The following is a 72,089-nucleotide window of genomic DNA, read 5'->3' as shown; positions in this document are numbered from 1 at the left end:
ATATTTTATATTTATAATATATTTTTGAAAATGCATTTAATATTCATTATATTATGTTAGAAAAGAATGAAATAATCAATTGACAATTGTTATAGTATGTGCTACTCCTATCACTCCTAGACAACATTGATAATAATATCAAACAAGTGATATATAATCTTGGAAAATACATGAGGTAAGTAGTGATATTTTTTCAATATATCAAACAATAATATCAAATGATTAATATATTGTAAAGTCTCATATTTATATATTTTTGTGTCTTGAATCCCTTGTAGGTGGTTTTCATGTAAAGAAATTCATAAACAAAGATATAAAATATTGGAAGAAAATAATTCCTCAAGTAATGTGTGAAATGAAAAAGTGTTTACCTTAACTTTTGTCAATGCACAAGAACACTACCTCATACACCAAGTTGAGGAGATTGAATTGTGTGGACCTGTACATAGTAGGTCAATGTGGATGGTTGAGAACTTGAAAGCTTTGAAGGGTTTGGTTTGACAAAAAGTGCATCCTAAGGGTTCTATGGTTGTCATGTGTGTGTGTGTGTGTGATATACCAAATTATAGTGTATGTTACTCAATATCTTCCTAATCTTGCAGCAAAGACCCATATAGATCGCATTTGGGATCTCGACTCCAATAAACAATTTGAAGGGGAGTTCTTGGTGGGGAACAAAAAAGTGAAAGGTAATAAATTATGAGATGTTATTTTATTTAATTAATTCTTAATCTTCAAAATTAATCTGTCGCAAGTCATATATTTACTTTTGTACAGTTTCTAAAGAGTGGGATGCAGTATATTTGTTTATTACAAATAATCAAAGATTGGATGACGATATGGATTGAACAATGTCAACATTATGGTCATATATTAAAATGGAAATATGTGTCTTCATTGGTTATACAAGCTCATTAGAATGGAGATCCCAATGTTACACAAAAGGAATTAGATTTAGCATATGGTTTAAAAGATCTCTAGGTACTTATAAACTTGTTAATCAACCATATGTTTTTCAACTCATGGTGCAATAATTTATACTTGTTTGACATTATTGTAGGTGAAGTACCACAATGCTATGCTATGCAATGGTTATAAATTTCACTTCAAAAAGTTGAATGACATGAAGAGAAATTGCGATTCTGGGATAAATGCAGTCTTCTAGGTGACCAATTTTTCACCTAAAAATGACTTACATCCTCGAGAGTCTCAAAATCGATACTATGACATTTTGGTTGATATAATTGACTGTGACTTTATTTCCTTCAAATTAGTTCTCTTCGTCACCAATTGGGGATGAGGCCTATGTTCTTCCAAGCCAATGTGAGATGGTATTTTATGACGCAAAGAGGGAAAGGAGAACTAGGGCCAAATGTACACCTAGTAATCCAAACCACCTTGTAGAGTTAACACAATGGAAGAAAACACAAAAAGAGAACAAAACCATAGAGAGAGAGAGAGAGAGAGAGAGAGAGAGCAATATTATTTATTGATTCATTAAATGATCAACATACATGCCCAACTATAAGGCCTTCTAGGTTTTGGCTAGATAGGAATACATTCAAGATCCAAGATCCAACTTCAAATTTGCACTTCTAGACATATATGCAATAGAATTTCTCAGCCCTCCAAAATCTCTCCCAAAAATCTACCCAAAGTCTAAGCCTAACACCCTATTTATACTTGCCAAAATGGCTTATAGAAGATTCTAGAACATTACAAAATAGAAAGGTTGACCCTAAAATAGTTTGCACACATCCCAAGACAATATCTTATCATTAAAATCACAATCAGAATTAATCCCACAAGTCAGCTCCCATTAAGAACTAAAACACATAAAACTCATCCAAAATGCTAATACTCAGCACCAACAGGAACACTCAGCACATGAAGGATCACTCGACACACACTATGGAACTCAACACACTATAAAGTGAGATGGGATAACATGCAACTCTGAATGTTAACATGACATGGGATAACTTCAACTCGATAGATATTGCAAAATGATTGGCACTTGTCAATTGCTACAACTTAGCAATGACTGCAACTTGGCAACAACTGGCAGAATGAACACAAAAGAAAAAGATAACACGTCAACTCGAGATGCTCTTGTATCATTTTACTCACAAGTTCCACATAAACAAGGTTGGTAATTTGTTGCTAGACATGATCTAAAAGGAAGGATGATAAAGCATAATGTAATGGAAGAAGAAGATACTAAGGAAGAGGAAGAAGTTGAAGATAATGTAGATGATGATCATGATTGGGAGTTAGTCGATGATGTTCCTGATGCAAATATTTTTGAATATGAAGAAGATGAAGAAGAAGACGAAAATGATGCTGCTACTGATCACAATGATGATGATGATGAGGATGAGGATGATGATGATGTTGATGTTGATGAAAATGATGATGATGATGGCAATGATGCCCATGATAATGGTGGTGATGATGTACATGGTGATGATGATCCTGGTGATGAGATGTATGAAGAAGAATATCAACAATGGGGGGGTTTGATTAGCTAACATTGAAGGGGGGTTTTGGTTATCAATGACATGAGTGAAATGCATAATTGTGTGATCAATGCCTATGCTATTCAATATTGAGTTCTTGATAGATCAATGATTAATTTGATTCACTTGTCATGTACCTTTTAATGTTTATAATTTATTTGTTATGCTAATATTCGATATAATTTTGAGTATATGTATAGTCTTGTTCTATTAAAAAATATACTTAGAATACAATTCACAAAAAAGGGGGCAGAGGATACATGATCACCCTGGGAGAGAGTTTAATCAACCAAAGCTGAAACTAAACACACGACATCAGCCACAAGAAGCAACTATTCATAAAAAAAAAACATATAAAGCAACCTCAGGCTACCAAAGCAGTGGCAGCCGAGGGGGGGGGATCATCTTTGTCATTGAAACCCCAATCTGTTATGGGATTGTGGGGCGGACTAGGCACAGACCAACCGTCATCAGGAGCTACAGTAGCAGGGGGATCAGTGGTAGCCTCGACATCTTTGACCTCAAGTCGCAGAGGGGAAATCGCCAATGCCAGGCAGGGCCATTTGCCAGCAATATCTCACTGAGCGCTAGGAGGAGGAGGCGGGGACCAGCCAGAGCCACCACAGGGTGGAGAGGCAGAGCAGCACCGCCAGCTACCAGCCCCACCACTGGGAGAGCAATGGCGGGAGGCCTACGAGCATGGAGTGTGTGAGTGGCAACCTGAGGAGTGGCGCCACTGCCAGCGGCCACGAGGCATCAAGGTGTTTGCCGAGGCATCTGGAGGTACTCGAGCCATAGTGCAAGGGTCATTGCCCCAGTGGTTGAGCAGCTCCTGCAGGTGAGCAACTTCTAGGGCAACTTTGTTAGCTTGCACCTATATCTACATAATAACATTGTTACAAATACAAGCTTTAGTGTACATTGCAATGTTAACATCCAAAAAGTTGTGTGTGAATAAAACAACATTTCTATCTTTCCACAGCGTAAAGAAAATTTCCATCCTGAATGTATGCCAAATCTAGGAGTACTTTTCGAGAATTCTGGGGGAATCACCCAGTAGGATCATGTGCCATGAAAATGGTTCAGGCCTAAAGGGCTTGAAAAAATCATGAATCCAGTGCCAGTAATTCTGCGCACGTTTACAAAACTAGAAAATATGCAAAAAGGACTCAGGCTAGCCATAGAAGGGGCATCTAGGATCAGGAACCCCTATGTGCTTGAGTCGAGTCCCTAAGGGAAGACCTTGGAAAGTAAGGCACCAAGAAAAGTGTGTGATCTTGGGCTCAGTAATAGTGCACCAGATGGTATCAAAGCATTTTTTCCATTGAGAAAGTGAAGATTGCAAATGCCATCTCTTGTTGAGTGTGTCTACCATCGGAAGATGGGGCAAGAGCCATCGGTATCCCTTATTCGACTTGTAGTTGGCAAAAGGAGTGTCAAGATACCACTTCCAGTCATGCCACCAAGGACAACCAAACTAAATTCCAACCTTGTGCACTAGATGTATAGGATGGAGGAAAGCAATAGGTCAAAAGTCTGTCGATCTGCACGGACAAGACAGTACTAAACCTGCATGTCTTCCTAGGTCCTGAAACTCATAGTAACCCTAGAAAAGAGATCTTTGATAGTTCTGATGCCATGTTTGAAAAAATGAAGAGCACTTGCACCTTGGGTCTTAGCAAGAGGGTTACCCTGAATGGCAAACAGGGGAGACCACCAAATATTATGTTCATTCAAGAAGAGACCATCACAAAAGTCATCCCCAGCCCAATGAAGCTAGGGCTTGATAACCTCCCAGGCTTTCCAGATGCTCTTGATAACAAATAAGCCCTGTATGACAACAGGATCATGCATGATGAGAAGGGTTTGAAAACCAATCCCCTTCCATGCAGGTCTATTAACAGGGAAGCTAGAAGAAATGCAATGGCGAACCAGAAGCTTCCAAGCTTCATCTCCAGTAATAGCTCGAATGATCCACTTGGCACAAAGCACAAGGCCTTGTTTGTGAGTGGAAAGCAAACCAAGGCCACCAAATTCTTTAGGGAGGCAACAAAATTTTGAGGTGACTTTGTGAAATCCATGGTGATCAGAACCAGAAGCCCAAAGGAAATCTCTGAGTAGGTGTTCGAGCTTAAGATAGGAAGCTTTGGAAGGAGCCCAACAGGAAGAATAATAAACATGGGTGGCCGCCAGAATCTTAGAACAAATCTAGAATTTACCAGCAAGAGAGAGCGCCTTGGTAATCCAGTAATCAAGCTTTTTTGCAATCTTAGCAAGGACAACATTCCAAAGCTCCAGAGGGGAAGCCTGAAAGGAAAAAGGGATGCCAAGAAAATGAAAAAATTCACCATGAGTGACCCATTTCCACTCAAACTGGCTAAGCCAGTGTGGTGCTGGTGAGAAAGACTGGCGGTAGCAAAGCATTTTATGCCATTGAATGGCAGAGCTAGAGGCTTGACAAAAATTTTGCAAACAAGAAAGTGCATTGTTGATGCTTTCCTCCTCCTCAAGGAGAGTAAGGAAGGAATCATTAGCAAAATGCCCATTGACAAGCTGGGAAGTAGAATCAGGCAAGGTAATGCCACGAACCAATCCTGAGGAAATAGAATGAGCAAGTAGGTACCCAAACCCTTTAGCAACAAGAACATAAAGTGTTGGAGCTAAGGGGCAACCTCACCTGATGGAGCGAAAGAGCCCAAAGGCCTCAGACTACAAATTATTAATGGTAATGCAAGCATTAGCATCACCAAAAAGCATCTCCATAGATTGAATAAAGTTGAGACCAAATCCCAGGGCCTGGAGCATAGCTAGGATGAAGGGCCATTCAATGCGGTCATAAGCTTTGGAAAAATCTATCTTCAGAAAGATAGCCTTCTGTTTGGACTTGCGAGCCCATTCCATCCCTTTCCAGATAGCAATAATGTTATCAAGAATGTATCTGAACTTGATGAAGCTAGTTTGCTCAAGCCACACAATTAGAGGCAGCATGTGCCTAATTTTGAGAGAGAGTGCCTTGGCAATTATCTTATAAGCCACATTCAAAAGGGTGATGGGCCTCCAATTGCATATGTCCTCCAGATCACCAGCCTTAGGTATGAGTTTAATATTTCCTTTATTTATAATGGGTCCTAAGCTTTTAGAATGATATGCTTCAAGATAGACTTTGTGCAGATCAGGGCCAATTTTCTTTTAGAGGTGCTTGTAAAACTCATAGGGAAATCCATCACACCCAGGGGACTTGTCATCTGCCATAGAAAAGGCAGCCTCTTTAAGATTGCTGAGGGAAAGAAGTTGCTCACAAAAAGCATGTTGTTTCCCCGCAAGGCGGTTGGGAGTAACAGAGATGCATTTTTGGAGAGCATCTTCCTGGGAAACCAAATTTCCCTACGAAGCAAAGACATTCTCATAATGATGAATGAATGTTTGCAGGATGTTAGGGAGACTGGACAGAACAATCATGCCCTATTTGAGCTTCTGAATCCCAACTTTGGTATGACAGGCTTGGAGAGCTTGAAAAAATTCCTTTGAGGCTTTGTCTCCAACCTTCAACCAATGTTGATGAGTCTTGAGTTGAGCTCCACAGGCAACATAGTTGTCAGCAACTTGCTTGTTATGATGAATCTTGGCAAGATGAACTTGCAGATCCATATCAAAGGGGTTAAGACTAAGAGCCTCAAAAGCTTTCCTGAGGGCAAGGTTGTCAGCTGCATAAGCCCTTTTTCTGAAAATGGCGACTTGACGCCCATAGATGTGCAGGAATCATGCAGTTCTGGCAATGACATCATTCCACCATTGAATCCATCCCTTATGAGAGTGCGAACGTGGCTCTAAATTCTAGACACGTAGGATATGTGAGATGGTGGAAGCATGCATTAGAATTAACGTGTTGAGATAAAATTGAGACGTAGCCACATTGGGGACAGTTGTTTGCCAAGTAATGCCAAAATCAATAGGATAGTGGTTAGATAAAGTGACATCTGATAGAGGAATGATATGCAGATCTTGATCCTCAAAAAAGGAGAAAAAAGATTGCACAGAGATCATGGCACGATCAAGACATTTTAAAATACGATCTAGGCTAGCTCGAAAGTTGGACCAAGTGTGCCAAACCCCACTACTCTGGTGGCGATTAGTGTTGGGATCAAACAAGCCCAATTTATTATGCATGTGGTACCAGGTTGCTCTTTCCCCAGCTGTCTAACGAAAAGGCAGAATGCCTTCTTTGTCAAATGTCACTTCAACCATATTGAAGTCCCACACATGATCCAAGTAGCTAGAGGAAAATTCTCAGCTAGCCAGGCCCACAACTAGGCTCTTTCAATAGTGTCATTGGAAGCATAAACATTAATAATGCCAAAAGAGTGATTGTTAATGAAAAGTAAAAGCTAAACAATTATATGCGCAAGGTCAAAACCATGCGAAATAATAGCAGAATGAAGGCAAGGTGATAGGAGAGTAACTACACCACCTCTACCAGCATCATGGTGTGAGGAAAACATAACGCCATCTGGCCAAATGATGTAGCAAGCAGCATCAAGCATGAAACCAGAGATCTTAACTTCTTGCAAAACAAAAAATCCAAATTACCAAGTCTATGATGGGTATCCCAGACATAGTACTTTCTGGTGAGGTCTTTAAGACCTCTAACATTCCATGAAAGGCAATTCATGAAAACTCTTCCATGTCATCCTCATCCTCAAGAGAGGAGTAGCTATTTTGTAAGAAGGTAGGGGCTAGGTGAAAGTTAGACAGGAAATCCTTTCAACTTACAGTCTGACACTTTATCTTTGGTACCTTCGCACATCTAGGAGGAATGCGAGAATGTCGTGTTGCTGGTGGCACAATGGAAGAGACGACAAACAAAGTGCAAGCCCCAACCAAGGCAGAAGCCCTGGCAGCGGCCTTGATCCCCTACGCATTAGAAGGGTTTGAACCCTGCCAACCCCCTGAAAGAGGGATTATCGAAGCCACCTGTGTCCCCATGCTAGCTGGTGAAGACTGTCCTATGGGAATAGGAGGAACAACAACAACCGTCACATAAGATTTCTTGGGTTGGAAAGGGGTCGAGGCAACCTTGCGCTTGTGTCCAATAGAAACCCAGTTGTCTTTTTTCCCTTCGGCTTGTTTGGTAGGCACATCTTTAGGCGTGGGTTTTGCCCTGGAGGTAACTAAGGAGAAATCTCGAATCTTGTGTTCTGCCGATTGGCACCTATAGCAGGTGTTAGGTAGGTTTAGGTAAAGCACCTTCTAAGAGAAGGTCTGCGCCCCAATCTAAATTTCCACAGAATCACAAAGATCCTTGGAAAGATCCACTTTGATGCAAATGCGACACTGAGGGCGAGCATTAAAGAATTTCTCAAGCTCCTTGATGACAACCTTGCCAAGGGTTTGGGCGATGGACTCAATGAAATTCCAACATGGCAAGGGTAAACCTAGGAACTCAACCCACATAGGGACCCTAAGCTTTTTATCATCCGAGATAGTAAAGTCTCAGGATCATTTTTGGAAAACAAGCAGAGAAGAACGGACAGACCAAGGGCCATTTGTGAAAATTGCCTGTGCTTGTGACGGGTTGGTGAAATGAAATAAAAAAAAACCTTTGGTAAGGTTTTGCAAGGTATCAAGATGGACCCCATGAGTGGTCCAGCTCTTGTTAACCCATTCTCTAAGCATAGCTTTAGGAGGAGTCCAACCCACAAATAACCTATCAAGGTGTGGTGCTCTAACTAGTCACATGCAACATCAAATTCTTGCAAAGGAAGGATAATATTAGGATTACCTCATGAAAGACCTTCGGGAAAAACTTGCGTGGGTGTTTGTTTGGAGGCGGCGCCATGGCAATCTGAAGCAGTAGCGTGCACACCAAAAATAACTAGGTCACTGCTAGGTGGAGCCATGATAAAAAGGCCTAAAGACTCTCGCAGTAAATGTGGTTTGACAGGTGTTTCCTGGACAAGGCAAGTTCAGATGAAGAGACGTACTCAAGAGAACTGAAAAATTGCATGAGGCAGGAAACCCTAGCAGATTGATTTACATATGAAGAAACATGAATCCCTTTCATGAGTATACAACACAATCTCATGGATTGTCAGGTATAAGTCAATACACCCCATAGAGATTAATCTATTTAGCAAATTTAAAATATCTCTCTCATTGCCACCTTTCTCTCACATTTCATGGAGTATAAGTACCAAAAAATAGGTATTTATCAGACTTGTCTTCCTCGAGTAAGGAAAATGTAGGAATGGAAGAAAAAAGTGAGACATTTAGTATGTCTAAATCAAGGAGATTGACTCAAGGGAAAAATTTTAGAAATAAATTCAATTAGTGCATGAAATTTTCCTTTCTCAAGGAGGGGTCATGTTCTTATGATGATGAGAGTGGAGGTAACTTCGATGTGCCCTTTAGGTACAAACATCTATAGAAACAATGGGTCCCTGATGAACTTCCTCCAATAAACATTAATTTTTGTGTTAGGGAGAGGATATATCACACCACACCATCCTTATTACATGGTTTGGGCCTATTTTCCATGGATGGTGTAAAGGTCTCTTACAACAAAGTTGTTGAATTGATGGAGTATGTCATATTTTGGTATGATTACAATAGCTGGATGTGGATTGTTAGATAGAGATCAAGTATGTGTATGTATGCACTTGTGGAAAATTATATATAACAAAAAGTCAGTGAAAAAAGTAAAACAATAGCTATATACATTGATGAAATTCCAAAAACATAAGGGAATATTGTGGGTTTTATAAACAATACACAACCTGTGTCAACCAAGCAGCAACCCAATTGCACATTTGAGGCATGTGAGGGAAATTGTGTATTTGTATGTGTGATAAAACCAATACATGGAGGAAAAGAACCTTTTATTAATTACAATTCGAATCACATAGATACAAAAAAAGCCACTATCATGGGGAGGTGGTAGGTACTATGAACATTTTAAATCAGCTCCAATAAATGATTCCAACACACCATTAAATTATTAGTTTTCTTTGCTAACTTAGAATAAGAACACATCTATTTTAACATGTGTCAATGACTTTTTTAAAAAAAAATTTATAAGTAAATAGGTTTTTTCTTCAACAATAATGAAATAAATTGACTCTTAAATACCTAGAAAGAAGAATAAATAGAACTAACAGTTGGATGAGTTATCATTGATTCATAACTCTCCTCTAAATTGAGAGGTACAACTCCCCCATTGAAATATTTTCAATGAATTAAAAATCTAGATATACCTTTAACCTGAAGGAACTAAGGTGTGCTAACCATCGCCTATAAATATGGATTGACTACAATTATTAGATTTACAAACCAAAGTAAGAGAATGAACAAATAACCATAAGATCATCTATTTGACACTCTACACTATAGAAGAAACAAGGAAAGTTAAACATATTATTTTGAAAAATGTGAATATGTGAACCATAAGATTATATATAACATGTTTGGTACAAAAAGGAGTATTATATTCAGAAATGTGAAGAAGAGAATCCCATGATCACTCTTAATCAAGAAAAACAAATATGTAGCCCACATGACCTATGATATAAATTCATTCCTATTTCTAAATATAACAAAATAGACACAAGACTATTCTATGTCTTGCCTTTACAAACAATAATGCAAAAAACATAAAATAAACTCTTCTCTATTCCCCTGTTAAAATCAAACTTATGAAAATTGTGTTCCTTCCTCTTTATAGCCATAGGACTCTCAAGAAAAAGAAGAACCCTTCCTATGGCTAAAGTCTTACAATAAATAATACTTCTCTCTCGTGTGCTAGTTCTCATAACAGTTTCTTGAGATAAATCCTCCTATTCTTTTATTTTAATGTTTTCAATTCCACAAGATACCTCCTTTATCACGTTGCTAAGCTAATATTTCATATCATCATGGTTGTCTTAATGATGAAGATGTATACCATTTTAGAAGGATGCATATGCATGACAGGTGGCCATGTGTCTATCTCTTTTTGGATTTATTTATTACATTACCATGGATGAATCAATTTTCAGTTAAACAATCTATGGCTATTTCTCGAGTTCCATATATCTATCTTCAATCATCATGTATAAGGCCCAATGCTATCTCTGCCTATGTCTTGATAACACTATATTTCGTAGAAATCTATTTCCATGGGCCTCCACAAATTTCCCTCAAAGGGTTGGGAGCTATATGTATTATTTGTGTCCAACTATCATCTGATGTACAATCCTATCCACTGTGATTTTCACTTTGAAGCATTCCTTCAAACACTTGTGGTACTTCTGCAATTTCTAACTTATGAACTGTTGGCAATTGAGCTCAAAAACCATTATCTTTGTTTCAACACCATCTCCATTTTATTTTTGAATGTGTTATTAAAAGACATTTGGTCAAATATTTTACATGCACTATATGTGCTTTTCTATCTTGAGCTTAGGATTTGACTCTGTACTTATCAAATGTTGCAAGGATTGAGGAAATATGCAATGGAGTGAAATGCTTTAAGCCATCAGAATATAAGATTCCTGACTCAATGCACAACCGATTCCATTTGAATCTACTTATCATGTAGTCGAATTTCACAATGGCTTTATTCTAACTCATGCCCATGTTCTACATATGCCTGATGGTGAATGAAAACACCTTCAATGTTGATTCTATCTCCTCCACCATGATATAGGCCTCAAGCTTGACTCCCATGGTACCATGCCAATGTAGTTTTGCATCTATCATTGCTCTTCTTTTTGGTTAGTGATGTCTATGGGGTTCATGCTTGCCACCACATGTGTGAGAAATATCAATTAAAATTTAATTTAATACTCAAACACTCACAACCCTAAACCTAAAAATTTTATTCGGCACTTAAAAAATTGCTTGGCACATGAAGGTGCTGAGTGCTAGTTTCACTCGGCACTTGCTCGACACAGGAAGGTGTCAAGTGATAGATTGCTCGACAACAGGTGCCGAGTAAGCTCGACACACAAAGGATAGGTGTCGAGTTAGCTTGGCACTCAAAGAAGACAATGGATGTTGAGTAAGGTTGGCTCCAACTAATAAAAATAATAACTTAGAAAAATCTAACTTGAATGCTTTCACGATTAAAACTAGAGAGCCAAGCTTTAACCTTTCAACCAAGTTTCTCAAATATAATGAATAGAAGAGGAAGAACAATAGATTCAAGTATGCTTGCTTTCTTTCTATTCAATCTTTCATTAAACTATTACAAAATCTGGGAGCATTCGGCTTCAACAAGAAAACCCTAAAATAACCCTAAATTGATAATACTTCAAACTTCAATAAACTTTTAAACTTGCAGCTCTAATGGCTGCATACAAAGGTGCCTGGAGCAATCATTGCTTCAACAGGACAAAACAAAACAACAACCAACTCACAGAATGAACAGAGGAGTCACGTGCAACTAGAGACACTGAACATATGTCTTTTTGTCTCTGTAACAAGTGGATCTGCTAACCACTTTCTTCTTCTTCCCTTTCTCTGCTCTGCTCTGCAACTTCTCTCTGATCTACTTCATCTACGTGAACTCACTAAAAATGAATGAATAAACATTCCTTTTTGTCATATCTTTCCCCCTCAACGTCCAAATTCAAAATCTCACCTACCAAAAATAAATGCCTGTCGTTCATGGATGCCTGTGGTGACCTGACAGGGTAGATGGGCGTGGGGCTCGAGGACAACCTGCTGGTTCTTCAACGTTTAAGTTCTCCAACAACATGATCATACTTGATGATGGATTACATAATAGTCTCACGCTTTCTCTGTTGTGAGGCTTTCTTTCTCCATTAATAAATCCTCTTTAATTTATCAATTATGTATCAAGATCCCATGTATCTCTATATATCGAATCATGAAACCATATGTTTTCATGACTGCATGGCTTCACCAATCATGTTCAAAAATTTTCATTGAAGTCACCCTTCCTTGAGCTGCTAAGCGTGGATATTTTGTCAAACACTTGGTGTATATTCCTCATTCGAATCTGACACCATTGTTTGGATTTGGAGACTCACCATGCCATAGTTATCTAACGAGGATATTTGGCATACTATGAGAGTGACCTAAAGCTTGAAGAGAATTGATTCATTCAACATATTAGGAATCATACCCGAGCTTGGGTAATTTTGTGACCATTCTCCACCATATGGAAAATGACTTTATGCTCTTTCCTTTATCCGAAGGTCTCTGAAATTCATGAAACCTTCACATTCTGATGTTCTCACATTTGTCTTAAATGGCCTTTTGTAGGTATTTGTAGAACACCTTTTTGTCTTCTATATTGCCAAGTGTAGTATAGAGTTTGGAAAATCTCCAAATTTCCTTTGAGTCATAGCTAACTATTATCATATATGCTCTTTATCTTGTCTGTAACATTTTGCCTTCTATGTTCCATTGGGAAATTATGAAGGAACTGTATTTTCCATGAGCCCAATACATCAAGTCATTTCTTACTATGACATATGCACTAACATTCTATCAAACAGATCACATGGCTTTAGTAAGGCTCCCAAGCTTTGGTGCTCATGACATTACAATTGACAATCAAACCTTATCCATATAGTTTGGGAATATTTAAAAATCAACCTCTTAGCTTTTCATGCTATCAATCGAGTATCATCGACAATCATTGACACTCTAAAGAATAATTCATGTAATGAGGTTTTGAGTTCCTTAGATTTGAAGTTATTCATGCCTACCTTTGAGAGAAGCATGAAAATATATATGTATCTATAACATCTTGGGATATTAATTAATCTTCCTATCATGTGAACAAACCCCAAGATTATGGTATACTAAAGGTGACTAAAGAAATTGAACAATGAAGCTTATATTGGAATTATGTGCATTTGGGATTCAAGTTTGAGATCTACACTTCTAAACTAGTAAAACTATGCTTTGTACTATAGCTACAAACATTTGAGATTGAACACCAAAAATCAAAACTTTGGACCTCACAATTGAGAATATAAATTTTGGGACTACTTCAACAATGGTGCCTTTGAAGTGAACTGAATTATGGTATCTAACCTAGTCTTGCATATTAGACTCTAAATTTTGGGTTATGAATCCTAAATTTTGATACTAAGAGCATAACCTTGAACTCAAACCTTAGACTGCATGTCTTACTAGATCACTTGTGTTATTAAATCATAACTTGAACCTGGATCTAAACTACATATCTGGACTAATTGTTCATGCCCTTGAACCTAGATCTAAAACCTTGACTCTCTAAATTTGCAACCTCAAATTTGAACTTTGAACTTGAACATCTAGACTTTGAGGTTCAAATTTCAAGCTCAACATTTCCTCATAACACTATTTTCTTGACAAGTCATAGTATACAAAATCATCATTAACAATAAAAACCAACCAAAACACCAGGATGATATAGGGATTCTTTTCATGGGATAAATTCTCAAAGTTTTAAATAAATCAGGCACTGAAAGAATGCTTACAAAAATATAAGGCTATAGTATGGATCAACAACAACATGATACACATGAGGATGATGGTTCTCATGGACTTCTTCCTGACAGGTAAAACTCATTGTTGTTGTACAAATTAGATGCAGGAAATATGTTAAAGCATTTTTTTATTATGTTTTATTCTTCACTACTATTTTGGATTAATTTTAAATATAGTGCTAATAATATTGTTCTCACAAGCGAGTGTTGATTAGAAAAAGAAAAAGGAACAAGTAGTCCATCAGGAGCTGCAGGATGAGCAAGATCTATTCATTATTGATTTTGTGTCAGTTGTTGATCTTGTGGTTGTACTACAAAAGTTCCTTCATGCACTATCAAGTGAGTTAAATGGATTAGCATCAATTCAACCTCAGACTCCTCAAATACATATGAGAGAGGATGAGTTGATGCACCTGGTTCAAACTTATACAGTAAGTATTAATGTAGTTTTTAATTATGACAAAAGTTCATAATGGTTTTTCTAGTATACTCTTTTATTTATGTCATTAAATAAAATGCACATGTGTTATTTTTATAGAGGGTGCAGAATAGTTTAAAGGTCCATGCCCCAAATGAAAATACTTCAAGTGGTTCAAGTACATCGCATGTCCTATCCTATACTTGTATTTTGCTCAAACAGTATATTTTTTTAATAGCTCTAACAATCTTGTCCATGGTTGCCCATATTTTTTTATGCTCAAACAATCTTATTTTTCAACACCTATCAGTAATCCTATGTTCAGTATGCCATCTTCTATGAGGAACATAACTACAAAGGTAACACTGACTATAATGTCAGCAACACACAACATGGCTACATATGTGATGACAATGCCTAGTGGTAAGTAGATTCCTCTTTTTATCTCTCATTTTTCATGTGTTTATTTCACTTGAAATATTATTTCTTAGGGGGCTTTTTTTTAATATTGGATTCATTTTATGTAGGAGGTGATGAGGACATTCTTGGATGTACCTATGTTAAATGTATGAGAACAATAAAGAATTGTAACCAATTGCCTGTGAGAAATGAAGATGGACTTCCCTTGAGAGTAGCCCAACTTCTAGGTACTTTAAAGATCAAACCTTTCTTTCACTATACAATTTTATACTCATAATCAAATGCACTAACCTCTCGTGCAATCCCTTACAATAATTACTAATCCTATTATTATTTTATATGGAATAATCTATTTTATGAAAAAATCAAGGATGAATGTTTGTGCATATTTGGGTTGACCATATGCACAGGGTATCATATTTTGATTTCTTTGCTAGATCAAATTTCCTTTGATTCATTTCTCCAAGTATATTAAAAGGTATCTTCAATTCATTTATGAATCTAGCAAAAAATAATTTCTTAATAGGTTGAATTTGCAAGGTAAAGAGTTAAAGGGTGAACTCATTGATGCTATGACAACACTTTTTGGACCTAACGTCTTTCAAAAACTTAGGCTCCTTGAGAAAAAAGGCCAAGCTTTGATGTATATTAGGTACAACTATAGGACCCAAATGGAATGCAAACCTTATTATGAGTGCCCCCCTATATTCCTATTAATGAGTAGGAGAATCTTAAAAAGGATGCCATTGAGAAAAGTGCAAGACATGATGGAGAAATAGTACTAGCTAAGGAAAAAAGGTATATCATAATCTTAAGAATGAAATTATGTACTAATTACTCTTAATACTTATGTGATCTAACATATTTCAAACTTCACATAGGATGCCTAACACATCAAAGGCAACCAAAGCAAGAAAACAAAAGCATGGGAAACACAAGCTCAACTCAGGTGGATATTCAAAACTTGTTGCACGAATTGTAAGTATTAGTAAATGAAAAACCATATGCAAATATGTATAAAATTCACTACAAAAAAAATTCATGATACCAAGCAAAAATGTAGGTCTTTGAGTTTTAAAAAATGATTTCTGAAGAGGACAATAAAATAGCTAGAAATAAGGCTATACAACCATGGCTGAAGAATTCGAGCAATGAGTGTGCAAGGTTCTTCTGCTGGATCTATTGATCAGGTAAATAAGTCAATTGATTTTTATTTCAAATTGAATACTTTATCAAATATTGTATTTGATATTAAATTCCAATATAAAGTGATTATATTTATTTTAAGTAAGGAAATAGTGATTATATATTTATTTAAAACTTTAAAGTGAATATATTTATATGTATATTAAAATGAATGATTGAAATTTCTCAATATTTGTATTTTATTTATATGTATATATTGTTGATAAATGCACTAATTATTTGCATTAGATTGTAGCCTACCAATTTAGATACACCATCGGAGCACTTTGGAGGCATCAAATCCAATGTGCATTGTAGTACTCAAGGTATATATTTTCTATTCAAATTTTGATTTATGAATTATTAATATAGGTAAACATTTTAAATTGAATCTGGTATAGTAATACAAATTTAACTATAATATGTGTTGGTATTAAGAAAACATCTTGCATTGTTGTTACAGGGGATGTAGAGGTTGTTCCCATGAGCAAGTTGAGGTTCAAGCCACTACGCAAGATGATGTGGTTGGACAAGGTAAAGAATGCTACATTTATGTTCTTTAAAGTATGTAGAGCCTCAATATTTTAAAAGGTAACCCTTTTATTTGTTATTGTAGAAGACCCACCTTTGCAAAGGACAATGAGATCATGTCATGGGTGAGAAAAAATATCGACGATGACATGGATATGCCTCTACAACAATATAGGGAAGAAGAAAAAAAGGAAAACACAAAAGGAAATGATTCTCATTTATGCAACTTATTTGATAACAGTTGATGTTTATGTCTTGATATTTAATTATGTGCTATTGAATGTTCATGTGAGTGTTCTAATGAATCTTATGTTTTAATGTTCATATGAATATTCTAATAAATCTTATGGGTTAATGAATGTTAGATTTTATTAATAGATGAATGAATGACTGAATTTTATATATTAATGGGGAATTTAGATTGTCGAGGGAGAGGGATGAGCTTCCACCTTCACATGGTTGACCTCGATTAGTAGAGAATATTAAACTATTCTCAAAACCAAGTGAATCTCAACATTAACGTATAATTGCATGACATTTAACTATTTTAGGCTTTATATCTAGGAGTGTCCTCTTATCTAAAACACGTAACCCTACAACCAAATACTTGTTTGTTCACACCTTGACACCTTAATTTTGGGAAGATCGCAACTATATAACTCCACCTATATGTGCATGCATGTGCATCTCCTTTGCTAAGCTCAAGATCTAGGACATTGAATTGGTGTCCTCATTCCAACTATCTTAGTGAATGCATAGAGTACAATTTGGTCCAAAAATTGGGTATAACTTTTCTTCATGGCTTAGTTCAACTAATTGACTAATTTTTGGTTAATTCTTGTATAATTTCGATTCACTTGTTACCAAATTCTTAGAAAGGTTTTAAAGTAGTAGTAAATAAGGTGCTACTTTTATATGTTAACTGTGTCAATCTCTTGATTTCAGGCAATGTAGAAGGAGGTCATACTTCAATATGCAATCTCAATTCATATGCATAGGACATTAGGTGGAGCTAAAAAATGTAACATGTTTGCATTTTTATTAGGGTATAAAACAAATCTGGAATAGATCTCATTCCATGAGAGGATTTATCTTGGTGACATGTTGTCAAATAGTGGTCTTGCTTGAATAGACCCCATGATTGTTATGTTGCAATATTGCTAAATGTGTAATTTAGTTATGGTCAAGTGTAGGGGACTAAAATCTTTGCAGGATGTTGTTTTTCTCTATGTTGTGCTAAATCTTGGGGAGGCTATTGACATTGTTTCACATCTCATGGGGTAATGCTGGACAATCTTCTTCAGATTATTTTTTTCAGGGCATGACTCTTGTTTGAATAGACCTATTTTTGTAATGCTACATTATTTCCAAGTGTGTGGTAGAGTTATGGGTTGCCGGGAAGAATTGACTTAATAGTTCAATATTTATAAAGATAGGATATGTGAGACTTTGGAGTTTGTGAAGAGTTTGAAATTTGTGGGAGCAAATTGGTGAAGTAGGGGAATAGTGGAAGTATTCCCTTAGTGGTAGGGTGAAGATAAGACCCTATGAAGGATAGAGAAGAGCCTTGAGTGCCTTGGTGGATAGGCTAAGGCATATTAGGAATCCCCTCCTCATCAGACATCTAGCTTTACTATAATGTTATTATTTTTATTTCTTTAGTTCTATGTGGACTTGTGTTGGATACATGTTTCTATGACTTTGGATTATATATTGTACTACTCAAGTGTTTGTGCAATGCAACAAAGACCCCAAATAATGTCTGTTGTGTCAAAAATTATAGAAATAACATATGTCCTCATAAAGATAGGTTCATCCAAGATGAATGTTGCTACGTACAAGACTCCTTACTACATTGAAGTATGTTTATAGATCAATTTTAGACACTTCCTTTTATAATGATAAGTTTCATTTATACTTTTAAATCATACACCTATTAGTGTGCCCCTTGAACCGTCATTGGGTGCAAGTGTTAGGATATTTGTTCTTCTTTGATGAACATTATATGTTGAAACCTTACATTAATTATGATTTTTCATGTTGTGGCTAGCATGTTGTGAACATTGGATGCTAAAAATCCTACAAGGTGGCTAATTTTTTTTTTTTGATAATTCAACAACTTGTCACAATTCTGATGGAAGTCTAGTTTAAGTGAGGACTATTTTTGATTGCTATTGATAGATTACTGTGAAAATATTCTAATAGATATCCATTGGTTGTACAACATTGTTGTCATAGTAGCATCACAATTGTGATAGAGGCCGAACAACTCTTCATATGGTTAACTATCCCAATTACGACAGGTGTCTCCTAGATGAGTTCAACAGATATCTATAGTTGTTTAGCATTGTTGTTGCAATTGCGATGTCCACAACATCAACTCTTACTCCTCCCTCCCTCCAAGTTACAACTATTTCTCCCATTGCAATTACGATGAATGTCTTCGTTGTCATAATTCGTGATGAAAAAAGTCTAACGAGAGCTACCATCGAAAAATGAGTCCAATTTTTTTAGCGCATCCAGTTGCATGAGGGTTTGTGTATCTTGTGGTGGGGGTATTCTCTTGTAAATTTTTACTACAGTAAATTCCACTCTATATCCTTATCCTTCTTTCCACTCTAGTGAGTCTTCCTCCAAGACAAAGTAGAAAAAGTTAGACAACCCTTGCAATTCTATGGTAAGGTAGGATACAATTAACGAGTATTGGGTGATACTAGAGGCTTTAGAAGAGGCTTTAAAGAAACACCATCATCTCCTTAGTCTTCTTCATCACATATAGGTAAGGTTCATGCTCCTTTTGTATGGGTCTTGCCTTTGTCTTCTTTTTAGTGACACATAAACTGGGTGGAGTTATCAAGCCTCATCTTTGTTAGCATTATGGAGAGGGGTTATTGTTTTTGTTGATTCTTCATTAGCCTCTTTATCAATTAAATAAATAAAAACACCCAATGTATACATGCTCAAAACTCTACATAAATTAATTGAATACATAAAAGCATCCACTAATTTAGGTTTTGGACATCTTTATCTAAATCTCCTCTAAGCCTCTACGATAAAACAACATCATTTCCAATCTCACCTTTAGAAAAACTTTTATATATTGTACGAGGTAATTTGTATTTTCTTGTCCTTGAGGGTGAAAACTATTCTTTGGCAATTATATATCTATACACTCTCTTTTTGAGGTTAAACTCGTATTGTCAAGCAAATTGACCCCTATTAGGGAAGCAAAATAAGTTTTCAATATTTGGTCAATTGAGACTAACTATAACTCAATCATCATGTGTTTTCATTGTCTTTGTGTTGGGATCATATCTATTGATACATTTTATTACTTATTCCATACATTGTACAACTATAAGGAATCCCACCACTTCAATTAATACACTCTCTACCAATATCTGTGTAATGGAATTCCTATTAGAATGTTATAACCTTCTCTTAAAATCATTCAAATCCACATAACTCAATGACATATCACCTATTTTAGTGGCACTGCATTCTAGGCCATTAAGATAATCATACCTTAAATGCTTGATTTTGTCATTTGTTCTTTTTGCACTGAAAACAAAAAATATTACTTTCTATTCTTGATTTATTTACAAATTTGTCGAAAATGCCTATAAAACATGTTGTTGTGTCCTATATTATTATCCCTTCTTATTGCTTCCACCATTAAATAACAAATGTCAAATTCCAAATGATATGGGGAAGTAATTAACACTACCCTATCATACATTTAACGTTTGTACCCAATATTATCATACTCCTCTCTATTGTGTCACCCATAGGGTTCTATTTCACTTCGTTGGCTCTACTTCATGCTTAGAACATGAAAAAGAAAATGTTCCCTATTATCTTCATTTTGTTTTTTACATGAGAATATGACTAAATCACTCCTTTCAAATTAGGCCCCTAAAACAACACACTTGAATGCTAAAATGTCCCCCTTTTATCAAATAAGTCCTTTGTAAATGTTTTTTGATTGAAACATTCAAACGAATTGTCGGAATCCACACCATATCATCACTCTAAAAAATACCATATTATTTGAAAGTGTGTACTTGCAATTTTTTTCAATGTAATGTATAACTTTGTCCCTATTCCCCTTTATTACGACATGTGGATAACTATTCAAGTGTCAAGCTCAATAATTGTCTAATGTTGACGAGTCACATAACTATTGTTTACTTGACAAGTTTCTAAATTGCGCGATTACATAACTAGTTATTGATGTTTAATGGTATTCATTACAATATTATAGAACACTCGATCAAATACAATTTTTACCTAAAATCTAACATTGTTTGCTAATTTCCAATTAATTTTACATCACATCCAAACAAAAAATTAAACTATTTTTACCATAATTATACACAACCCTTTAAAAGTATGTAAATGATCTTTACATACCCACAAGCACACAATTATTAATTGTTAATTGATTTTATTCTTTTTTCTTTGATTTCTATTGCTTTTTTATTTGTGTTGATTCCAACAACAATATCAAATATTTAAAAAATATTTTTGTTGCCTTGAAAGTTAATTTATTTAGTCACAACTACCAGAAAATATTTCCTGAAAATTACCAAACCACTACACATCACATCAAATCTTCTATTGTGCCATCAACAAATTCCATTTCACATCCGATCTTTATGTTTAATCCATGGTAAGAGCACAATAAAGGAGTCTAAATACTGCTTTTTTATTTGTGTTGGTTCCCACAACAATATCAAATATTTAAGAAATATTTTTGTTCACCTGAAAGTTAATTTATCATATCTGATCTTTATGTTTAAACCAGGCTAAGAGCACAATAAAGGAGTCTAAATACAGTGCACGAGAAATATAGGGAGAATATTTTATTGGGATTTCCGTTGCGTCACAGCTCATATTTTCAAATATAAAAACATCAATTTTCTCATACTCCAAATCATCGGTAATATTAGAAAAAATAATAAAACAAAATTGCAGCGCTTAAACTCCGCGTCTCCTGTCATTTTCTTTGCCACCGTATTATGCTTTCATAAATTCAATATAGGAATCCCAATATCGTAATCAGTGGGTGAGTTGTATTTTCCAATGTCTAGAATATATTCTTACCTCGTTAATGCAAATTTGCGTCTCGAAATGAAATCAACGTGTTGGTGTCGTTAAAATGGGGGTCGGCAGTTCGAATCTGACAAATGACATTTTTAATAGTCTGCACATATTATGCCAGCTGTTTGAGGAAGACAGTGTGAATCCATCCCTTATAAGGAAACTTCCACTCATGCCTCCTGCTCCAATCAACCCATTTTTGCAGTTTATTTTACGGAATATATGCTGGCTGGAGCGTGAGATCATCAGCTATACTGTAACGTCCGTCCCCATTCAAAATTACCCTAAATCATATAAAAATGTGAACATGGGAAAAGCACAAAGCTCGCTAATACCCACTTTTGGAGATCAGTGATGGAAGAATTCAAGAAAAAATTGGTGCTGAAACCGAAATAGTGTTCAACGCGCGGAGCACACAATCAATGCTCTATGCGTGTTGACATTGTCCTAGGCGATGTAAATATGATTAGGGCACAACATTTCAAAATCCAAGTGCTTGAAAAATTCAGTTTAGTTGATTAAAATACGAAAATGAAGATGATTAACAACTCTAGAAGTCCAGAAGAATGGGACCCAATTCCATGTATACCCTCCACATGGGACATGTCAAGAACAGGTGATTTCATACTCAGGCCCAATGCATATCTCTTGCATTTGGGCATTTTAAAAGAGATTAGGACTCCCTGCAGGCCGCTAAAGACGGCCGGCCAGGCTGGCCACGCGTCTCACCGGGACCCCTTGTTGCTTGCTGACGTGAACCTTTGCTCGGGCATAGAACGTCTCTTTTTTCTGTTGACGTGGACACTCCTCGATCTCCCCACAGCAGTTGACCTTAAAATGCCAGGAAAACTCGAGGCTCTATATTTCAGGGCACCATCATTCTCTGATACTTGGGATTCTTTCTACTGTACATTTGTTTAAAACCCATATAAACAGATTTATAAAAGTATTTGTGCATCTCGCCATTCCGTGCTGCTTTGCAGTGTATGCCATCAGGGAAGATGGCGTTGAAGGGTCGACTGATGCGGTTGGTTTTTGTTCAAGTGTTTGTAGCTCTTTGGCTTTGTTCAATGCAGGGGACTTGTGCTCAGGGGAACAGTTCATGGCAAACTCTTAGCGGTTAGTTGCTGCTCTGCCCCTTTTTTACCGTTGATCAACAGCGAGATTTATTGTTTGTTTTAGTGTTTTGAGATTCAGTCACATCTGCTCCAAGGATTGCTGATAGATTCGTCTCTCTGAATTTAATTCTGTATTTTTATCACACCAACTTCACGAATTGCCATTATGGTGCTTGGGTTCTTACGGCGTTTTTCTAAAATTAGTTCACTACATTCACTCGTCTCCAAGTTAATAACTGCCGTTATGCCTGTCCGAACATTTGATCACTACAGCATTTCACGCTTTAATGATTCTGATTTTTATGGGGTTGAAATAAATTCGTATTGTGGATCACACCCTCATCAATTAATACCATTATGTTTATTCGTCCGATTTTTTAACATTCCGAACTGCTGTAATTCAATGATTCATTTTTCATCACAATCACACCTACATCCACAACGGCCGTATACTTTTGTGCCTCTTGACAATTTTGCATGACACTCTGATGTAATCGGATGTTTAAGTTCCTTTTTATTTGTAAGCGTTTCTGTATTTTTTCGAACACACATCAAGAACTGCTGTTATATTGCACCTCTGCTGGCTAATCACAAAACCCAGCTGTCCTTTTATAATAAAATTCACTACTTTTATTAGTGCCCGTATGAATAACTGCCATAGTTTTTATCCCTCGGACACTTCAGCATAGCTGCTAGCTGTATTTGATGATTTAGGGTGGTTTGTTGAAATAATTCAATATTTTTAATTACACCCACATCAATACCTGCTATCATATTTGTCCCTCTGAAAAAACAGCATACCGGCCTTGTGTAACCGGGTTATTCTATCTGTTTTTTCATATATGCTATTTAAAATCAAACCCATTTCAAGCACTGCCATTATATTTGACTCTTGAATTTGACAGTTTAGTAATGTAGCCTACAGTCATTTCTTAATTAACAATGACTTGTATCAAATAAGTGCAAGCTACATTTATCATCTTTCCTTAAGGCTTCTGCTGGGGTTCTACCCAGTCAACTAGCATATGCTGAATTATTTCTCGTGTCCAAGGGGATTCATCGTTTGCGTTAACCTTTAGCTTTGGTTGATACCGATTGCCCTCTGCTGATTATGAGGAACTAGGTGCCACATGAATGAATTAAATTCAATTCATTCCTGGACTGCTAAGAGCCTCCCAAGTGCAGTTGTTTGGTTTAATGTGTTCCTAGATATGTAGTGCAATGATCAATGATGCCATTTTAATAACTTTTAACCCCATATCAGACTCCAGTTTATTATTGCTAGTCGATGATTTCAATGGATTAAATGACCCTTTACAAGTAGTGTCATCGATGCACATTTTGTTGTTAGTTTGAGCTAATCTCAAACTCCCCCCATCGCAGAGATCGACTTGACAATATTATGACAAAATCAAATGTTATCATTAGATGAGAGGTTTTTACAGCTCTTTCAATAATGCACAATGGTTTTCTTTAGCCCTTTCAGAGTTTTGAGATTCGTTCTTAATTGACAATAAGACAGATGGTTAGCATATCACCTTCCTTTTGCTTTTGTCTTTTAGTTCTAGAAAATGGTGGAAAGGAGGATCTATTTATTCAAAAGAAAACTGATTAAACCAAGCATTATCTTAGAGACCTCCAAAGTCCCTACAGAAAGAAGTGTGAATTTTTGTTTGGAGGAAACTAAGTAGCCTGAAACTGAACAGTACTGGCCCTCATATTTTTAACCATATCAAACTTTTAACTGATAGTAACCAGCAGAGTTATCAACAACCGTGTAACAAGCTATTTAAGTCTAGGAATCTTAAATATATAAAAAACTGTACATATAATTCATAATTTGATTCATATCACCCTCTATCCCTTTTCATTAAACGAATACCATGTTACAGTAGGTCATGCTTAAGACTAGAAACAGTACCGAAAATGCAGAAAACCAATGCAGAGAAGAATCATTATCTCTTGTTTCGGCTTACTCAACTCATGAGACTCCCCTCTAGGTGATTGCAAATTGCCGTGCCCCTATAATTTAAGCTCTAAATCGATACTTGACCCCTGTTCATTAAACTCCAATGGAATGTCCTGTTCATGCAGTTCATGCTCATTATTAAAAACAGTATTTAAAATGCTAAAAACAATTGTGGAAGAATCAGGCATAGATTGTGCCAAAAGTATGTATCGCAAATTTTGTTGATTATCAAAAAAACAAATTAGATGTAATGGTAGAAGAAGATTTGAATAATCCAAAAATTCAACCATTCTAGTTTCAATATTCTGTTTCCCATTGTAGCCACCACCTGCCTCTAAAAATCCTCTGAGCGCGTATTTAGAAAAAATTCTAAATACAAAAACCATGTTCCCCAAAATAAACTGGCAGTAGCCACCACTGCAGGCCATTATCAAAACAAAATTTAATGAAATCTAAATAAGGGGATAATTGGAGAGCTGAGGGCACCACCATAAAGAAGAAAGTTGCATCATATATGAACAAGAGTAATTGGGCACATGCCTTCTCTTGAAATGAAACTGCATCAAAGAATACGAATAGCAAATTATTGGTAATAGAACCCATTGGATGAAGTCCAAAAGTAAAACCCCTCCCTGCTTCATGTTTATCTCTACCAGTTACTTTTCTCCAACATCCTATAACAACCCCAGGTTGAACTCATTTAGTGTATGGATTGGTGACCATCAAATACAAGGATTTGGTAAGGTTTAAAGTTTAAATAACATGTGACCCTAGCTGCATATGCAATTGTATAACTGCTCAACAAATTCACTGTGTCCAATTTAAGTTCCTCTAAATCTGTAATAGCATTAGAGGCAGCAATCGAGACTGAATTGCTTTTCCTTGCAGGATGTTGTAAAATAGCAAACCAATACCTTTAGGTTGTCAATTAAAGCCTTGAGAGCAAAAAATATCCTGGTTGGTATTGCTTCTTGGGAGTATCAAAGCTCAAACTTGTGTCCGCTGTAAAATTGATAGACTCAGAATGACATTGAGTGGATTAACATGTTCTTAAATAGCAAGCAAGTCCACCGCCAGTTTTAACTGCTCACAAATGCCATTCCATATATTTAGCTGATTCACATGCAAAGACCTAAAGATTTATGTCACGTTAAATTGGGAAATGACAAAAGAGTTTATCAAGACAGAATGCTTGGCTCTCATTGCCCATAAGGTTGGACAGAAAAGAGACAAAAAAGAGTTTTATTTACCACAATACTCTTGGAAGTCTTTCTCCCATTCAGAGGGCTGAATTTTTCTAATTACTTTCTTAGCAATGGCCTAGTGGGTGAATCAGTGGGAATCCATTTAACTTTACAATTTGACCCTCAGGATTGATCCATTTTCCCTTGCCATGTTTATTTGCAAGGGATCAATAGAGTGCTTTGTAGAAGCTTGGGCTGATCAGCAACAGTTATAGATAGTCATTTAGGAGGTACCAATGCTTCTCAGAGTTCTTGGAAATCATAAAGAGAATTAAGCCTTCCATAGGAAAGAGAAATGCTAGCAAGAAACAAAAACAATAGCAGCTCACAGATAAGAGGAAAGATCACAATAGCTCCAGAGGCTAACAAAAACAGAGGAAGGCACCATACCAGTTGGAAGAGAAAATGATATATATCCCAGGACACCCATTGCTCAAAACCACTTAGATGATACATATGCTCAATCTTAACTAGAAGATGTCAAAGAGAGCTAATATGGCCAGAAATTTTCCAAATTTAGTGGTCAGTACAAAGATAGAAATTTGAAGTGAGACAATGACAGGATCTGCCCCTTGGCAATGAGCATTCCACCGCTTCTCAGCCAATTACACTTGAGCAGTCTATAGCGACAAATAGGAGGGTATACAATTGATGGAAGTCGATGCGGGTAAAGAGAATAGAATAGGGGAAACAATTTGTATGAAGCAACGACAATGGTATCCCACATTCAAAAGATGACTGTACAGGTGTAAGACGACCATTTTTCATTTTGAATTATGTCCCATCATCACAAATAATTGTTTGAAGACATGCTCTAAGCCTGAGTTCAAGAATGCCTCTTCCTTTACCACTTTCAATGTGATGTCTTTGGGCATGTAACTTGCACATTTGTCTTGCAACTTTTTAAAGAGTCTGGATATCCCTGATGTTCATTTAATTTCTAGTTTTTGAAACTCTTCTATTATAGTCAGGTAGCTAAAATCAAACAGTTTGTCTTTAAGGTTAGCATAGGAAGATTTAGAGTGTCTAAAGAGATCCTTCTCAGAGATCCAAAGGGTAACTGAAAAATGAGCTCTCATTAGAATCCTGGTTGACTACTACTTTCCTGGAAGCTCCAGCTTTTCCATTATGGATGCCATCGATGTGATTTTTAGTGCTTAACCCTCCAGAAGGTGGCTATCTCATGTTACACCTTTTCTTCCTAGCAAAACCATTACTAGGATTACATGATCACCTTCTGAGAAGGGTAACTAAACTAAAAATTGAGTGCCTCACTGAAGGCTCTAGTCTGCACAAAAATGTTTGTACACCTGAAATTGGCGTTGAATTGGATCCTATCTAATTGCACTGTTATTTTATTATACCAAATTTGCATTTCCTATTTGAATTCAAGTGTAGCAAATTACTGAAATTTTCTTAAAACAGACAAAATCAGGATACAGTTCCACCATCACACAATTTCTGAAAAGGAGTAAGGGAACTTCATCATACATAAATCTATGAAGATCATTCTATACTGGATTTTTCCTTTTCTTTTTTGCTATTAGTGATATTTTTGGATGGAAACATGTTTCTGGGCCTATCAAGACAGGAAACTCTGACTTGTTGTAGCTGTCTTGGAGTTTCATTTGTTTAAATGAGGCTTATTAATTAATTTTTGTTCATGCTTTGTGAGCAGTTGAGACCTTGTTTCCACTTCCAATTTCTTTCATCTCCTGAGATTATTTTGGTATCTGACTGCATCCACTAGCTTTAATTCTTAACTTTGCTCATTCTCTATGTTGATCTTTGATATTCTCGTCACCTTTTCCTCCTCAGTCCTGATTATAAACTTTTCCTGAAACTGAAGAACTTATTCATGTTCAGATAGCTGAAACTAAAATGCCACCTTAACAGAAAAGTTGCTTATGTTGTACCCTGAAGAAGTGTCAGAGATTACACAAGACACGTTTCTGTTTTTCATCCACTCAGGTCATTTTGGTGTCATCTCTGGTTATGTACATATATGTTTACGTAAATAGAATGCTAGGCACATTACTCATTTTCCTAAATTGGTAGAACTTTGACGTCAAATCTGTGTGCTTACATATATGCTTTTATACATAACTTGATTCTTAATCTCCATGAGTTCAGAATCCCTAATTTTGCAATTCATAGAATGCATCAAATCTTTTGTATTTTTTTCCACATTAGAGGACATCCTCTTCAGATTTTAGTTTGTAAGTTTAAGAATGATATCAATTAGGGTTTATGGTGGAAAGGCTATTAGCTCCCCTGCTGGAATATATCCATGTGTAACAGCATATTTATCCATAGAGTCTTCTAATTAACTCCAATTTGTGAGAGCAAGTGCAATTGTTAGATTCCCAAAAGCATCTTGATTTGTAAGCTGATCTATCATTCAGACCATAGTTCACCAAATCGGACTTGGAAAGTACTCAGCAAACCCAATCTTCTCAACTTGGCAACTTGGAAAGTACTAAAAATCAAAATCTCTTACAGAAACATATTGATTTTGCAAAATCCAATTACAAAATGTATGAAGTTCTTGAAAGAGGGAATGGACAGTTTTAAAGAAAAAATAACATTTGAGAAACACGTTTTAATTAGCGTTTTACCTGTGATGATATTTTTAGTATGTTTTTCTCGTCTATAAAAACACGAGATAACTTGTGAAAGAAATAGTTCTGAGAATTGCCCTAAAATTGCTAGAATCACGGGTTTGGCGATTCGATTCATGCCGTCTGATTTATTTGGAGCTGGTTAGTCAAATCACCGATTTTTTGTCATGAATCGCTGATTCACGCGATTTATGCAAAAAATCGCATGAATCGGCACAGGCAGCCAAAAGTGAAGACATTGATATTTTTTATAAAAATACATTTTTAAAATATTTTTTTGCCTTTCCTCTTTGTTTTAACCCTAAAGGGCGTTCTAATTGTTTAGCATGAGTAGAAGAGAGGATCTTCATCTTAGATTCTTACATACATACGTTTCATGGATCTTCATCTTACATACATTTCATGGAGCTTCATCTTAGAGTCTTACATACAGTTATGATTTGGTGTGTTATGGATCTTTTTCTTACATACATTCTATGATTTGAATCATTATGATCCTATGATTTCTAGTTTGTTCAGCTACAGCCTACAGTTTACATTGTACGTGTAACATAGTTATGTATGTGATGGATTTATCATTTATGTTCCATGTTTATGTATGCTAATTTCTATTTGATGATGTTATAGTGTGTTTAAGTTATATTCAATAAAGGGTGTAAGCAATAAGTTTTAAATTGTTAAAATCTCTAAATTTCAAGGGTTTTTTATTTTTGCCGATTCGATTCCAATTCATTGCCAATTTGCGATTTTATTCAGCCTTGCCAATTCCGATACTTGTTACTTTGGTAAAACCTCACCCAGCAAAAAAATCAGAGTACTGGGCAACTCTTAGAGTGCTTGCAAAGTTTGCAAACTTTGATTGAGATTATTGTCTTACTTCCACTACAATACCAGAACATATGTTTTTTTTCCATTTGATAATACATCTCCCCTGATTTTGCAAACAAATCTGGTATTATTCTAGGCCTTTTTGTGCAATTATGTTTTTACTGCTCCATTTGTTCTAGCTTTTAGCATTTTACATTTTCCAATTAATGTCAAGTCGAAGACTCTAAAACGAGTGATGAAAATTCTTATAACAACTAAAGTTCTATTGCTTTTTTTTGCTGAAATTTGTATTGATGTTCTATAGTGCCAGTCTCAATTATGAGTTTTCCACTTCTCTTTGTGCAGGCAAAGCACCATTGGTTATAGCTCGGGGCGGACTATCTGGACTTTTTCCTGACCAAACTCTTGCCGCATATCAAATTGCTATTAGCACCAGTTTATCCGATGCTGTAATGTTCTGTGATTTGCAATTAACCAAAGATGCACAAGGCATTTGCCGAACAAATATACACTTGGAGAATACAACAAACATAGAATCTTTTTTCCCAAATAAGAATACTTCTTATCTTGTCAATGGCCAAAATATCACTGCATATTTTGCTATTGACTACACAGGAGATGTGCTCCTAAACAATATCTCAGGTGAGTTAAAAAAGTGGAGAGGAATTATTCTACTATGGTAATATATTTATACCCTTATTTCTATGTTTGCAAACAGAAATTCACTTATTGCTAGATTTCAGACCATCTCATTTATCATTTTGAAGAGATTGAATTATACTAATATTGATGGAAAGGCCCGGTCCTCCATGTTTTCATTTTGTCTTAAAATTTCTGGCCTTCCTAGAGAATAAATATCTCAGTAATCTACAATTCTGTAGGGGATCTAATTGTTAGTTTTAGAGATCTCTGATAGATAAAACTATTACAATTAAATATGAATGAATACTCTTACTTGAATAAATGCAGAACCGATTTGATTCTCAACTGATGACTGTTCTGTGATTGCTGAGATGACAAAGATCTTCCAATGAAGACTGTTGATAATCCTGTACTGTAGAGTGAATGCAATAATTGTCTTTCAGCAAAGAGTACAGAGTAGAAGGCTGAGAATAACCCTGTGTCTATAGTGCAGATCGCTAGGACTTATAATGCCGTGTATTGATATTGTCCTTAGTGATCTGACTATTCAATTATATATATTGGTGAAGGGTCATGACCCCCATAGAGTCATGACTCTGTGGCCTTTGGCCACGAAGAGTCATGAGTCATGCCTCTATGGTGGCATGACAAATAACTACTTGTTAGTGTAACATAACATAAATACAAGGCAGTCGGTGATTATAATTAATACTGCCAATGCTTACAATGTTCACTAATACAACATTGACAATACAATAACCTTTGCTGATATATAATAGAGTCTGTCGATGTTCTGTCTGCCGATAATGTCATAGATTGTATATTAATCCAAACAACACATGCACACACACACACACACATATATAACAATAATGAACATTTATCTGAGAACTTAAATACAGATTTGTATATCAGACAAGCATCATTACTTCTACTGATGCTATACATTAACACTAATAGCCTGTTGTAAAATTATATATATATATATATATCCATTTTTCATTCAATTCTCCTGTTATGAACATGTGGTAAAGCCAGCAACAAGTTTCACATATAGCAGAGAAAAGTATATTCAGAAACAGTAAGGCTAAATATATAATGTGTAAGTGGTCTTAAAAAGGAAACAGTAATTGTGGAAAGATAAACCCCTTTCTTGCCCAATAGGCTAGTTTTATGTTGAAAATGCATGGTTTCATATGTTTGGGTAGTTCAAGGATGGTTCTTGTGTTTTTTTGCAGCAACCCAGCCTATCTCCTCACGTCCTGTTATCTTCGATGGTTTTTATCAACTGCTACCACCAGATGCATTGGCTGCAATTAATGCTTCTTCAATATGGTTGAATGTACAGGTAAATCCTGCGGGCTTCAGTCTAGAAGATGTTAATAAATTATATTGCACATATTTTATGTTCTGATATTAGTATTGTTGTGGGATTTATCATTAAGTCAGTATTTTTAATGGATATACTCTAACCCTTGCTTGGAAGATTATTTTTCAAGTAATCATTGTCCACACTTTGATTCACGAACATTGATTGAAAACTGCAAGGCAAGGTGAACCATAAAGCACACATTTTCATTTCCTTAGTGTATGGTAATACTCAAAATGGATAACCAGCTTTGACAGTAAAAGTGATTATTTGTATTAATATGTGAGCATTATAGTCCTTACCAGTGTGTAATGTATTCTTCTTTGTTCATATTCATGGCAGTATTCAAAATTTTACGATGAGCACAATCTGAGCATGCCATCATATGTGCGGAGTTTATCAAGAAATATAAAATTGAATTACATATCTTCAACCGAGGTTGGGTTTTTGAGAGCCATAGCAACAAATTTCAGACGCAGCAACACAAAGTTAATATTCAGATTCCTGAACAAAGATGGTACCGACCCTTCAATAAATCAAACCTATGGTTCCATCTTAACAAATTTAACATTTGTGAAGACATTTGCTGCTGGAATCCTCGTTCCAAAGAGCTTTATTTGGCCACTTGGTACAGATGGATATTTACAAGCTCCTACAACTCTTGTTAAAGACGCACACACTTCTGGGCTGGAAATTTTTGCAGCTGACTTTGCTAGTGATGAATACGGCCTGAGCTACAACTATAGTTATGATCCAGTAAGAGAGTATCTACAGTTTGTGGACAATAAGAACTTTTCTGTTGATGGCATTCTGACTGACTTTCCTGTAACAGCATCAGAGGCAATAGGTATGGTGTCTTTCTACTTCTATGACTGAAGCATTTTATGCTGTCTTCAAGGCCCTAGCCCTGTGACAGCTAACTGTATGTTTTTGGATATATTGACTTTGTTAACTTATGCTTATATTGAAGCCATGAACTCATTAGATTCATCTGAATTAATGCCAATGCAGCTTGCTATGCTCACAATAATGTCAATAAAACCTTAAGAGCAGGTACAAAATTAACCTATTATCTGGCAAAATAAATGCTTATTTATTTCCATCTATTATTCTATACTTCAGACTTTTTTCTGCAAGTTGAACTTGAATGCTGTTTATAGTAGCTGGTAACACTAACTATGCTTAACATGTGGCAGCAGGAAACCCTTTAATCATTTCCCACAATGGAGCAAGTGGTGATTACGTAGGTTCTACTGATATTGCCTATGAGGCTGCCATTAGAGATGGAGCTGACTACATAGACTGCTCCGTCCAAATAACAAAAGATGGCATTCCTTTCTGCAGGGAGTCACCAGACTTAATGGTTGGGACAACTGTGTCATCCGATTCAACATATTTTCCATCTAAACTGAAAAGAATTCCAGACATCCAGAGTGATCAAGGCATCTTCACTTTTGATCTCAAATGGGGTGATATCCAAGGCTTGCAAAGTAAGTCAAATCTCACCCATGCTGAGTGGATTAATCCAAATGGGATCATAATTTGAATTTCTGACATTGTTGAGGAGGTTCAACTCTCCTTTCTATTTTATTAACAACATGACAAAGATAGCTATGCCAGTTATATAACCCAGAATATGTAAGGAATATCTAAATGATGGGAGTTTATGCCATATGATTTCTTGTGCAAGTATTTTTCAAATTGTTTGAGTTTTTAGAAGCAACTGATGTGATATTGTAATATACACTTCTTTTGCAATGCAGAAAACATTTTCAGTCCATTTGACAGTTATCAGCTCAAAAGAAATCCTGCAGAAGCTAACAAGGGGAATTACATGAACTTGACTGCATTTCTCCAATTTGCAAAGGGAGCCAACATTAGTGTACTTGTCAACATAGAGGTATTGTTATTAAAGATAATCATTAAATGAGCAAGGCACTATTGAAATTTGAAAATATTTCTTGAGAAAAGTTGGAACTTTAACATTGAAGTGTACTTTATGTTTCAGGAACAGACCAAATGGTCATGTTTGTACTGTACAAGAATTCAATGTTTTTAGTTATACAACATCATGACTGGAATGCTTCTTGTGCCTTTTGCAGAATGCACGAGCTATAATATCGAGCAGTAACCTTGACATCACAAATGCCACTCTTTCTGCCATAAGTAAATCTGGTTTTGATAATGAAACTGATAGGATTATGATACAGTCTGATGATAGTGCAGTGCTCCTCCAATTCAAGCAAAGATCAAAATTTAAGCTTATTTACAAAGTTGATGAAACCAATGTTGCTATCTCTGATTCATCCATCAAGGATATCAAAACACTTGCTGACACTGTGACAATACCCAGGGGTGTCATTTATCCTTCAAGCAATTCCTTTTTGTTAAATGCCACGGATGTTGTCACCCGAATGCACAGACAAAACATATCAGTTTTTGTGCATTTTCTGAGAAATGAATTCCCTGCTTTAGCCTTTGATTATTTTGCAGATCCAACAATGGAAATCAACTCGTTTGTGGAAGTTGCCAACGTAGATGGGCTTATCACTGACTTCCCAGCAACTGCATCAGCATATCTCAGTTAGTCATTTTACTTGTACTTGTTTTCTTCAATTTGTATTTCTAATGATTAAGGCTGTCCAGGATGCTAAAACATATGCAGTATTTCTCTTCTGATATGAATTAGGAACACCCAGTTTTTTGGATTGTGAAATGACATATTGAACTGTTCTGATAATCTTATATTCATGGAGCAGAATTCATATTCCCAATTTCGCGATATAGTATTTTAGAATGTAAGAATGGTGCTTAACTGCTGTCCAACAAGTTTTAAGTTCATTTAACCCTGTTCAAGTTCAATCTTTCTTTATGGATTAGGATAGAGTAGAAATGGTTACATTCACATCCTCCAGAGACATAATGGACTATTTGGGAGGGAGCCCCCAGGCACTCTTTCAAATGAGGGGAGGGATCTGCTTGTTTAGACATTTTGAAAGTATTTTATTATTATAATGTTTAGACATAATTCAATAATTCCCTGTTGGTTTCAAACAGAATGAATGTTCCATCCCCCTAAATAGGTCATTTATTTCTAATTATAGTAAATATTAAAATGCTAGAGAAAGTACTCGACTGTTGATGTGTTGTTTTTTAAGGAAAACCCTTATCATTGGCAACTTGGGTAAGCTTAAATTTCTCAGGAGTTGCAGCTTTTAGATACGTTACATCATATCTTTACTTGTTATGGATAGTTCAGCTTCAAATCACTATAGTAGGCGCTTCATTCTGTCTTATAGACCATTTTTCACCACTGCTGGGAATTAATATCTAAAGTAAATTAAACTTATATAAGCAAATTAGCATATGTATACATAAGCTAACTGCTCATGATGCCACGTGCTTGTGATGATTGCAGAAAATGCCTGTCGTCAAACTCGAAGAGAAATTGACTACAATATGCAACTTGTTTCTCCTGGAGCTCTCCTGCAGGGTGTAGGAGTTCAGCCACCAGCTCAAGCACCAGCTCCAAGTCTTGGAGATGTAATCGAACCTCCATTGCCATCACTGGATGTTAGTCCCGCCTCTGAACCATCTACTGAACACCAATCCCCAACTTCACCAAGTAAATCCGGCTGTGCTTCTCTGACCAGGCACTCTCTCTTTGTATCTCTTCCAATAGGCCTCTTTATATTATTCTTTGCTTCTTATTAAGAAAGGTACTGTACCATTTTTTGAGGAACGTTCTTCTGCACCAATTTTGTATAGCACGATTTTATAAATGTCAGATCTTGATTTGGCCAGGCAGCATTCTATGCTGGCAGGCCTCTTTTGGTTCATTTCTGATGTTAACCATTCCTTATCATTGACAGAAAGAGAATCATATCATACGGAATATATTATGTGGAAGCATCCTCCAATTGGTTTTTCAGTTTGATAGATTTCTGTTGTGTTAAATTAAATTTCAGAAAATAAATCTGATTCATTTTTCCAAATTAGTTTTGAAACGAAGGAAAAAAATCATGTTGACACCGAAGAAAAGACATCCGAGAGCAGCTAGTCTTACGCCTGTTATGTTGATATTAAGATTTGCATGGTGAAGTTTAAATGGAGAGGAACCAAGCTTGTTACGAGTGTGCAGGCTTTGGGCTTAATCGAGTAATTGGTTAATAAAGTTTATTTAAAATGGGAATGATGTGACATTAAGAAATAAATAGACTTGACTATAAGCAAAAGAAAAGGTATTAAAAGTAAATAAAGATAGGAAAGATTAGAAATTTAGAAGTAAACAACACACTCCTTCAAAAAATGTCAACCTCTATAATACAATCAACTTTGTTTGAATTTGCACTCGGTATAAATGAATGTGTATGTATGAAGAGAGTATTAAAGTTGAGATCTTTGTTTGAATTTGCACTTCATATAATGAATGGGTATGTATGAACACAGACTATGAAACAATATTATCAGATATGAATATGTAAATAATGCAGAATATGATAACTATACAAAATATGAATATATCTTCGTTATTCTAATAGTCACTTAATTCAGGTGAAGGTTCTTTTAATACAATATTAAATTAATTTTTTCTTGTAGACGTATAACAATTAAAACATAAATTTTCTATATAAATAATTACTTGAAAATAATTTCAGTAAATAGGGTAGATTGTGAGTGGATATCTTTTACATAAAAAATAGAACTTGTCTTAAAATGAGCATACTATAAGGAAAGTTTCATTATTGGAGAAGAATAAAGTTTAGGTTTTAGAAATTAGTAAAAATAAGTTTTAAATGCGAATGCGAAAAGTTTCATTATTGGAGAAGAATAAAGTTTAGTTTTTAGAAATAAGTAAAAATAAGTTTTAAATGCAAATGTACTAAAAAATTGGAAAACACAACTTTAATTACCAAATAAATATTGTCCATTTAAAAGAATATATTTGTATTAGATTTTTTTTTATTACATAGATTTTTCAATATAGTAATTCCATACATATTTTAATAAAATTGATAAAATTAGAAAAGAAAAGAAATGTATCAATTATCCTTACCACAAATCTAACAACAGTAACAGATTTGATGACTTCAAATTAAATCGACTTGAAAAATTAGATATGTTTGTTCATTCAAGAAAGTATTGAATTATGTCTAAACATTATAATAATAAAATACTTTCAACAAAATATTATGTTATTAAACTTGATAAGTATTATATCGATGCAAACACAAAAAAATACATGTTATTGATAGTACCATGAGTACTTTTCAAACATTGAAACCAATATTTTCATTTCAATCTATATCCAATAAAATCTTTTAAAAAATATTAAAATGATGGATGTAACTATACAATATATGAGGTCTTCAAATAAGAAAAAACTAACATTCCATTTGAAAAAAAATCCTAAATTTATTAAAAATCTTCATTCTTCTCATCAACCCTTTTTTAGACTTGTGAAACAAGTGGGCATTATTCGGATTCGTTGCTTGATGGAACTCTTCCTGCACTATTTAAGCTCGATAAAAAATATTTGTAGTACTCATACATTACTGTGTTGGGTCTCACTTTTGGCCAAAATGTGGAAACATTTTTCCTGTTTTTGAAATATATTGTCAATTGATGCCAAAATTTGAGCCATTTAGAGATTAAATATAAAAAAAAATTCAGAAATGAAATTGTAGTGCCTAAGATTTTTTTGCATACGTAATTTATTTTTATACCCATATGATAGATTTTTTTTTTTGGTATGGTTCTTTAAAAACCACTTTTTCAAAATGCATGTTTCAAGACCATACCATGCTCGTGTACGAAAACCATAATTTGACACAACTAAATGAATTTTTGTGAATTCTTTTAAACAAAGTTACTTGACACACCAAAGATTTATGAGAATAATTTTTTTCAATTTTTTAATGAATATTTAAAAAAAAAATTAATTAACAATTAAGCTAATTCTAAAACCTCTCGTGTACGGATGTCATAATTTAATCAAAATTTATTTATTTTGAATTTTTTTTACAAGTTTAAAAGATTGTGTGAGGATTAATGACATGTAAATTAATTTACAAAATATGAAAAATTTAAAAAGTTATTTAAGTTTTAGTGAATGTCACTATTTAATGTTTAATAGATACTTTTGATTAATAAATAATGGAAAAAAAAAACAAATGAACTCATAACATTATAAAATTTACAATTTTGAAATCAGAATAGTAAGACCTATAATGGGTTTTTGTTTTGTCAAAAAATTCAATGGGGACGACCATATAAAAATTATGACAATCCTTGAAATTGTTGATTAAATACCTTAGTTAAAAATTGGTTCATAAAGGCATTGGTTTGGTCCCACCAAGCCTATGCCATGCCTTTCCTCAAGGCAAAACCTCATGCAATTCACACCCATGGAAAATTCCTGCCTATGTCACTGGAATCGGGCACCTGATTCACAATTCAAAAATTGGGTGTTTGATTTGAATTTAGCTATTAACCAAATTAGGCACCCAATTTTTAAACAATCAGGTACCTGATTGTTTAAAAATCAAGCACCCAATTTTAAAATAATCGGGTGCCCGATTGTTTAAAAATTAGGCACCTGATTTTTAAATAATCGAGTAGCCAATTCTAATCTATCCATTGGGCCCTAAAAAATGCTAGGCCATTTTTCAATGATTGCAATGATTGAATGATAGTTTCAAACATCAACAACAAATTTCTGTCATAGTTATTTTGTTTTCTTGTCCTCTTCTATAATTTGCAAGCTGTTGATTCGAATTCAAAACTGGTGCAATCATGGGATCAAAATAATGAAGAAAATGAGAAGATTGCAACAAATAAAGAGAATGAAGCACAACATTGATGAGAGAGAAGACAAAGAATTAGAGAGTTGAGCAATGTTTCAAATGAAAAAGACATTAAGGATACCATAATGGATGAAGAGGTTGAAGAAGAACCCAATACAAGGAGATTTAGGTGCACATTTTAATCAAACATTCAATACAGGTGTGTCTCCAAACCCTTGCATTTTTTCTCATGATGAAATTGGTGATTTTTTAGAAGTAGGTTATGATTTAAATGATTTAGATTTTCTTCATGAGAATAGATTGCTAAATGATCATGCAAAAAAAAGTCCAATGGAAATGCATGCCCTGAAAGAAATACCAAAAAAAAATGAAAATGAGATTCAAATTCCAAATAATAGTCAAAATGAAATGCCAATTGAAAATAACAATTGTATGAATGTAGACATGGAAACACCAATTACTGAACAAACATGTTAGAATGATACTAAAGTCCCTGAACATAATTTTTATTTTCCTAATGATGTGCTAGATAATCTTGAGGGATTGGTTTCATGGAGACAAATTAGGACACATGCTAATAGATTATATAGTCATTTTTTTATAATAAGAAATTTGGGTTTCAATGTCAGTTGATGTTGCAACTAATTAAAATGTCTAAAATGCAAAAAGTAATGAAAAAGTTAGGAATGTATGCAAAACCCAAGAATAAAAATGAGTCTTTAAAACAAGTTGCATCCACTATTGCTAGTGCCTTTGATGTTATCGAAAAGAGAAGTCGCTCTAAAGATAAGAATGCAACACAATGAGCAATAACAATGACTTTAATTAATAAATCAACAACTGACAAAAGATTGATTAGTAACATAAGTGGACATCTTAATGTGAATTGTAAGACTTTAGAAAGAGCCGTAAAGAGAAGGGTTAACTTTGAATGTGATCCGATGTGAGGCCTCGCCCCGACCCATCGTAGCATAGTGATACATTACCCTTATTTTTTTTATTCATGACTCGAGATGTCGAGACATTATCTGATGCTTGGAACATATGTTATTATTTCATGTTGTGTGATGTTATTTCCAGATATATTTGATGATTGTCATTTAATGTTCATGTATATGTATGTTGACGAAATCAGTAGATGTAGGATTGAGATGTGATTTAAGATATTTCAAATGGTTAAGAATTATAAATGATGAAGAAACTTTATTGATGTATGTTTTAAATTATGAAAATTTCTGATACATATACGTTTATATACATGTGATTTTACGAGACTACTGATGGGTGCAATGAGTGTGCAGATATTTAGCCGAGGAACCCTACGGAGGAACAAAACTGATCTCCATGTGCTAAAATTTGGAAACCCTATTGTTCGTAATTGTGTTCTTTCAGTGTCACTTGGCACTCATAAAATGTTTATGTGCTTAATTTGCTAGTTAGAGTTGTTAGATGGACCTTTTTTATTTCTAGATTTTATTTTGTCTCTAACCTCTTCCCTAAGGCTTTAAAACATGTTTTTTTTCCTAACCTTTGGTTGTGGGTATGGGTTAGGGGTCTTTTCCAACCCCTAAGACCCTAGCTTTGACTTTTGAGGGCACTCAAAAAGTCCCTTTTTGCCTTTGTGTGAAAATTGCAAGTGGTTGTCATGAGTTGTCTTACCCCACCTCCTTTTAGGGTTTAACCATGGTGTAGGTTGAGTTAGGAGTTCTAGTGTGGCTAGTGGGTGGGAATAGTTATTGCTTCTTTTGGGTGGTTGAGTTGGAGGCTTATTTAGAGGCCTTCCTTGGTCTAGTGGTGGGGGTGAACCAATCTCTACATTTAGGGAATATTTCTTGAAGCTTGAAGGAAGGAGGGATACTCTACTCAAATTTGTTCATTGCCATTACCTCTTTGAGAAGGTAGGAAACTCCCATCTCCCTTATTCAGTTTTTGTATTATGTTTCATGTTCTTGTTACCTTGTTGTTGTTTTACTGTTGTATGGTTGTGGGTATGTTGGGAAGATTTGTAAACCTTGTTTTTTTTTTGGTTGTTTTCCTTTCTTGTTTATGTTTGCAATTTTGAGTTTCCTTGCATGGGTGTTTTGGTATTACTCACCCTAGGAGAGGGCAGAAGTGACCAATTTTGGGAGAGGTATGTTTAGTTGGACTCCAACCTGTGTAGAGTCTCTTCTCAGGATGAGAAGAGGGATAAAGGGTAGGGTGTTATGGGCCCCTACCCGTCAGCACAAACCTGGTATGAGTATGGCAAGTTAAATGGAAGAACGGAAGTTCTTGGTTATTGGCCCCGATTGGGCATCTGAATTTGGTGTTGTGCTTGACTTCTCCAGTTGGAAGAATCCACCTCTCCCTAGACTTGATTCACTGTGAATCTTATTGTGTAAACCATGTATGACTATGCATGCTTGATGTTCTTTTGGTTATGCTTGATTGTCACCCGATCAGTTATTGGTTTCTTCCATGGCTCTTGAAATGAGATTCAGAAAACATTACAAAATTCTTGATGATAACCATGAAGAAAATTGGATAAAATTGTTGTAATTGGGATTGAGATCCTATTGTAAATTGTAATTTTAATCCTTATTGTATATGGCAACAAAGCCGAGTTTTCTTCCTGATTCTTTCCCGGCTGAGCCCTTGAATCAAGTTAGCCAATAAAGTAATGGATGAGTGAATTTGGTTCTCTTAATATTTGTTCATAACGTTCAGTTGTATGAGTGCTCATCAAAAGAGAATAAATTAAATTGCATATATATATATATATATATATATATATATATATATATAAATAAATGGGAAAATAGAATCATAGATAATGTCTTGATTTATGAATGTTCAAGTTTTAATTACGATAATGAAGAGTTTAATTGATATAGTGAGTTTCAATTTTGATGTATAAGTATTATGATGAGATCAATCAAGAGCAAAACCATATATTACGAAATCAAAGATAGTTCATTTCTTGATAAATTTCATGGTGGTTACAATCAAATTTGAATGAGAATAATCCATCACCTTTTCTTTTATTATGTGCATAGTATCATTCACCTTCCAAGTTCTACAAATATGATCAATTGGACTGAGAGGTTGTATTCTTGAGATAATAATAATAATAATAATCAGAACATAGAACTCATACCATGTCCTTGAAGAATTAATATTAAACATACATGTTTAACTAGAGATTGAGAGACTTTACCTAATGTACTCCTTTGCATTGGAATACTTGTATTAAGGAAACATGTTAATAATAGATTTATTCAAATCCTTAGCAACATGAATGAAATGCTTAAAATAGCATGATCATGCCTTGTCAAAATTTTTGCCTTCAAAAAAAATATGCACTCCCAGGAGTAAAAACTCTCTGGAAAATACATGGGGAAAAAGAATTCATTGCTTCCAAGCCACAGAGCATATTCTTGCTCAGATTCCTTCCTTAGTAAATAAAGAAACTAGATAAATATTATGTAGATCTCCTTGGTACATAATTCTGAATATATAAATATATACTTTTCTTAAATAAAGCCAATACCTAAATATCTCCTCTTCACCTATAAAATTTTATGCTTTTATTGCCTCCTTAGCCTTGCACGTCAGTTTAAGCTTGCCTTTAACAAGCTCTTTAGGGTCTGCCTCATGTCTTAGTGGATGGGATGGGTGGGTGACGTCACCCTGCCACCTTGTCCCATCCCCATCCTTCTCCTATCCTAGCGGCCAATTTGGATTGGTGGCATTTATGTTGAAAAGGGTATGGAGGTGATCACCTTTATTTCCCAAAAATCCCCTTGCTCATCTATGATCACGTGCCCACCCTTGGGATTGCGTTCCCCTTCCTTCGGCTACGTGGAAACGTTGGGAGGAGAGATCAAGGTCAACACATGACATTAATTCTTGGACGCTGGCCTAGCTTGGGAGTAGTATTAATGTTCTAGTGAATGTTTGTTTAAAAACTTTTGACCTCATCCCCTCTGCGTACCTTCTTCCTGATGTGCAGGCTTGGGGTTGCTTGGGGCCTAGGGTGAGGTGTAGGGAGGGGTCAAATCGACCTGTCTCATAAGCTAGTGTTATGATTTGTGGTTAGGGTAGGATAGCTGGGATTAGGATAGACTAGAGTTAGTAGGGTAGAGTTAATTTTGTTTAGGTGTAGGTTAGTTTATTTAATTCCTTGGTTTTAGTCTCTTTATTAATATCATTTTATACATATTATTTTATTTATGTATTTTATATTTGTAGTTAGCATTTTAGAATATGTTTTAGTATAGATTTAGATAATTTAGTATTTGTTAGATGGTTGTGTCTTTAGGTTGTTTTAGTTTAAAGTTGTAAAGAGAAATTTGTTTAAATCAAGTCTTAAGTTAGCATTACATATGAGGTTAATTTATAACCACTTGGTTATATAGTTAGTTTTAGGATGAAACTTTAATCTGTTAAAGTGTACTTAGTTTAATTTAATAGAGTTTTAAGTTAACGTTGAAATTATTTTAAATCTTTTAATTATTAAGTTAGTTGATAACTATGTTGTGTAATTTTGAGTTGGTTTTAGGTTATCCGTTTTAACATATTTGGTATAAATTTTTAAACATTTAAGGTTTTAGCAAACTCATTATGAAACTATTATCTTGTTCCATTACGTTAGCATTTGTTAAGCAAATAGAGTATGTTGGATTGTTTCCTTTATCATTTAGCCAAAAGTTAAGAGTAACTTGCATTGTTAGTATCTTTTGATATGTTTAATTCTTAAATAGCATAACTCAAGATCGATATCAATCTAATAACAAAAGTTTCAAAATCGTAATGTTGTAATCGGCCTCATGTTTATAACCTTAAGACGTAAAGTAAAGAACCTGTACTAAAACTATTATCAATCATTTCAAACCTAGGGCATGTTTAATTATTAATTAAAAAAAAATTGTGTGTGTGTTTTTGCCTTCAAGTTTTGGGCATGACATCCAACAAATATTTTGTGGACTTGTAGTGGTAGACTCCCAAGATGTGATATGAAACTTACTAGTGAAGTCAAAAGTTTGGTTGAAATTTTTTGGCATGATAATACACGAGTATCACCTAATTCAAGAGATGTTCTTAAATTGAGAGTTGACTCAAAAATACGTGATCCACATCCTAAAAACCTTTTGGACATGACTCAAACTGAATTGTTCAAAAAATTTGTAGATGGTAAGGTATTAACTATTACCATTAGTCAAAGATCTTTTGAAAAGTGTAAACCATGGTATGTAAGGATTAACAAGTAAAGAATCACATGTTATAAAAATCATGTTCAATTTTGTTGCCATTATGATGTATTTCAATCTATATGTGGTACCATGCATAGTAAAAAAATATTGCAGGAATGTGGTATAAAAATGCCACCTCAAACTATAAAGGATTTCATATTTGGTTTGTTTTTTAAGCCACCTAATAATCAATACTTTCTTTTCAATGCATGTCTTTCTAGTACATGTGATATGTGTGGCAATCTTTCTTTGTTAGATGAATGTTTGCATGAAAATGCTTTGACTACTTTTGGACAACAATTAGTTGATGTAAAAAGATTCAAAAATATTGAATATCGATTGAAGGGTGGGAAGATTGGAAGAAGGTGTGATCCAACTATAGATAAAGTTAGTTGTCATGCATTTATAGATGAGTTTAAGAGTGTGATCATACCAAAATATATTAAACACTCTCAATATGCTAGATGGATTGATGAACAATTTTGCATATGTAAGAATACATTTTCAATTTGTACTATACTTTCAATTTTTGTCTTTGCAGAGAACTACACACTTGGACTTCAAGATAAGGTACAACCACAATATTACAATTTAGTGTAAGTAACAATTGATGTTCATATAGTTTATAGGTATGCACCTGATAGTACAGAGGAGGATTTGAAAATATTGAGAGTATACCATTTCTATATGAGTGATAATAAACTTCATTCAGCTGAGTTTGTCCAATATTATTTCAAGGTCTTTTATGATAATTTAAAAGAGAGACAAATTCAAATGACACAACATTGGATATGATTAGATAATTGTATAGGACAATTCAAGAATGCTAGAATGTTCTATTGGTTGAGTAGGACAGATAGGCAAACTAATATCCAACATGTGTGGAGTTTTTTTGAGGTTGGACATGGTAAAGGAGAACATGATGGTGCTAGTGCATGCATGAAGAGAGCCCTTGAAAAGCCAAATTCAAAAATGCACATGAGATTGTCAAATGGTGTAACAAATATTTATACACAGGATCAAGTTAGAACTCTACAATCAAACATTTCTTCTACTTAGTTGAAGAGAAGAATATCCTTTATAGATATGACTGTGATACAATTAGTGGGTCAACCAAATGGCATTCATTTAGGAGTTTAGATTCTAATAGTTGGACTATATGGACTAGGGAGCTTGCTTGTTTTTGTCAGTTTTATCTTGTAGGTGAATGGGAAGAATGCGAGAATACATAATGGCTTGAAGATTGGCAACAAAAATCATTATCACCTACTAAAACATACTTTCGAGATGATATAGTAAATGAAAACTAGAATGTTACTTTTACATCAGAAGACTATGGTTGTATTTTCGACCTCATACAACCTAGTATGCACAATTAAATTAAATTTTGTTGTGATCATGCTTCAATTTATATTATTTATTTATATACATGTCATTAATATAATTGAAGTACATGTATTTAATATATTATTTATATATGTACACATGTGATTAAAGTGTTTATGTACTTTATCTTATTTTGTAGGACATGTTTATGCTGTTATTGCACCTAATGATAATGATGAATAGACTAAGTATTGGCTAGCTACATGTGTGGAAACTAAGAAAAAATTGATATGTCATCAAGTAGATGATGATGGTTTTGAGTATCCAATTGGGTCTATCGTTGTAGCTAGTACCTGGCTACATACATACCTAACAAGAAGAAATGGTTTACTGACATTTGAAGACTACCAATCCAAAAAGAAGATTTTACACTATTCTCATTTGGTTGTGGCAACAAATATCAAATTAGAAAGATACAAAGGGAGACCCGCCAATAAGGTATTATGAACAATTTCAATGGATGAGTATGAGACAATCATAGATGCATTGCAAAAGAGAGAGGATGCAGATGGTATAGTGGGATGACTACATTTAAATCAAACACATGTAAGTTTTTTCTTTATTGTGCTATTTTTATATATGTACTTATATAATTTAATTAAATGTATGTATGCATTGTCAATAGCAAATTAGAGAACTTATATATACTTCTTATTCAGGTCTCAATTACAATTTATGCAAATTTAAATGTTAAGGTGGATCGAACATCAACAACTTGTGCAATTATGCATAGTGAATACACACACATTGTACATATTTACATAGTTCAGATAGCTCATATATTAATTTATGCTTTTATTAACATATGTTTTTGTTTTACAATTTTATTTTGCAGGACCTCATTTGAAGAAATTTATTGAACCAATTTTATATTTTGAGTTCACTTCTATTTATGTCATTCACATTTTCTTACAGATTTTGTGAAACATGTTGTAAACATTTAAAAACAAGAGTTTACTACTATTTGAAAGTTAACAGTGTGTACTTGATATTATAAATTAATTGTCAATTCAAGTAATGACCTATTTTTTTCCATTACTTTTACATTCAAACATGTTTAAATTAATGTTTGTACATAAATAATTAAAATTATTGTTCATGTACCATATACTTACAAAATGTGTCATAACATGAATAAAATATGTCACAATAAAGAAAATGGTTCATACTTACAACATGATAACATAATAACACTAGTACATTAGGCTCCCGTTTTCAACCAAAATTTTTGACCAAAGGCCTATTTGGGTTGTTAAATTCATTTTTGTTGAAAAAATGGGCCCGATATGGTCAAAATTTTGACCATGGCTAAATTACTTAAATTTTGACCTTTAGAACATAAGATGTGGATTAAAAAAAAGTCACGGCAGTATTTTTGTTTTGGCGCGCATGGTGATTACAGTGGGTGGGAGTTTGGTGTAGGGTCAACAGGAGAGGAGAAAGGAGCTAAGAATTTGGTCATTAGACATTCCAAGTTTGTTATCTATTAGAAAGTTGCAGAGGTGGATTCCAAAGATATTCAATGCCTTTACATTTTCTCTTTCTCTTCTACTCATTGCAATTTAAAAAATAGAGCCACTATTAATTCATTCAGGTCAAAAAGTTGTTTTATAGATGATGTTTAGGTTCAAGGTCAGCATATATTTAAGTGCAAGGATAAAGCTGTGGAAAATTTATATTTTTGATATAATGCACTATTCATTTTTTGTATTTCTTTTGCATGTAGGGAATCTTGAGATGTCTTGGTGTTGGAAAACTCTGGATCAAAAAAAAAGAATGTAATATTCAATAGTTGCTCCCATTTGCTTTTTCATGCAAATTAGCAGCATTACCTCTGACAGAATTTGATCCAGACCCATTCACATAGGTTTCTAGCCATTTTACTGTAGATTTCTTTTCAACTATGTTGATTCCCCATATAAATATCATGGTTTGATCACTACTACCTCTTGAGACTTCAAATTTAGTTTCTTAGGTGAGACATCTCCTACCAATTTTGATATCTTTTTTAAATTATATTGTTTAGATCAACTTTGTGCTTGCTGCACAAAGATGCATTAATTACTACAGGTTTACACCTTCTTTGACATAGTTTTGTAACCTCTTTGGCCATTGGCCTTTGATAGCTATTAATGGTGCATCTATGTTAATTGTAGAAGACTTGCATACTACTCTCATTATTGTTCTCTATTTCACAAAGAATAATCATATTATGTGACATGATCAACGTCTCTCTTATTAATATCCTTACATAAGTCCATATGGTTCAAAATCTAATTATTTCTGTTCAAAAAAATTAGTCTATTCTAATTGAAAGAATATGCCATAATCTTTTAATAAATTTGTGGTAGTATAACCATTGTTAATCTATTGGTGGAAGGACTAAAGCATAATCTATTGAGTGTGGCATAGTTGAATAACATTGGATTCAAGGTAGAATTCATGAATGGGAAGGCCAAGATGCTAGATGAAAAATGAAATCTAGTTGGGTCTTGCAATCAGACAAAAGGAAACTTATTCTACCTAGATCTCAATGAAAGTTCATGTTTCATTTCTCAAGTAGAAGAAAGTTGGTTATGGCATGTAAATTTTGATAATATGGTCAAGATAAGAAAGAAAAAAAGAGTAAGAGGTATTCTTAGCTTGAGGAAACTTGATATGGGTCTATGCAAAAATTGTCAAATTGGAAAGATGAGAAAGAATAGTTTCAAAAGAAAGAACTATCATTTAGAAGTAGTCTTGGGTTGGTTCATATAAACCTTTGTGGACCTATTGGAATAGAGAGCTGTAGTGGAGATCAGTATTTCATTTTATTTGTTGATGATTATTCTAGAATGATGACTATAATGTATTTAAAAAAAAAATTTGAAGCTTTTCAAAAGTTTAATTGGTGTCTAGCTAGAGTTGAGAAAGAGTCAAGAAAGAAATTAAAATGTCTAAGGTTTGATAGAGTAGGTGAATTGATCTCTAATTTATTCAATGAATTTTTCACTGAGAAAGGAATCAAAAGGCATGTATCAGCCCCTAGTACACCTCAGTAGAATGGTATAGTAGAAAGAAGGAACATATCTATCATGGATTGTACAGGAACCCTGATGATAGAAAAGAATGTTACAATCAAATACTAGAAGGAAACAATCAGTACAATATTTTATACCTTAATCATAGTATAGTTGAAGAAAGACTCAAATCAAACACCTTATGAACCATTGTATGGCTATAAACCCAATTCAAGTTACTTGAAAGTATTTGGTAGTAAATGTTATATTTTGAAGGAATCTAGGAAAGGAAAAATTGATGTCAAAAGTGATAATATTACTAGGATACTCTTGTAGAGGTAAAGCATATAAGTGTTTGAATCTAACTAATCATAAGATCATAGAAAATGCACATGTGAAAATTGATGAGTTTGAAGGCAACAAAGAACCTAAGGATTATAGAAGGTTTATGTATTGTGAACTTGATACATTGCCTAATCTAATTGGAGGTTAAGAAGCTTCACCCCCCTAGTCCCAAAAATCTCTAGAAGTACCTAATTTGCAACTAGTGCAACTTGAGTCACAGTCTAAAGGACCTGAGCTGTAATCAGAAGCTACCAAGTTGCAGTCATTGCAACCTGAGTCATCTGAAAGGCTCGAGTCATAGAAAATGGAACCTAAAATTCTAAGAGCATTCTAAGCTATGTGAAACAAGTTCTAAATCCAAATTATCTACATTAGCAAGATATGTTAGAGGGCACCATGCACCTGAGTAGATCATTGGAGACAAATGTGATAGTACAATGATAGGAAACAAATTGAAAGGTACATGTTTGCTTACTAAATTTGAACCTAGAAATGTTAAGGATGGTTTGGATAATGAAATTTGGATTCAAGCAATGAATGAAGAGATAGATTAGATAGAAATGAATTAGACTTGGACTCTTATTCCTAGAACCAAGGATAAGAATGTGATTGGCACAAAGTGGGTTTTCAAAAATAAGATGAATGAAGATGGAGAAGTTTCAAGAAACAAAGCAAGGTTAGTTTTTAAAGGTTATTTTCAAGAGGAAGGTATTAGAAAATTTTCTCATTTTGCAAGATTAGAAGGTGTTAGAACTTTAGTAGCATATGTTGCATTTAAAGGTTTTAAAGTTTATCAAATGGATGTGAAATCTGCATTCTTGAAGAGGAAGTTTACATAGAACAACTAGAAGGTTTTATAGATCCTAGAAAAAGGGATATGGTTTGTAAACTACCCAAAGCATTATATGGACTCAAGAAAGCTTCTAGAGATTGGTATGAAAGACTTCATAACTACTTGATAAAGATTAGTTTTCAAAGAGCAAGTGATAATAGTTTTCTATATATCAAAGAAGGACCGAACAAGAAGATTGTATTGGCAGAAATCTTTGTGGATGACACATTGTCTACTGGAAAGGATGACTTGTGCAAAGATTTCTTAGAAGAGATGAGTAAAGAATTTGAGATGTTCATGTTCGATAAGATAAAACTAGTTTTTGGATTGTAGATTCAATAGAAGAAAGATGGTATCTGCATTATTCAGTCTAAGTATATCAAGGAGATACTAACGAAGTTTGGAATGGAGGATTCAAAGGTAGTTGGAACACCTATGTCTACTGGACATACACTTTCCAAAAATGATTATTTCAAGGAGGTAGATCATACCACATATAGATCAATGATTGATAAATTACAATATGTTGTGCATACTAGGCCTGACATTGCTCTTGCAGTTAGTATGGTCGCAAGATTTTCAGCTAATCCTAAAGAAAATCATATGATAGAAATCAAGAAAATCATGAGGTATCTAAAGGGCATTGAAGACTATGGATTATGGTACAAGTAATGAGGAAACTTAGAGTTAAAAGCTTTCATTGATGCTGATTGAGTAGGAAGCATTGATGATAGTGGTGGGGAATTCATTATTGGTAAAAGACTAGTGTTGGACAAGAAAAAAATAGAACTACATCTCTCAGTCAATAGCAGAAGAAAAATATGTTGTAGAATCAATTAATTGTTCTAATATTGTTTAGTTCAAGCAACTGTTGGTAGGTATGAAGATAGAGATCAAGGATCCAATGGTTATCTTCTATGATAATACCAGTGAAATCAACCTATCAAAGAATCTAGTGATGCATACCAAGACCAAACACATTGCAATAAAATATCATTTCTTGAGAGAATTGGTGCAAGACAAGGAAGTAAGGTTGGAATATGTGAATACTAAAGAACAAACTACAAACATATTCACCACACAATTACCCAAGGATGCATTTTTGTATCTAAAAGGTAAGTTAGGGGTCATTCCCCTATCTAAAGCTCTCTAAACAAGATTTAGTGATGCATCAACCAGAAGGTGTTAAGATCAGTCAAGTTGATGCAAAAATGAAAGGGAAAATTATATATGAATTAGTACTTAAGGTACATTGGAAACTACATTGTTCATGATCTTTGGCATAGGATGTAAAAGAGGGAGAGTTTTAGTGTCATAATTATATGAAAAGGGAGAGAGAGTCTTTAATGTCATTGGAACTGTTAAAGAAGGAGAAGTGTTGAAATTGTTTGAAGAACTTGGTCTAATATCAAAAAGGGAGAATTTTCTATTAGAAGAAGTTGCTGACAAAGCGAGAAGATTGAAGATAGAGGGAGCTCACACTGGCAAAAGGAGTTCTCATGGATGAGAACTAAAATGAAACTAAGGATATTTTCCTTAGTTTATTTTTCTTTGTAATTTCATTATATTATGGCATGTTGTGTTGTCATCAATGCTAAAGATGGAGATTGTTGAAAATAATTGATCAATTGTATATTGTCTTTAATGTTACACAAAATGTCATACATTCACTAGTCAATGTCTGCCAAGCTCACTTGGGTGATGAAGAAAGTTCTCTATCATTACCAAGCATTCCTATGTATGAAAAGTTTAGAATTTAGTGTCTACTGAGCTCACTTAGGAGACAAAGGAAAGTTCGAAGGTAAAAAGTGTTAACCAAGCTCATTCGGTTCCCAAAGAGAATTCATAGATGATAGTGCTTACCGAGTTCACTTGAGAGACAAAGAGAGTTGGCATGAAAACCATTATTAACCAAGATCACTTGGTTAATAATGGAAATTTTTTTGGTTAGTGTTTACCGAGCAGGGTCGGCTAACAAAAGATTTTCTTGTTGTGGCTTATTGAGTTACATGAATATGTTTGATGGTTTTGGCTAACTAAGAAGATGAATATTATTTATTCTAAGTTGTATTTGAGCTGACTTGACAATGTATAAGATGTAACTGTAAGGTCAATTTGTGGAATTGAATGTGAATGAGTGTGTCAAGAAAAATGATGCTTATAAGAAGCAAATTTGAAGGATAAGAAAAATATCCTTATGGAGTTGTAAAGATACATTCAATCAAGAAGGATAAAGTATTGAAGCCAGAATTGAGATCTATAATCAGCAATTCAGTTGCATCATAAATCAAGTCATCTCATTGTTACTCTCTAACCATTGTAGTAGTGATCTAAATCTCCTAATAGAGTTGGCTTAACAAATATTTGTAAATAATCTATCAAGGTGACATTTCTACTTGAAGTGTCTTGAAGACCTCTAACAAGGCCACTCCTAACAAGGTGATTAAATCCTTTAACATGATCACACATAACAATTTGTTTTGTAACCTTTAACAGGGTTGACTCCTTATAGGGCCCACCTTAGAAGAGTGAAAATTGGTAACTAGTTACAATTGGTGGTTTTTTCCAAATTAGGTTTCCACGTTAAATCTTGGTGTCACTTGTGTTCATGCTATTTACTTTCATTTGTATGCAACTAAGTTTAAGTAAGGTTAACAATAGTTAAAATCTTAAAAACCAGTTATTGCCAAGTAACAATTGATTTTCAATAATTTTTGAGTTACAACATTTTCTAGTGTTAATCGAGTGCCTATGTGTCTGCCAACTTACAATAGAAAATAGTTTATTAGAGTTTATGTTTTAAATTGTATTGACATCTAAGGGATCTGGGATTTATTTTTGTAGTAACTAATTCACCCCTTCCCTCTCATTTACTCCTCTTATAGTTCCAATACTTTTTAATATGTTCATAGAATTACACATTAAATTATCAGTTGGGGCTAATACTAAACTCTTTGTGGTTGGCATAGTAAAAGATCCTAGGCCATACTCACATCTTAGATAGAGGATGGATGATGTTTAATGGATGGGGAGACTAGGACATGCATATGGATACATGTTTGAGAAAAACTTGTTTAAACATTCATTTGATGTAATGTATGTAATCATCTTATGATGAACATTTGGATGTATTTATGTACAATTAGATAATATATCTATAATGATATTCAAATATAATTATTAAATCATGAATTTTTATGGATGGATGATGTGTAGGTCCACATCCATTTATAATGTCATGAATTTAAATTCTTTACTAAATAACTATTTGTTATTCTATGTTTCTAGTTAAATGGAAATGGTGGTTGAATAGTCAACTAGGGATTTCATAAATGTATTTCTACATTTCTCTCTCTTTTGATGATGTGACATTTTGTAGAGCTCTTCTAAGCAAAAGAAATAATAACGAAACATAGATCAAGAATAATGTAAATTTTTTTGAAAAAAAAAAACACAATACTAGAATAAATACACTTGATTGAGCCACTCTCAATACAATATTATTACAATGTAATGGAAATTATCAGTACAATAATGAAAAAATAGTTTCATTTATAATTGCCTATGATCAAAAAATGAATCCTACAAGTATCTAAAATTCTGAGTCTAGATATAGCTTCAACAGAATCCTTAGGTACTTGAAATTCAACTTGAAGCACCTATAAATACACAGAAATGCAACATAACACAAAGAGGGCTCAGTATACACTAAGTTAAAAAGTGTCATCCACCTGCATAAATGTTAAGATTTACATATACATAAACATACTACAAATATCTGAACTACTTAACATAATGCAGTTCCAAAATTATTATGCAAGAAGTAACATCTACTTATCATTGCCAAAATTAAACTTGCACTAAGAAAATCATGTAAATGATTCATATATATATTGAGGTTTCATCACTATGGTACCAAGATTCTGCATCCATGTTTGGTATGCTCTTAGATTTCTCATAGTGGTACTCTCTATTATACTCGTCATACGACGTAACATAGACTTGCCTTATTCTCCGTACTTAACCATATACGTTTAAGTCATAGGTAGGCCAACTATCTTATAATTTGAAATTAACCCACCCAATTCATTTTAATGTTATCACTGAATTAAATAACTGAAAAGGATTAACCAGATTCAGCCACCCCGATATATGTTCATTACGAATTTTCTTAAAACACACATCAAATAGATTTACTAAGAATGCACATGCATCAGGTATTAAATTAGTATACCACATGATACTACATTTTTCATCCATTTGCAACCTATCTTATTTTGACATTTTTCAAAGGTAAATTTAGATCATTACAGCAATAGGAACAAATATATTAGAACCAAAATACATATGATACTTCTGTTTAAAATGAAATTATATCATCATATATCATAATCCTTCCTTTATTTGAAAACAATTTTCATTTCAATAATGGATAGAATAACATCATTAGAATAATATCTTCTAATTCATAAAATTTTCATCTCAAAAGCATAATATATATATCATTGGTATGTTTGAAAAAAAACTTCATAACAAATCAAATTAAATCATCTTAATAGATTTCCACAACGTTCAGTTTACCGATTGGTTTAAGCTCTATTGATGTTTTTAAACAAAAAGAACATAATCAATGAAATCATATATTCAAATAATGTTATTTCCAAATTGCCAAATACAATTTCTAACTCAAGATTAGCATACTAACTATTTATCCTTGATATACTAATACACAAGATGCGACACACACGTAACTAAATTACTAGTTTACCCATATATATAAATCAATTGACAAAAAGTCTCTGCCTAGTCCCAATTAACAGTAATATCCAAAAGCCAAATAATGTATGGAAACCCTGTACAACTGTTAAGGAATTCAAACTAAATTGTACTTCAAATAGGGTGTCAATTGTTCTACATGAAATTTTCCAGCAATTCAATAAGCGTATCAAACTATATTGATAAAATGTTGATTCAACCTTGTTTTAGTTCCACGTAGAACTGTTTGATACAATGCCTATGTCCTCGATTTCTTATTAACAGTTAAATATAATGCCTATTTCCTCGGCTACAGTCATAATTTTTTGTTTTGTTTCAAGCTTCCATAATGTTTAACATACTACTGATACCATCAAAACCATAAAACTGATCAAAATACTGACTTAGTTCCAAGTTCCATGAACACATTTAAAGCCCTATTGTGTTCATATTTCTCAGAATTTCTATAAACCATGTTTAAGACCAAAAGCTCACTAACAGTCAAAAATATTTATACAACATATATTTATGTTTACATCTTCTAAAAAATGACAGGTTTAATTTTGCAACAAAACTACTGCACAAAGATTACCTGCGACTTGTTTGACGAAAAGCCAAATCTTATTTTCCTTTATACAATAAAATAAATCTACTGGTGAATATGAGTAGACTGTTTAACTTTTAACTTACTATTCAAGCTAGAGTTTTTCCAAAATTTGTTTGCTATCATACCTTACCCTGGTTCGTATATTCATTAGGGTAAATGACTATGAACATGACTTAATTACAACTCAACTAACAGAACGTTCAAGCCCAAGCTTATTTGCTCTACTTCATCTATGCCCAAAATCAAATGCAATTCTTTTGACAACACAATAATATTACTAATCACAGAGGCATGATTCTCATAGAGATCGGCTCGATAAATGTGGATCCTAAAACATTGATACAAATTCCACAATATATAACAAAACCCCAAATGCATTCTATGTTATCAAAGTGAAAACACTATACCCACACTCAAGTATGGGTATATGCAAAACTTAGCATCATTGTGTTGAACCTTGTATACACCCACACTTGGGCGTCAACTTATATCATTATCATACAAACAACATTATTTACGAATTTCAAAATAAACCTTACAAAATAGAATAGGTTAGGGAAAAGAAAAGCCCCCTATCAAATCACAGTAGATTGACAGAACTCTGCTACAGGTTCAATGTCAAGACTATGAATCCAAAAAAAATACCATGCTACCAACACAACCAACTCAAAGACGTCTTCAAAATGGAGTAAAGTAGATGATACTAACAATATCAACCAAAAATTCTGGTGAGAAACCCCATCTTGCTCAGTCTCATATGCACGTATCTCCATAAAAAAAAACCCCTTCATGATGCCGATATCTTGGCATTATCTTATAGATGTGCAACAGAACAGAGAAAAAAATGGATAAATTTTTCCATTTCAACAAACAAAACCCCATACTAGCTGTACTGGCCGACTAAAGCCTTAAGTGATATTAAAAGTTCAACAAAATGTAATGAATGCTTCTACAACAAACACAGTGCCGTGTATACGGCTTCCTCTTCTTCTGCCACATTATTTGGCATGCTCAAAAACAATGCAAAACTCTTTAATACTAGAGCATGTGAAACCATTGGGATTAGGAATATAAATCCTTAATATATATTTGCCAAAGTTTTGCTTATATGATAATCAACATGAAAGTATTATAAAAGCCGTGGGCTTCATATTCACTCTCAATACACCATAGTGTATATTAATATTGTTAGGGTATCCAAATCCTCAATAACTTAAGCAAACATACTTAAGGTAAATAAATTCTTTTTAAAAAAAAATATATTCAAAAGAATTAATGTTATAAAATCAAAACTAGTTAAAATAATGTATTTACCTAATGAAATAAATAAACTCTCTATTACAAGGATATGCAATTGCAAATGTAAAATAACCAATGAATATGCTAACCTCAATAATATATATTAAATCAATCCTTTTAATCATACATCTCTCAAATTTGCTAAAATCCAAAAGCACGCAACATGTTTATATTTAAATATATCTATATTGTTTTGTTAAACATTTATCATGCTAACTTCTAATAATAAGTTCAACCACAAATACATGTCCCTTGGACATCTTCAACCAAATTCAACAGATAACAAAAAGTAACATCAAATAAATACTTATAATAATAAAGTCTTAATATGAAATTAATTGAAGTAGTGATCAGGCATGACATCCTCCCCCACTAGGTTATGACTTTCTCCTGGAAGTCAGCAAACAAGAATGGATGAGCTGCTCTCATCACTTCAGTGTCCTCCCAGGTAGTAGATGTTTCATCATTAGGGTCCCATAAGACCCTTACCTGCTTTATTTCTCTTCCTCTTAAACTCTTGAAGTTCTGCTTTGCGTGATCTATACTGGTTCCAGCATGATTTGACCATCCATAATCTGCAAATTTTTCTCTTCAAGCACGTGAGCAATATTAGGTATATACTTACGGAAAACTAAAACATGAAATACATTATGAATGCATGAAATACTCGGTGGAAAGGCAAGTTTATAGGCAACAGGTCCAACCCGTTCCAAAATTTCAAATGGACCGATGAATCGAGGAACTAATTTGGATCCCTTTCCATAATGAATCAGACTCTTATGTGGTCTTACCCGAAGAAACACTTTATCACCCACCAGGAATTGATGGTCAATTCTATGCTTATCAACATATTTCTTTTGTCTATCCTGAGCAGTAACAAGGTGTTCTCTAATCCTTTTAACCTGTTATTCTAAATCTTGCAACAAATCAGGACCTAAGAGAATCCTGTCCTCCAAATTATCCCATCTGAGTGGTGTCCCACATGGCCTACCATACAATGCTTGAAAGGATGCCATACCTATGGAGCTATGATATCCATTATTGTAAGAAAATTCTACTAAGTGTAGATACTCCTCCCATTTATTTTGTCTATCCATAACATACATCCTAAGCATGTCTTCCAATATCTAGTTGACACATTTAGTCAGTCAGTCAGTCTCAGGGTGATAAGCTGAACTGAAATTCAACTGAGTACCTAAATTTTGCTGGATGCATCTCCAAAGAGAAGAAGTAAATATTGGATCCCTATCAGAAATAATCTTTTTAGGAATACCGTGTAACTTAACTATCTGCTCCATATAAATTCTGGCAACCGTTGCTGCATTATAAGACGATCTAACTGGAATAAAATGAGCAACCTTAGTAAAACGGTCCACTACCACCATAATAGCATCATGCTTACAAGTTGTAGTAGGAAATCTAGTAATAAAATCTATAGAAATGGTGTCCCATTTCCATTCTGGAATATTATGTGGCTGCAATAGTCCCGCAGTGTGCTGATGTTTAGCCTTAACTTGCTGACACTCCAAACATCGACACAAAATCTATTATGTCTCTCTTCATTCCAGGCCAATAGTAATGCTGCTTAAGGTTAGAATGCATTTTATTAACACCTAGATGAGCTGAATATGGTCCTTTGTGGGCTTCAAACATAACCAAATTTCTCAGATCACCCGACTTAAGAACGTACACATTCCCTCTATACAGTAGTAGACCTTTAGAATTCACTGAATACCCCTCAAAATGCTCTTCCAAAATGCTACCACTGTCAATAAAAACCTTAAAATCTTGATACCAATAATCTGTGGAAAGATTTTGTAGAATCTTATCCTTAAGATTCATTGTTAGGATTAAAGAAGATAATTCATGTCGCCTTCTACTAAGTGCATCAACAACTTCGTTCTCCTTCCCTTGCACATATTTAATCTCGAAATCATACTCACACAAGAACTCCATCCATCTTTTTTTCCTAGAATTGAGGTCTGGCTATGTGAAAAGATACTGAAGGCTACGGTGATCAGTATGTAATTCAAATCATTGGCCTAGAAGAAAATGCCACCACTTGGGCAAAGCATGCATGATCACTGCAAGTTCGAGATCATGAGTAGGGTAATTCACCTCATGAATATTAAGCTTTCTAGACTCATAAGCTATAACATGTCCTTCTTGCATCAACGTTGCCCCTATGCCATCCAAAGATGCATCAGTACACACCACGAATTCATTAGCTGAATCAGGGACTGCCAAAACTGGTGCACTGGTCAAACATTCCTTAAGTTTTTGAAATGCTACCTCGCACTCCTCTGTCCACACAAATTTCTTCCCTTTTCTCTGAAGAGACATGATAGGATGTGCTATTCTAGAAAAGTTTGACACAAATCTGCAGTAATAGCTTGCTAAGCCCATGAAACTTCGAACCTCAGACACATTCATAGGTACTGGGCAATCTACAATAGCCCAAATTTTGGATGGATCTACAGAAATTCCATTCCCTGAAATGATATGACCTAAGTAATAGATCTCCAATTTGAAGAATTTGCACTTCAAAGGATTGGCATACAATTTGTTCCTATGAAGGCATTCCAAAACTTGCTCTAAATGTTGGTCATGCTCCTCAGCAGAATTAGAATACACCAAAATATCATCCAGAAATACCACTACGAACTTGTCTAGGAAAGTTCTAAGCACACCATTCATTAGGCTCATAAAGACAAAAGGTGCATTAGTTAACCCAAAAGGTACTACTATAAATTTGTAGTGCCCATACCTAGTGCAAAAAGTTGTCTTATGAATATCAGCTTCTTGGATTCTAAGTTGATGATACCCAGATTTTAGATCAATCTTTGAAAAGACTCGGGCACCTTTAACTTGATCAAACAAGTCATCAATTCTAGGAAAAGGATAGTTGTTCTTAACAGTGACCTTGTTTAACTGTCTATAGTCTATACAAAGTCTCAAGGAGCCATCTTTCTTCTTGAGAAAGATTACTGGAGCACCCCAAGGTGATACGCTAGGAGGAATTTAACCTTTCTCCAAAAGCTCCTCCAACTGAAATTTCAGTTCAACCAGTTCTTGAGCTATCATTCTATATGGAGTCTTGGAAATTGGTTCCGTTCCTAGCACTAAATTGATTTGAAAGTCAATTTCTCTTCTCAGAGGTATTCCAGGAATCTCTTCAACAAAAACATTCGAAAAACTCTGCAAGACTGGATGATTGAGAGAAGAACCTTTAACCATGGAATCTTCTAAGTCATTTAACGATATGGCAAACAAACTGTAGCCTTTTTGAGCACACCTTGCCAGTTGCTTGGCATAAATTATCCGCAAAGAAATGGGTCTCTTGATTCCAAGAATAACCCTAGCTGATCCAACATCATCCATACAAGTAATTGTCTTATCCTTGCAATCCATAATAGCTTGATGTCGTTCTAACCAATCCATTCCCAAAACTATGTCATACGATCCTAAAGGTATAACCCTAAGCTTCGCTAAAGTAGTAAAAGGTTTCATTTGAATCTTATAGTTAGGAGCAATAATATCAGCGTTCACCCTAGAACCTGACACTAACTCCACTTGCCATCTATTCCTTGCCTTAACCATAGGAATTCCACTATATGCAACTAAAGCAGAAGAAATAAATGAGTCTATAGCTCCAGAGTCAAATAAGATAGATACTTTCATACCTTGAATATTACCCTAAGCTTCAATAACTGTGTTATGGTGTTCGACCTACTTCTGATCCAGGGTAGCAAAAACACGGTGGTTCCTAGTAGAATCACCAACTGTCACTTCAGACCTAGCTGGCTTAGGTCCAACCATTAACATGTCCCAATTAGGGCACTGAGATTGGTAATGACCTAACTGACCACAATGATAACACTCAAAAAATTTCTTGAATCCCATGTTTTGACCAGAAAGACTAGGAGATGGATTATTACTCTACACACTCTAAGGTGGTTGAGATGGTCTAGGCCATTTTGAACCCTTGGAGTTCTTATCAAACTTCCCCTTCTTGAATTTCCCAACTGAAAATCCTAATTTTGAACTATTCTGAGCAGGCTTTTGACTCTTCCTAACATTTGGGGTAGGTAGATCCATGCTGGTCTTGTATGATGTCCCATGATATCCAGACTTCATCTCAATTAGCTTTGCTCACTTCGAAGCTTCTTGCATAGACACAGGTCTAAAAGTTCTCACTTCCTCCCCGATCTTGGGCATAAGCCCCTTGATGAAATGCTGTATCATGGCCTTATCATTTTTTGCCTAGCCAATTTTTTTTTAAAGGTTGTAGAACCTACATTCATAAGCTTCCACTGTAGAGCCAGACTGCATAATCTGAAAGAACTCCTCTGCACGGGCCTGACGCCAATATTTAGACATGAACCTCTCCTTGAAACGCTCTACAAAGAGCTCCCAAGTAACTAAAGAGATATCAATGCCAAGCTTCTCCAACTCTTGTTCCCACCGCAAGGAACCAAATACCCTCAAATGCATAACCGTCCATCTTACTTTCACATTACTCAAGTAACAGTGTAAGATAAAGCACTGCTCAATATTCAGTAGCCTAGCTTCTGTTGCTGTACCCTATTTTGTACCATAAAATAATGGCCCTTTAACTTTGGAAAGATCCTTGAGCTGAGCTCTTGCCATTGGATCATCCTCTACAGGAAGGTTAATACCCTGCACAAGAGGTACCCTCACATTTGCTCCCCCACTAGGAATCTAGTTGTTATTCTCAATATTATCGAGATGTTCCAGTATCCGTTGAAGTACCATAGCTTGATCTGCCTGGCAATCTTGGTTGTTTCCAACCCGAGCATTCTGATCAAACTGATTATCCCCAACAATTCTCTGGTGCTTAGGACCTCTACCACGACCCCTACCCCTACCTCTACCTTTGCTAGCAAAGTGATCCTCAAAAATGTCATGACCTCGAGTTCCTCTAGTGACGGGAGGCATGATATCAACCTAAAAAAAAAAATTGTTAAATACGCATTAATGACGGATTAAAACCCTAAAACCCAAGAGTCCTAGTTATTCTAACTGCACTCTGATACCAAAAATGTAGAGCTCTTCTAAGAAAAAGAAATAATTAAAAAATATAGATCAAGAATAATGTACATTTTTTTTTAAAACACAATACTAGAATAAATACACTTGATTGAGCCACTCTCAATACAATATTCTCACAATGTAATGGAAATTATCCATTTAAATTTCCATAAGTCTGTTAATACATATGGTGTTTAGTACAATAATGAAAACATAGTTTCATTTATAATTTCCTATGATCAACAAATGAATCCTACAAGTATCTAAAATTCTGAGTCTAGATATAGCTTCAACAGAATCCTTAGGTACTTGAAATTCAACTTGAAGCACTTGTAAATACACAAAAATGCAACATAACACAAAGAGGGCTCAGTATACACTAAGTTAAAAAGTGTCATCCACCTAAATAAATGTTAAGATTTACATATACATAAACATACTACAGATATCTGAACTACTTAACATAATGCAGTTCCAAAATTATTATGCAAGAAGTGACATCTACTTATCATTGCAAAAATTAAACTCGTACTAAGAAAATCCTGTAAATGATTCATATATATACTGAGGTGTCATCACTATGGTATCAAGATTCTGCATCCATGTTTGGTATGCTCTTAGATTTCTCATAGTGGTACTCTCTATTATACTCATCATACGACGTAACAAAGACTTGCCTTATTCTCCGTACTTAACCATATAGGTTTAAGTCATAGATAGGCCAATTATCTTATAATTTGAAATTAACCCACCTAATTCATTTTAATGTTATCACTGAATTAAATAACTGAAAAGGATTAACCAGATTTAGCCACCCCGATATATGTTCATTACGAATTTTCTTAAAACACACATCAAATAGATTTACTAAGAATGCACATGCATCAGGTATTAAATTAGTATACCACATGATACTACATTTTTCATCCATTTGCAACCTATCTTATTCTGACATTTTTCAAAGGTAAATTTAGATCATTACAACAATAGGAACAAATCTTATAATACCAAGATGGTGTAATTACCATTAAACTGCTAACTCAACTTAATGGTATTTATAAAATTTTAATACTATAACACAACTTCCTACTGAAATAATCATCTTAACTTATCATTGAATAGACCAAGATATCAAAACCAAAATACATATGATACTTCTGTTTAAAATGAAATTATATCATCATATATCATAATCCTTCCTTTATTTGAAAACAATTTTCATTTCAATAATGCATAGAATAACATCATTAGAATAATATCTTCTAATTCATAACATTTTCATCTCAAAAGCATAATATATATATCATTGGTATGTCTAAAAAAAAACTTCAGAACAAATCAAATTAAATCATCTTAATAGATTTCCACAATGTTCAGTTTACCGATTGGTTTAAGCTCTATCAATGTTTTTAAACAAAAAGAACATAATCAATGAAATCGTATATTCAAATAATCTTATTTCTAAATTTCCAAATACAATTTCTAACTCAAGATTATCTTACTAACTATTTATCCTTGATATACTAATACACAAGATGCGACACACACGTAACTAAATTACTAGTTTACACATATATATAAATCAATTGACAAAAAGTCTCTGCCCAATACCAATTAACAATAATATCCAAAATCCAAATAACGTATGGAAACCCTATACAACTGTTAAGGAATTCAAACCAAATTGTACTTCAAACAGGGTGTCAGCTGTTCTACATGAAATTTTCTAGTAGTTCAATAAGCGTATCAAACTATACTGATAAAATGTTGATTCAACCTTGTTTTAGTTCCATGCAGAACTGTTTGATACAATGCCTATGTCCTCGATTTCTTATTAACAGTTAAATATAATGCCTATTTCCTCGGCTACAGTCATAAAAATTTTGTTTGTTTCAAGCTTTCATAATGTTTAATGTACTTCTAATACCATCGAAACCATAAAACTGATCAAAATACTGACTTAGTTCCAAGTTCCATGAACACATTTAAAGCCCTATCGTGTTCATATTTCTTAGAATTTCTATAAACCATGTTTAAGACCAAAATCTCACTAACAGTCAAAAATATTTATACAACATATATTTATGTTTACATCTTCTAAAAAATGACAGGTTTAATTTCGTAACAAAGCTACTGCACAAAGATTACCTACGACTTGTTTGACAAAAAGCCAAATATTATTTTCCTTTATACAATAAAATAAATTTACTGGTGAATATGAGAAGGTTGTTTAACTTTTAACTTACTATTCAAGCCAGAGTTTTCCCAAAATTTGTTTGCTATCATACCTTGCCCTGGTTCGTATATTCATCAGGGTAAATGACTGTGAACATGACTTAATTACAACCCGACTGACAAAACTTTCAAGCCCAAGCTTATTTTCTCTGCTTTGTCTATGCCCAAAATCAAATGCAATTCTTTTGACAGCATAATAATATTACTAATCACAGAGGCATGATTCTCACAGAGATCGGCTCGATAAATGTGGATCCTAAAACATTGATACAAATTCCACAATATATAACAAAACCCTAATTGTGTTCTATGTTATCAAAGTGAAAACACTATACCCACACTCAAGTATGGGTATATGCAAAACTTAGCATCATTGTGCTGAACCTTGCATACACCTACACTTGGGCGTCAGCTTATATCATTATCATACAAATAGCATTATTTACAAATTTCAAAATAACCCTTACAAAATAGAATAGGTTAGGGAAAAGAAAAGCCCCCTACCAAATCACAGTAGACTGACATAACTTTGCTATAGGTTTGCTGTCAAGGCTATGAATCCAAAAAAAATACCACACTGCCAACACAACCAACTCAAAGACGTCTTTGGAATGGAGTAAAGCAGATGATACTAACAATATCAACCAAAAATTTTGGTGAGAAACCCCATCTCGCTCAGTCTCATATGCATGTATCTCCATCAAACAAAACCCCTTCATGATGCCAATATCTTGGCATTATCTTACAGATGTGCAACAGAATAGAGAAAAAAATGGATAAATTTCCTTGCCATTTCAACAAAAAAAACCCCATACCAACTGTACTGGCTGACTAAAGCCTTAAGTGATATTAAAAGTTCAACAAAATATAATGAATGCTTCTACAACAAACAAAATGTCGTGTATATGGCTTCCTCTTCTTTTGCCACATTATTTGGCATGCTAAAAAACAATGTAGAACTCTTTAATACTAGAGCATGCGAAACCATTGGGATTAGGAATATAAATCCATAATATATATTTGCCAAAGTTTTGCTTATACGATAATCAGCATGAAAGTAGTATAAAAGCCGTGGGCTTCATATTCACTCTCAATACACCATAGTGTATATTAATATTGTTAGGGTATCCAAATCCTCAATAAATTAAGCAAAAATACTTAAGGTAAATAAATTATTTTAATATTATTATATATATTCAAAAGAATTAATGTTATAAAATCAAGACTAGTTAAAACAATGTAATTACCTAATGAAATAAATAAACTCTCTATTACAAGGATATGCAACTGCGAATGCAAAATAACCAATGAATATGTTAACCTCAATAATATATATTAAATCAATCCTTTTAATCATACATCTCTCAAATTTGCTAAAATCCAAAAGCACGCAACATGTTTATATTTAAACATATCTATATTGTTTTGTTAAACATTTATCATGCTAACTTCTAATAATAAGTTCAACCAAAAATACATGTCCCTTGGACATTTTCAACCAAATTCAATAGATAACAGAATGTAACATCAAATAAATACTTATAATAATAAAGTCTTAATATGAAATTAACTGAAGTAGTGATCAGGCATGACACATTTCTTAGTGTGATAAGGATCTTAAAAAATTGTTGTACTTTCATCTACATCATTGAAACATCAATACTAGATGCCTAAATTAACATTGATATATGTTTCTCTACATTCAAGGCTATGAATACTTTGCAAAAAAACTTCTAAATATTAATTTAAATATATTACACTACTCAAATGACATATATAAAACTTTTGGTACTTATCCATGTCATATTAGGAAAATGAGTTACTCAGATAGATCATGCATGTTAATTTCATAAGCTACATGCATTGAATTTGGAAATTTCACATCTCCTACAAACTTTACTCTATTATATTTATTATCAAATATCAAAAGAATTTGTATATAATCAAAAAAGATGTCAAGTTGTTGTAACACTATATGTTTATGCTCATAAGACATATATTTTCCATCGACCATACTCATTATTCAATGAGGTGTTTGTGATTGTCTCATTTATTTTAGTGTGGACCACCTTATCCTTCTAATGTATAAGTATCTTTCCTTGTAGCTTTCCCTTTTCACTCAATTTATATATATATATATATATATATATACACACACACACACACACACACACACACACACACACACACACACACACACATCTGTGTGTGTGTGTATGTGTGTGTGTGTGTGTGTGTGTGTGTGTGTGTGTAGACTTCCTATAGTTGATTTGAAAATTAAATCAAATGTTTAATTTTAGCTTTCACATTTTGTTGAATCTATTTAGTGAGTTTGGAACATTTTGTCTGTGGAAATGGGCTAGAACTATGAAGGGAAATAGGGGAAATAGAAATTTCAGTATTATTGTAGTAGTAACAAAAATACTCAAGAAAAAGAGAGGTTTATGCATGTTTTGTATTTGATTAGAAGTAGCTTGATAATTTGATATTTATGACCAGTTTGATGTTGCGTATTATGGATGTAAAATAATTAAATTTTATGTGGTTTATAATATATTAGGATATAATTTCTTGAAGTTTTTAAGATTTATATCTATTTACTACCTCTATTTTTCTCTATCTCTTTCTTCCATGAGTGGTATTAGAGTTGAAAGTTATTGGTTCAAGTTTTATTTTGAGAAGTCTCTCAAGAGTTAGAAGAGTTTTTCATTATAAATAATGGAAGAAAGAACAATCTTGAAAAATCATCAAATCCCACAATTCAATAGGAACAATTATGATTATTGGGTAGTGAAAATCTAGATATTATTTTCTCCATAATACTTATGGGATCTTGTTGAAAATGGATACCTAAAACCAGAAAATGCAACAACATACAATGCACTCTCTCAAGAAGATAAAGATTTTCTTAAGGATAATGGAAGGAAAGATTTAAAAGATTTAAAAAAAAAAATCTTTTTAGGGGTGCATAAAATCATATTTCCAAGGATTACACCAGTGGAAATTTTTAAGAAAGCATGGGATATTCTTGAAACAACCAACCAAGGAATGACACAAGTGAAGAGAGTCAAACTACAAATAATAAGAAAGGAACTTTTAGACTATTTAGATGAAGGAATTAGATATAGTAGATTCATTCTTCACTTGACTCCTTGGATTATTAAATCAAATCAAATATCATGGTGTAACACTTGAGGAAGAGAGAGTAGGAGAAAAAATTATAAGATATTTTCCTCAAAGATTTAACACTATTGTGGTGGCCATAGAAGAGTCAAAAAATCTCTCAAAACTATCAGTTGATGATGTACATGCATCTCTCATTTCTCATCATAATAGACTACATAGACCAACACATACAAATTTGGAGTATGGCTTCAATAGACAAATTTCAATCAACCATAGTTAGAGTAGTTTATCTCAACATTTAGCTATATTTTTTATGACCTAATGTTTAACAATTGATCTAAATAGGCCCAAATCTATTGTTAAGATACTACTATGAATATTTGCCTTGTTTTGCTCTTTTTGTCATGTTGGTCAACTCTATATTGGTACTGCTTTATATTTAATAAAACAAGAAATTAAGATTAATTAATATGTTTTTGACAAATAATTGTATGTGATATTCACAATAAAAATTTTGAATCATATGCCTCATCTTGATGATGATTTGTGGATTTTTTTAATTGATATTAATTTATTTTTTTCAACATATAATGAGGACCCTAAGGTAATTCATCATCATTCATAGATTTTTTAAATTTATGATAATTTTTCTTTTTCAACATATGATGAGGACCTTAAGAAAATCCATTCCAAGAATGGAGGTCACACGCATAAGGACATTTCCATCCAACTGAAGTAAGGAGTTGAATGACAAATGTGATAAAATAAAAGGTTTCCTTCAAACTATTAAAGCTAGGTGCATCCTACTCTTTCGAGATGGATAAATGGAAGGTTAATAAAATCAAGGATCCCATCCTCAAGACTATTAATTTTGAAAATATTTTGAAGAATATGGATAACAAAATAGGGAAGAAGATGAAGGTGGCCTTGATAGTGTTAGTAAAGAGGGAAATGAGATTCTTGGGCTACAAAATTATGAGCTGGAGCCAAAAATTAGATTAGTGGTTGATGATAAGATGAAGATCTTGAAAGATAAGGTTGATAAGGACAAGTCTATGGTCAAAACAATTTGTCTTCATGGTCATCAAGGTTTGAAGGCTTCCATTGTCAACCTGAAACCTTTACATGCTATGTTGGTAATCTCTAACATGATAATACTATGATAAATGTAGAAAAGAATGCTGACACTTCATCTAGTCGTGCTACTACTCCCCAAAAACATACTAGGGCAAGCCTAAAATAAAAAGCCAAAATGGAACCTTCATAGCTCAAAAATATCAAGGTGTTACTCTTGACAATTTCTAAGATGGAAAATGATAATTTTTAGTTCCTCAACTAATTCGTCTAATCTTCCATGTTCTATGCATTGATTGTCCTTTCTATTTTGGTCTATGCATTGGTTGATCATTTTTTCTGTTTTTTTGTGTGAAGATATTTCAGTCTCCCAATAGTGCTCTGTTGTCTTAGAAATTGTTTTGTTAGCTAGTTCTTATCGATTATCTTCTCTTTAATAATATTAAGGGATTTAGGGTCCTTGCAAAATCTAATTTTGCATCAATTAAAAAAAGAAGATAATATACTAAATCTTTGCACCCATAATTCATAGAACACTTTGTTTTTACGTAGCAATTCATTCATTTTTGGATCAAAATGTATTCCTTGCATATAATGTTGATTTATAATCCTCTCTTGGAAACACTAGTTTTTACCACTAGAAGACCTCTACATATTATTATACTAAACCATCATATGAAGAAGACAAAGCATAAACTATAAATAAATAGAATAACTCTATTAAACTAAGAATATTATTTGATAGTATTGAAAATATATAAATATATTAAACACTAAGAACATAATCCATATCATTTACAAATATATCAACAATCTAATTAATAAATTTGAAACATTTTTCTAGTAAGTTTACATGTATAGAAGGGACCTATATTCATTAAAATATATTAAACAAGTAGTTGCATGTTGATGTACATGCAACAATAATACAATATGACTAATTCATTTTGTGGAGTGTAATTGATAAAATAATAGATTTCTCTCATAACTTTAATAAGTTAATAGTAGGTTTGAGACATTTGAATCAAGCAAATCATGGTATAAGTAAAAAAAAAAATATATATTTAAGACATTTATAATTTGACTTTACATTCTAATGGATATCTACTACATATATTCTATCTCTATTATATACAATAGATTTCTATTTCATTTTTGCAACCAAGGTCAATATTGCAACTATGGTCTTTTAAGTCTATATTATGAAAAAAAATGTTTTATATTATTTAACATTAGTGCTATTTTATTTGAACTAAAGGCTACCAACATTATTGGGTTATGATTCTAACCCAACTTCTGTAGTTGTTGTTACAATTGGGCTTCTTAAATACACTCCACTTTGATGAATGAGAGAACTATATAATTTTTATTTCAGTATCCATTATGCATGTAAATATAAAACAAAATTTATAAGCATAAAATTTTTTATGGATAATTTACATGAATATTTTAATTTAATTTCAAATGCAATTTTTCAAACATAATTATCACTTCATTCTCTTATACTACCTAAAAATCTATTCATTTGATTTCATGATTACACATTTTAAATTAATCATTTGAAATTTATATCTAAATTAATCATTCTCAATTAGTCTTAATTAGATATAAATTAATTCTTAATACTACTGTATAGTTTATGGGGCTCTTTTGATAGGCGTCAATTCTTTATCATTGTATTTATTGCAAGGATGCTATAAAAATAAATTTGAAATGATTAAATTAGATGTTGTGGATGTTATTTTTATGTTAAAATGAGTTAAAAATAATTTTTTTAATAAAAATATTTAATTAGTTTTTTTAAGTTTGAAAAATAGTAAAATTGCCATAATATAATTGACATTGCCAATTTCAGGCTTACACATTGCATATATATCATTTACGACAAAAACCAATCTTTAAAAAATAACTAATACATACAAATTAACCATCTTAAGTTTTGTCAAACATGAGAAATCAAGAAAAATAAATTATTCAGCCGAACACAAGTTTAAGATCCTAGTTCAAAAGGAAGTAAATCCGCAACAATAGGCAACATCTTAAAAATTGATGGTAGTAGACCTCACACAAGTAAAAGACCCGTGATTCTAAGAAAATTAAATAAAAATCTAATCTAGCAACTCCAAGATCTTTAATCTATAGGGTAAATAAAGCTATTTAATCTTTCATCAATTTATTTATTTATATTAATTTACTTGTTTTAAAATATGACAAGGGCCCTACAAAAACCCATCCTAAGGATGGTGGTCACATGAAAAGAAGATTTCCATCTAGATGAATTGAGGATTTCAATGACAAATGAGACAAAACAAAAGCTATAAAAGCTAGGTGCATCCCACTCTTTCAAGATGGATAAATCTACAGTTAATAAAATCAAGGATCTCAACCTCAAGCATCTTGATCTTACTATTAATTTTAAAAATCTTTTAAAGAGTATGGTTTACATAATAGGAAAGCAAATGAAGGTGGTCCTAATTGTGTTGGTCAAGAGGGAATTGAGTTTATTGGACTACAAAATTATGAGCTGGAGCAAAAAAAAACAAGAGTGTTGGTTGATGATAAGATGGAGAGCTTGAAAGAGAATGTTGATAAGAACAAAACACAAATCTCAACGTGTTATTTTTGAATTTTTTTTGATCGAGTAAAGGATATTGTTCAGTTCCTCAAGAAAATGGTCTAATCTACCATGTTCTATGTACTACTTGTGCTTTTCATGTTGGTTTATGTGCTGGTTGATCATCTTTTCTCTTTTGTTCTTTGAAGTTGTTTCAGTCTCCCAGTAGTGCTCATTTATCTTAGAAATTAGTTTGATAGTTGGTGTTTATGGATTATGTTCTCTTCAATAATATAAAGGAATTTGGGGTACTTCAAAAATCTATTTTGAATAAATAGAAAAAATTATTACACTTATATTTCATAGAACACTTTGTTTTTATCTAACAATTGATTTCTATTTGATTCAAATGTATTGCGTGCATATAACTTTCATTTATGATTCTCACTTAGAAACACTATTTTTAAACACTAACATATCTCTAGAGATTATTATATAAAAATATCATACAGAAAATGAAAAACATAAAATAAATAGAATAACTATTAATGTAAATAATATTTATCCATTTTACTAAGAATATTATGTTATAGTAATGGAAATATATAAATATATTAAACACAAAGAACATGGTCCAATATATCTATTAATGTATTTGAAGCATTTCGGTAGTAAATTATATGCATAAAAGGGACCTATAATCATTAAAATGCATTAAAATATTTGAATGATTTTTCTTGAATAAAACCTTTTAAAGTGCACAAATCCACCAAATAAAATTGAAATATCCTATCAGACATTGAGCTTTAACAAAACCAATGTTCAAAAATTAACTAATGGGTAAAAGTTAACCATCTTAATTTAGATAATTTTGTTAACTAATGCATAAAAATTAACTATCTTAATTTAAGAGAATTTGAGACAAATAAATTGTGTAGTTAACAAAAGCTTGAGATCCCACATTAAAAGTAAATAAATTTGCAACAATGGGCACCAACTTATAAATTGATGGTAGTAGACCTCACACAAATAACACCTAACAACTGTTTCTATGTGGACCTATGATGCTAAAAATGTAAAATATAAATCTAACTTAGAAACTCAAGTAATAGATTGTGCAATGCTTGTGCAACATAGTCCATCCCTCTCTATCAGAAGCTCATTTAGAGCATTAAGAAATGCCCTCATTTCTTCCCAATTTTCTTTCTCCTCATTTCTTCCTCTCTCCCCTTTTCTTCCCTCCATAGCTCTCTTGTCCACATCAACTCCTCACCCCTATTTAGTGGTGGTTCAACTGGGACTTAGGCTTCAAGCCTTCCAGCTCCAACTAACCCACCTAGCTTCTTCACCTATTAAGAACTAAGCTCAAGCCTAAATTTGTTCTTTCCATAGTAGTCATCCTCGACCACTTTGTTGAAAATATAATCACTCAATAGCCAACATAGTTTGTGAGTTCAAATGCGAATCTAAGCTAGAAAATTGTCCCCTTTAAAGGCATCTGGCTCCAACTTCATACCTCTAGTAGATGAGGCCTTGTATATTCCATACATCATTCTCTCATCATAATCAAATAAAAACTTCATTATTGGCTTAACCTTTTCAACCTCTTTCTCCACACTCATAGGGCAAACCAAAGACACAATATCGAAAATGAAAATGAGGCCATCAAGATCATCCCTACTAGACTCTTCATCCTGCTTTAAATATTTTTTCTTACTACTTTGACAGGTATTTTCTATTGCAAAAGTCTTAGGTAAAAGCCTAACTTGAGGGTTCATGGTGATTAGTTCATCAAGTAATATCAAACCACAACTATTTGGGGTTTCTGTTATTTTGTTCATTGCTTGCAAAATGATGTTCTCAAATCTTTCCATTTTGTTCACTACTTGCAAAATGATGTTCTTAGTTCTTCACCTCTTCTCTAAAAGCAAGGAATATAAATTTCTCCTAGAGTCCTATGGCCTTTGGAATCCTTGGATTGAGCCTCGATTATATTGAAACACGTTCCTAACATTTTTTAGGAAATATATTAAATTTGCTTTTATTTATAAGCAATGCTTTAGCTTTGTTTTTGTTTCCAATAAGTAGGCCGACCATTTTATTCCTAGATACTGATTTAAAAAAAAAATCTTACCAAGGAGTTTTACAATTTGATTGGTCACAATACAAATATAGGAAAGCCTTTGAGGATTTTCTAATTTATTTGAACTACTAGTTTTTTTTATCTAAATTTTTTTCTAATAGATATTTTTATCTATACCTTTTTCAATAGATTTGTAGTAACTTTTTAAAACTAAAATCATAAGTAAAGAAAATTCAAATATATTTTCGATATTAAAAA

General features: G+C 33.6%; 1 protein-coding gene across 2 annotated transcripts; it reads left to right on the top strand.

Moving 5' to 3' along the window:
- The first annotated feature begins 22,516 nt into the window (after window positions 1-22,516).
- On the top strand, window positions 22,517-35,378 carry LOC149571888 (glycerophosphodiester phosphodiesterase GDPDL7-like). Of its 2 annotated transcripts, none has more exons than XM_089813297.1 (9): window positions 22,517-22,775; window positions 29,782-30,078; window positions 31,317-31,426; window positions 31,790-32,294; window positions 32,459-32,500; window positions 32,647-32,937; window positions 33,211-33,347; window positions 33,550-34,030; window positions 34,866-35,378. In XM_089813297.1, the coding sequence occupies exons 1-9, from the start codon at window positions 22,643-22,645 to the stop codon at window positions 35,159-35,161; spliced, it is 2,292 nt and encodes a 763-aa protein (XP_089669423.1). In that variant the 5' UTR covers window positions 22,517-22,642; the 3' UTR covers window positions 35,162-35,378. The 2 variants fall into 2 exon arrangements, with proteins under 2 accessions (XP_089669423.1, XP_089669422.1); XM_089813296.1 differs by having other exon boundaries at window positions 32,644-32,937.
- Window positions 35,379-72,089: the final 36,711 nt, after the last annotated feature.

Source organism: Cupressus sempervirens, chromosome 2 (genome assembly GCF_028749045.1).
Source record: "Cupressus sempervirens isolate cs-2001-9-10 chromosome 2, ASM2874904v1, whole genome shotgun sequence".
Lineage (NCBI taxonomy): Eukaryota > Viridiplantae > Streptophyta > Pinopsida > Cupressales > Cupressaceae > Cupressus > Cupressus sempervirens.
The sequence above is the reverse complement of the archived record's forward strand: the minus strand, read 5'-3'. Positions and strand labels throughout refer to the sequence as shown.

Excerpts from the sequence above, each read along its gene's own strand:
- LOC149571888 (XM_089813296.1), top strand. The coding sequence starts at position 22,643 with ATGCCATCAGGGAAGATGGCGTTGAAGGGTCGACTGATGCGGTTGGTT. Across the intron at positions 33,348-33,549 it reads GTGTACTTGTCAACATAGAG|AATGCACGAGCTATAATATC; the intron begins GTATTGTTATTA and ends TGCCTTTTGCAG. Across the intron at positions 34,031-34,865 it reads AACTGCATCAGCATATCTCA|AAAATGCCTGTCGTCAAACT; the intron begins GTTAGTCATTTT and ends TGATGATTGCAG.